We start from the raw sequence: 72,089 nt of genomic DNA, 5'->3' as shown, positions 1-72,089 counted from the left end.
TTTTTCGGGAGTTTAGCGTATAGTTGTTCCTTCTTCAATAATTCCAGAACTAACCTCAAGTGCTCTTCGTGGTCAGCTTCGTTCTTGGAGTAGACGAGAATATCATCGATGAAAACAATCACAACTTGTCGAGATACGCCTTGCATACTCGATTCATAAGATCCATAAATACGGTTGGTGCGTTAGTTAGGCCAAAAGGCATAACCGAAAACTCGTAGTGACCATACCGTGTTCTAAAAGCCGTCTTTGAGATATCTTCCTCGCGCACTCTCAGCTGGTGGTAACCGGATCGCAGATCGATCTTCGAGTAGTAACTCGATCCTTGAAGCTGGTCAAACAAATCGTCAATTCGGGGTAAAGGATAACGGTTCTTGACCGTCACCTTGTTCAATTCCCGGTAGTCGATACACATGCGGAAAGTCCCGTCTTTCTTCCGGACAAACAAGACAGGGGCTCCCCACGGCGATGAGCTAGGTCGGATAAAACCCTTATCCAACAAATCTTGCAACTGAGTGGACAACTCCTGAAGTTCCGCCGGTGCGAGCCGATACGGGGCTCGTGCTATGGGTGCTGCACCGGGTGTCAACTCGATTTGGAATTCGACTTGACGAATAGGCGGGAGTCCGGGCAAATCCTCCGGGAAAACTTCCGGAAAATCTCGCACAACCGGAATATCTTCAATTCGTTTCTCCTCTGCGGGTTTCTCAACAATCTGCGCCAAAATCGCCGGATGACCCTTTCGTAGATACTTCTGCACCTTCATAAGGGTAATGACGCTGGTGGTCATGCCGCTTCTCTCACCTCGGACCGAAATGATCTCGCCGGAAGGGGTAGTAATGTGTACTATCTTGTCGTGACATATAATTTCCGCTCGGTTCTCGGATAACCAGTCCATGCCGACAACGACATCGAAACTACTAAGCGTAAAAGGAATAAGGTCGATATCAAAAATATGACCTGACAGTTTTAACTTACATCCCGCAAGTACATGAGTCGTTACTATAGTCTTACCGTCAGCTAATTCAACAGGAAACTTAGCATCTAACGGAGTTGGAGTTAAGTCTAAGAGTTGGCTAAAGGCTTTCGACACAAAACTCCTATCAGCTCCAGTGTCAAACAATACAGAAGCAAAACAATCGTTCACAGGGAACTTACCAGTCACCACGTGCGGATCATTGCGGGCTTGACCCGACTCAATCAAAAAAGCTCTTCCTTTGTCATTGCTTCCACCACTACTGCCACTTCCATTACCTCCATTATTATCGTTCTGCTTCAGGTTGGGACAATCCTTCCTGAAATGACCTTCCTGCCCACATTCAAAACATCCCTTCGTCGTCATAGGTGGCTTAGGAGCACCCTTTGCCGCAAGGTCTCCTCTACATTCTTTCGCCTGGTGACCCATCTTTCCGCATCTCTGACACTTGACACGGTCACACTGGCCAACATGATGATAGTTGCACCTATTGCACTTCGGATATTTCCCAGCATATCCGCTCGAACCCTGCCCGCTACCGTTGTTATTGTTGTTGTGACTCTGGTTGTTAAAGCTCCGAGTGAATTCGGGCTTACGGTAGTGTTGTTGCGGTGGGAGGTTCGAGGATGAAGATCTGGTGTTGTCAAACTTTCTCTTTCCGCTGCTCGGGTTGCTGTTGCTGTTGTTGTCATTACTCGAGTTGTCACGGGCTTTAGTGGTTGAACCCCTAGGTGGTAACGCACCTTGGGTCACAGCCTGATCCGTCAGTTTGTGAGCTAAACGGATCGCTTGTTGAATCGTGGCTGGTCTGGAAGACGTCACCATGCCCTGAATCTGCGGTGCTAACCCATCAATGTACATTTCAATCCTCTTACTCGGCGGATCCACCATCCGCGGACACATCACAGCCAACTCGTGAGAACGAGTAGTGTAGGCTTCAATTTCCGAGCCACCATCTTCAGTGACCAGAATTCTGACTCTAACTTCGAAATCTCTTCTCTCGGGCAGTACTCCTCTCGCATCATGTTTTTGAACTCCTCCCAGTTCATAGCATTAGCCAGTTCCAATCCAAGGATTTGCACATTTGCACATCGTCTGGGGACACCTCTGAGTGTGCCTCTGGCTCAGCCGGTTCTTCCTCAGGTTCCTCTTCAGGCTCCTCTTCGGGGTCTTCTTCAGGCTCCTCTTCGTGATTTTCTTCAGGTTCGGCCTCAGGCTCCGCCTCAGGCTAGGCCTCAGGCTCGGCTGAGTTCTGAGCAAGTTGCATTTGTAAGACATCGCAACGCTCTAGAGCTATCTCGGTTCGGGTCCTTGCTACCTGGAGTTGCTCTTGCAAGTCTATCATCTCGGCTTGCATCTTCCTCATAATCTTCATCTGTTGATCACTAGCCTCTTGCATTTCCTTCATTGCCGCTGCCATGCGGGCAATCTCCTCCTTAGTCTCGGTTCCGTCTTTTAACAGTCCGAAAACGTTCGCTCTCGTATAGCGCATGTAACCCACGTCACGTTCCAAGCATGAAACAACAGCTGCGAGAACTCGCTCTACAGGTTCGGTTATGGGTGGTAGGGTGTTGGGATAAGCAGGGTGGTTCGGGTGAGGTAACGGGGGAACTTGTTCGCGATATACCACGTCTGATCATGTTAGGGTACCAATCCCAGCTAACGTCGTTTTCGTATATGCCTCCGGATAGGCGGTACATCTTTGGTGCGGGAACTTCGAGTTCCGGGACTACTCGGGGTGGCGATGCAGTAGGCAACTGCGGTTCCTTCCCGTGAGCATGCGTCATCGAATCGGATGATGATGAGGGTGGCGTCGACATTCCTACAGGTAAGCCGTGTATGCGCGGGCGTATGAGTGAAAGAGGTAAGGAGATAAGATTACAAGACTACACAATCTATGCAGTGCGTATCATTATAACTAATGGGTCGTCGCGGTTATAGTCTAGTATGCATGCAGCTTCTAGTTCGCTATAACCAATGGCTCTGATACCAATCTGTCACACCCTCAAAATCCACTAACGGAGTTTTACCGTCAGAGGGTGTGAACTAACAGGATCAGAATCATCAGTTATAATCAAACCATAAACACGTTTAAATGAAAATAAGTGTGGAAGCGTAAAACCATAGAAACAATGTTACGTCACGCAGGACGATTTAAAACCAAGGATAACAGTTAAAAGTAAGTTTGCATAGTTAAAAGTTTATCAAGCAATTCATGTTCCTAAACCGCGCGCCCGCCTCGGCTACCTGAGAATAACATACTAAAAGTGTCAACACAAGGTTGGTGAGTTCACGAGTTATATAAAAATAAATCGTTTAGCGTTTGCGTTCAGCGTTTTGCGTTACAGCGTTACAGCGTTTTGCGTTACAGCGTTACAGATATTGTTATGTCAAATTATATATCGATAGGTAGCTAGTCTATACAACAAGTATTACTAAGTGTTCGACACCGAAGCTGACTCGTTTAATAAGTGCCTTGTCACCAGGTCCTCCAGACCATGGTACGTGTTAGCCAAAATTACACCCGCTCGACCTCCAATCGAGTTTAGCATTGGGTGGGGTTTGTCAAACCCAGTAGTACTACTCAACAGTGACTCGCTATTCTAAATATTAACCGGTTCGATGTGTAGGACTTCAAATATTTCGTTTGCCACTTAGCCTTTACAAGTGATATATAATTTATAACAAAATCTTAAATGCGTTGTGGAGTATGTTATCTCCCCCAAGTGAAAAACGTTTGAAAACAGTTTAAAGAGGGGAAAGTGAAACTCACTGTTTGCGAAGAATTTCCCAAATTAAATCACCAAGATGCGCGTCACAGAAAAACTCTCTCTAGCGTTCTAAAACAACAAAGAGATTTTTCTAAGTGTCGGAATATTATCGAGTCTCTAGACCCGGCACATAATACCTGTGCACATAACATGTTTCGTGTTTCATTTGTGAATCGTGTGTGACTTTAACAAGTGTATTTGTGACACATTACATGTGTAAGCAATCATATACGTGTCATGTATTCATAAAGTACATCACTAGCAATTTTTCCCCGTAAGGGCATTTTGGTCAAATCATGACAATTAACTAGCCATCATTCCCCATAAGGGCATTTTGGTCAAATTATGACAATCAATTAGCAGTTATTCCCCGCAAGGGCATTTTAGTCAAAACACGACAATTATCTTGCAATCATTCCCCTCAAGGGCAATTTGGTCAAAACACGATAATAAATTAGCAAGTATCATATTTCATACATTTTCACAAAACTCAGCAGCTAGTTTCACCGAGACAGAAATTCTACTTAAAAGATTGTACTATTCCACCGATCATAGCATCTCAATTAATTTACCAAAAATCATCACAGAAGCATATATGTCTTAGGTTTCCAGAACATATTTTATTATATTTTTATTCCACATAGTTTTCTCACAATCATCAAATCATTACAGCAAACTCATAACAGTCAAATTCATGCGCAACAGAATTTTATTTGCAATTCCCGTTAAACGAAAAATCCAATAAATGCAAGACCACTTGGGTTAGGTTCCTAACTCAATAAGTCAACTTCCAAAAGTGGAACCAACCCAATTGGTCTCCTAGTTCATGAGATATAACATTTACAGCACAACCTAACAGCAGGTCTAACAGCTCAGCTTTGCACAATGTTTTTGTAAATTCATAAAAGTTAACTTCTACTTGTCCAAAAATTTCAAGTTTATATTCTTTAGAAACTAGACTCAACCTAGTTTACTGTAGTACCAACAATCTCAACAAATTTTCATGTTTACACTTCGTTACAGTCACTTAAACATCATATACACATTCTGTCCAGAAACTGTTTGCATCCAAACTCAACATATTAACAGCCTATGAACTATCATGCATTCATATGATCCTCTAAACTCCATAAACACCATCCATGCACATCAATTACATATTACATACTTGATTAGGGTTTGTGTTTGAACTCAAATCAAAGACACAACAATCAACATGCAACAAGATCAATACTAGTTATCAATCATCATTCATTCAACAACAATCATGTTAACTTCCTACATACACATGAAATCGGCTCACTAGGGTTTGTAATTAACCCAACAAACATCAAAATCAAGTAACAAGGATGTAAAGGATGATCAATTATACCTTCCTAGCACCTAGTTCTTCAATCAAACACTTGATTTGAGGGTTATATGTGTGATTAGAGGTGACGACAGCCTTGTGGGGATAGGGTTTGGGTTCCGATCGGCAGCTAGGGTGTAGGATAATAATAAGTTAGGGTTTAGTTAATGGTGTATTTATAAACATAACAAGTTACACTCAAGTCCCTCCACTTTCAATTGTTGTTTTTCTAACTTAACTAACTAGTTTACATCTTGAGTTAATGTTCATAACCATGTTATCACGTAACACATAAGTCTAACACATAATTATCACATAATTACTGTTTTGACGTTTTTCGTTTATTTCTCAATCGTTTGCGTCAACTCGTTTGCGTTTAGGTGCAAATCCCGAAAGACTACACATGTAGTAAGTGTTAAGCGTCATTTAAACCCTAGTTTAAATGTAATGAAGTGTGCGTTATAGATTCAATGATCTTAAGTTTGAATTGACGGAGTTGAGTTAACGGAGTTAACCTGAAATTGACGATTGTCACACGAAGAGGGACCAGACCCTAATAATATCTGTGATGTTAGGGACCAGACCCTAATAATATCTGTGATGTTAGGGACCAGACCCTTATAATATCTGTGATGTTAGGGACCAGACCCTTATTATATTTGTGAGGCTATGGGGCGAAAGGCTCTTTAAAACGTATGATTATGTATGTAAAGAAAGTATGAAGGTAAGAATGAAAGTATATGCACTTATGTGTGTATGAAAGAAAGTTAAGAGGTTAAGTATGAAATGTAAGAAGGTATTGTATGATTATGTGATTAACTAGAACTCATTCAGTGTAGCTGACTTTTAGTATGCACGCAGGTGAGTAGAATGAGGCAGGTAGCTTGAGGAGGACACATGACAGAGTTGGACGAAGCTGGCATCTGAAGATTTTGCTATGATGTTTTATTTTAAAAGACTATGTTTTGTTTTTAAATGACTATGAATGCTCGATAAGACAAGAATTATGGTTATGGAATGTAATGGTTTGAATGTTTTTAATGTTCCGCGAATGTTTTAATTAACTATGATATTTAGAACTGCGTTTATGAGTAAATCCAACACGAAAGTAGGGCTACCGGTAACGGGGCCTTACACTTGGGTTATGAAAGAAAGAATGAAAGACCATGGGCTTAAGCCCATGATCCATAATTATATAAACCATTAATCACCCATTTAATTCATTTCTACACATATCCCTTACACCACCAAAACACACACTTAAGCTTTCTCTCTAGTTCTCTCCCTATATAAACCGAAACCAAGAAGGAAACCAAGCACCGACCCGAGGTAATGATAGTATGATGTTATTTTAGCTTAAACCCGTTAGATATGGTCACGAAACGACGAGTCGACACCGTTAAACCATTTAAGTCACGAGATCCGGGTGGAATCGTGTATAAACCGAACCTATGATGAGCTTAGGGGTCACCCTAGCTCAGACCTAGATCGAACGGGACGAAAAAACGGTGAAAAACGAGTTAAAGCTCGTTTTTCCGGCGTGTTCGCGGTTTTCCGGCGGCTTTCCGGCGGTGGCGCCGGAAAGACGACGCCGGAAAGGCGGCTGAGTATTTTAAGGATGTCAGAGAATGTTTCTGACATTCTCTGACAAACCCTAACCCTGCTTCGTTAACGAACCAGGGGTGATTCGCCAAGTGATTCGCTAAAGAAAGCATAGCGAACTAGCCTTAGTTCGCGTCCAGATTCGTTAAAGGAAAAGAATAACGAACTAGTCCATTTCGCTAAGGTCTGGTTCGTATAAGGATCAGTTCACTATATGGACCAGTTCGTGAAAGGGTCCAATTCGTCATAAGGACCAGTTCGTTAATGCTTGATTCTTTACAAAGCCAGATTCGTTATAATGGTTAACTCGCTATGAACTCCCATTCGTTAAGGACTGAATAGCGAATTAGAACATTGAAAGAATGACAGAACAGTCCCTTGACTTAGAAAAGAATGAATTAATTGAGTTAGCGAATTAAATAATTTAAAATCCTAATGGAAAATGTGTTAAGACAGTTAATGAAAATAACTGTCGCCCCTTGAATTTTGACCTGACAGCTTAACCCCAGTCAGGGGCTCTGCCCCTTGGACCCCGCTAGGGGCTGCCGCCCCTAGAACCCCGCTGCCAGGGGCGCTGCCCCGGACCCCCGTTCGTTGAGGGTAATAATTAAACTAGAAAGACGATATGTGTAGTGATAGTTTATTGATGTTTATAATTATTATACAGTTAGTCGTGCACAGCTCAAGAAGGGAATAACCGTAAACGGTGAACGCAACCGCATTGAGGTGAGTTTCTAGCCCCACTTCCTTGTTATGTTTTCGGGGCTGTGTGCATACTCGATGTGATAGTTAATACACTTACCTTAAGTGGTAAGTGTATGCCTTATATGAATTATGTATGATGATTGCTTGACGGTGCATGAACGATCTTCGGATATTGCATGGACCGTTAGGTGGTAGTTAAAGATATGATTGATATGTATGATGTAATATATAATGTATGCATGAATATATATGATGTATGTATAATGTATGTATGATATGTCGATGGTACATGAACGCTCTTCAGAGATTGCACGTATTGAAAGAACAGGTATGGTGTAGTTGCATGGAACAAAGGGACCAGACCCTAATAATATCTATGATGGTAGGGACCAGACCCTAATAATATCTGTGATGGTAGGGACCAGACCCTAATAATATCTGTGATGCTGGGGACCAGACCCTTTATAATATCTGTGATGTTAGGGACCAGACCCTTATAATATCTGTGAGGTTATAGGGCGAAAGGCTCTTTAAATAGGTTGGATAGTTATTTATGAAGAGTAGGTATGATCAGTGTACACCCATTCGGGCATGTGTGCAAGTATGAGAACAGATTGTATGTTGTATGATTAACTAGAACTCACTCAGCGTAGCTGACTTTTAGTATACGCGCAGGTAAGTAGACTGAGGCAGCTTGCATAAGAGGGAGCACATGGCATGAACTTGAAGAAGCTGGCATCTCAATATATGTTATGTTATTTTAAAAACAATATTTTATGTTTAAATAATGTGAATGCTTGTTAAGACGAGTAAGGATGGTTATGTAACACAATGGTTTGAATGTTTTAATATTCCGCGAATGTTTTTGGTTAACTCTGATGTTATGAACTGTGTTTATGAGTAAATCCAACGTCCAAAGTAGGGCACCGGTAACGAGGCCTAACAAAACTATCACGTGGAACTTTGAGTTTTAAAAGTCAAATTGTCAAAAAATATGTTTGTTTACCCAAAATCAATTAACCCGTATATATACTTATTCAATCCCCTTTGACTAACTCTAATTTTGTGGCCAACCTTACCAAAAGCTGAAATAGATATTTCATTGATGCACCAAAGCTAAAAGAAAGATATTTAATAAATGGTGAAAAACAACTAAAAAAATAAAGTAATGTATACCTCCATAGGTAACTAAAAACAAATATACTATATCTGTTTGGTTTCGATTTTACCACTTGGGCTTGAAAATTTAGGCCAAAAAGAGAAAAAATGATCCAAATAATGAATTTATTTTAGACACGAAACTTGGAGCGTAAATATTTTTTGTTAATTATATATAAATCAAATTAATTATTAGCATTTGCACCTAAAATTCATAAACTATACCATTAATTGATATCTTATAATTACTTAAATAAGCTTTTTCAACTTTTTTTTAGTTCAGTCCAGTTTTGTTTTCTTGTTGATAGCAAAACCGAAACCATTGTTAATATTCTAACCTGCCAAAATCATAAGAAAAGAAATCAAATGCCCAAACTTTTCCTTGAACACATTTGATCTGGTTGCAAGTTGCAACAAACACATTTAAGGCACAGTTCTCATGCGAGTAAAATTATTGTTACAAAATCTATTACTTTGATAAGCTTTGGTTGACATTTCATAAGTGTTTGTCACTTAAAGTAATCGCCTCATCTTAAGCGGTTACTTTTCATTTGTAATTACAAGTCGGATAATTTGAATAGCTTATTATAGTTGGATTGTGCAGACCTTATCTGAATTCCAATCAAATTCAATGAAATATAATGACCAACTATTTTGTTTTGAATATCATGATAATAATAAATGCTAAATGTGATATTAAATTTCTATTAATCATTACTGTAATATAAAACAACAAATCAATGAATCAAAAAAATTATGAGGTTTAGTAGGATCTCTAACCCGTTACTTTCGCATTGGCATCTGTTTCATCAACTTTCTTAAATTCTCGTTTATCACACACAATATTTGGACTTGAAGAATTAATTATCTAATCAATATAATAACAAAAATTATCAACTTTAGTTGTTAATCGCAACCCTTGATTAACCATTTTAAGATATAAACTATTAAAAAGGTATATTTACTTACAGTGTCATCTAGATAGTCCTGTTGCTCACAACATTGAGGGACAGGTTCTTTAAGAATAGACGTTGGGACTCGGGAGCTTCTCTGAAAATATATCACCTATTACAGGTAGAGCACATAAATGACCAACACATCCCGGCATCTATCAGCGTTCTATGCACCACTGTACAAATCTTTCAAAAAGTAAATAAGCTTCTTATTAAAATCAAATTGTTACCAAGCTGGCAAATATGCAAAACAGGTCCATGGGACAAAGTCATATTGCCAAATCTAACAATTTGGAAAACAATAAACACACAACAAAAATTTAAAAATAAAACCTCTGGTATTAATACTCCAAATAATTTAAAAAAAATACATAAGAACTCGTTCTCAATTCCATTACACCAATGGTTATAGTGCTTGATTGGTTGAAAAAAAAATTCACATCTTACAAAAAATACACCCTTGTGAAAAGTTGTATGAATTGAGAATTTGAGGTTTTGTAAAAAGTAACTTTTTAAAAAAGGAAAGTTTCAACTTTGCTCATAGTTATTATATCCAAACCAAAAATTAGGGGTCTGTAATTATAAATTTTCAAACCGTAAAACAAAATTGTTTCTAATGGTTCGGTTTAATTTGGGTTCAACTTTCAACAATAAAATAGGGCTAAAAAACAGGAGTGTATTATTAACTATTGAACATTAACAAGGAGTTGTTCAGTTCGTTTCGGTTTGTACACAGCCCTTGACGCGAATTGTGATTAAAGTATTGATAAAACTACCTCTAAATCCGCACGGAGTTGGGACTCACAGCTTTCGACGAGTCGTACCCGCGATTCTTCTTCGACTCTTCTTCCGCAACTACTTCTTGGTATTTATTAGATGACCAAGTCGTAATAAAACATCCTGCAACAATATTGTCTATCCAGTTAGAGATTCGATGGGACATGATGAACAAACTATCATCATAGAAGCTTAAAATAATAGACTATAAAAAACAAATAAAATTAATTATTGTACCTGCAGTATAAAGTGGTTTACCCATGTTGAACCTCCATCAGCATATGATATAAACAAAAAATCCATCAAATCAAACCGATAAACATACACTTAGTGCCTACTGGAGTTTAAAAGGCATAAGGAACTTCTAACTCTATATTCATTCTTACAGAACAAAACTATGTAATTTAACTTTCAAAAAAGAAAACTAAAAAACTTACCACTGAAACCCAAATCGGAACCCAGTTCTTGGCTTTCTTTCAACTATGAGAAAACTGAGACCTCTGAGCCTCTTGTTCGTTGAATTATACCTACCACCTAAAACGATTTTAGATCAGAAATCATTCAAGATTGGACTGATTTTCCGATTTAGGATGAAAGACTCGTGAGTGAGATCTGGGAGCAGGGGACGAACACCCAAAGTCTAGTTTTCAGAAGTACATGGAGGAGATCGGAAGGTGTAAAAGCGGTTTCTAGAGGAGATCGTAAGCTATGTAAATGCAATAGACAATATAGCCAACGAAACTGGTTGGATCTACATCATAACCCTAAAAAACATACCTGAGATGGGAAGGGATGTTGAAGACAGTGAATATTCAACTCAGACCTATCACAATCAAAGTCCTACATGAAATTCCAACAACTTAAAACTAAATTTAGCTCTCATTTATGCTCAGAACATCCAAAAAATCATGATATTATTAAAAATCAGAGATTAAAATGACAAATAACGACATACCAACAATGACAGTCTTCGATCCGGCAATAAGCAGCTTCAATCGATTCCTTTAAACATCGATTACTTATTCAAATCCTAGATATAGATCATTTAACATCATTACAGAAGGTAATCAAACCCAAATACATACCTCTAGAAGTCGCAATCAAAACGCTAGGCGGACGGTTCTTCACCCTTTCTTGAATCAAACACAAACTGAGTGCAATACATGTAGCAGATGATCATTTACTACGATTTCAGGTTCTTGGATGTGATTTAGGGGTTTGTCACGTCTCTCTCCTCTCTGCGTGATCTTATCAAGTTTTGATTCAAAATTTGAATCTAGCCGCCAGTTTACTTCTTAAAACTTCAGAAGCTATAAACACTTGTACTCCGTGCTTGAGTTGATTGTACCTCTTAGTTTTAATATCTTGCTCATCCTATATACATTATAATATAGTATAGATATATATATATATATATATATATATAATAAAAAACTTAGAAAACTTGTCATCATTCTCTATTGTATGTTGGCAAAACTAACTGGTAGGTGTAGCTAGAAGCTGCTAGCTGTTAGTTGGAAGCTGGTGGCTAGAAGCTGTAGCTGATAGCTGTTAGTTGTAGCTTTTTAGAATTATTTAGGTGTTTGGTAGAATAGCTGGAACTTTTAATAAAATTAGTTGGGTGCTTGCACGGTGCATCGTTCTAATCCGAAACATATTCTGACTTGACCCCCTTCCACTCAAAACCGTACCAACATGAACCAGGCTAAATTAGCACTTTTTGCATCGACTCGCTCCGACTCTAATTTGGTCTTACACATGACCCGGCTTGTTTGACTCGACTTGTTGCCGATCCTAACCAATAATCACATAATATGTTAATTTTTTAAAGTTAAAGAAATATAACAATATGATACTCAAATTAAAGAGAATAAAATGCTCGTTTTTATGACGCAATTTTTAAAAATAAATATTAACGTATGAAAATGTTATGGTCTTTTAAAAAGTCATGGGAGTGGTTGGTTTTAAATATGGGTTAAATATGTATTATTATATGAATTAACAAAATGTGATGGAAGTTCAAGTATCAAAATTGTAAAATTTAAAATACCAAAAGCTTGTGGTTTTTTCTAAATGCTACTAGTTGGAACTTTTAGCCTCAAGATTTTTCTCTTGACCAAAAAACTTCAAACTACTCTAACTAAATAAGACTTTTAGGAGCTCCTAAAAACTCTTTGCTATACATACCCTTAATGTTTTGTTTTTGTCTCTCTTGTATTAATGATGATAGTAATTATAATAAACTAATACTTAATTAATAATTATGGATAGTTATTATAATAGTATATTTGTCATTCTCATTTTGAGAGAGTAGCAACATTGTTAAAGTGTATAAGGCTATAAGTTCAAACCATATAAAGTGTAAAAAAAATTTAGTTGTTTAAAACATTATTATAACACTATCAAAATAAATTGAATATGAAATTATTTACGAGGTTTTCTAAAAAACTGATTTTCTTTTACTTAAGAGCTTTTATGGAACTCTCTAAAATCATCAAATTCAAAACTATGTACGTTTAAATATTGAAAAAGAATAATAATAGTTTTGTCTTTTTATGATAGATTTAAAAAAAAATTCAAATATTTAATGTGGTTGGATGATTTTAATAGTAAAAATGTAATGTCACTAACAATAAAAATAATAAAAAGACACTACCTAGAAAAATATTTTTTTAGATCTTAATTTTGTATATCAATTTTAGTTCATTAAGGCGTATTGGGTTTTATTAATCCTAAGTATCATCTTCTGGTCATTGTCGGTCCTAACTAACGAAATGGCTGATAACGGTCTCACCTTTTATTAAATTTATTCACAACAGTCCGCGACTAAGAGAATGATAACATCGTTAGTTGTAGGTCGCCGAAAAAACGTTTTTTGGCCGAGAAACTCACATTTTTTCAGGGAAACTCAACATTTTCGTCCCAAACATATTTGTAACCTCGGATAGGACATTTAGAAATATTTTTATAGTAAAAGTCCCAATTATTGAGGTCACTGGAACTCTATAACCATTGTCAGAATCGGTTGGTGGTGCTCAAGTGATGTGGTTGGTTGGTGGTGAGTCACTTGGTGGTGGTGGTGGTGGTGTTCAAGTTGAGTTTTTCGATTAAAAAATATGACTTTTCTGACCAAATTAGTGTTTTCTGCGACCTACAACTAATGGCGTTAGCATTTCTGTTAGTCGCTGACCATTGGTAACAAATATGATAAAATATAAGATCGTTATCAATCAATTCGTTAGTTTGGACCGACGAAGACCTAAAGATAATGGTTAATTAAATTAACATTTATCAATTAAAAATTTAATACCTACTTGAATTTTTCATTTTTTAAATTAGCTAAACATAATTTATAAACTTTTTTATTCTCAAGTATATACTATCGTGTTCACCCGGCCTCAGGAGCCTGTGTATGTGACCGACACCTGGTAACAATATTGTTATCACCATAGGTTTTGTTATTCACCAAAAGTATAATTAAAATATTGCTTTATATTAAAACAAGAATTAAATACCCGATGTTGAATTACAAAACATTGTTTAATTTAAAAAACCTCATTTAAGTATGTTTGGTAGATTTAAAACGTCTGATCCATCAGGTCTACGGCCAATATCTTCCATCGTATACACAAAACCATTCCTCTAATGACGTTCTTTCATGAATCAGGTTATAGCGGTTTCAACGCCTGAGATTTACAACTTGTCAATTTTTTATGACAAAATATATCAAGCCCAAATGTAAAATAAAAAACAGACCCATAACCAAATCAAACCCATATGAAAAATCAAACCAAAGCATTCACATTCACAATAAACATTATTTTTTTAAATGTTTACCTGTTCATGCATATATGGGATTTGGGTTGCTGTGTGGGCCACACGAAAACGAGTTATTTTTAGAAAAGAGACAAGTTTAACCCCTTAGTACACAGTTATTAAGTTTTAGGGCATGTTTGGCAAGCAATGCATTAGTAAATGTTGAGCAAGTAAGATGTCTAAATGGCTAAGAGACTCTAAGTCAGTAAATGTGCCGAGTCATTTGATCTGGTGGTGACTAGTGGTGGAGGTGGTTGTGGTGCGTGAGTGACAAACTAAGGGTATGTTTGGTATGACGTAATGGAATTGATGAGAGAATGGAATGGACATGAGAATGAAATGGACAAAGGAATGAAATAGACCATTACTATTTCATTGTCATGTTTGTTTACCATGTAGGAATATAATGATCATCCCTTTACCACCACCACTAGTAACAATAATAAATAGTATTAATAATATGAACATTCGTATTAACTCTTTTTTTATTTTCCGAATAAAAATACTCGGAAAATGTTGAATCACGTATGCGTGTTATGAAGTGTTGACTTGTCGAATAATATTGATAATAACTCTAATATAAATAAGATAATATAATAAAAATAATCCTACTATACTATTAAAACAAATTAGTTTGGTGCAACCCCTTGCTTATTGGACGATTGTCTTTTCTTTCAAAATTATCTTTCACTTCTCTCTTTTTCTTACCAATTAAATAAATCAAAAATAAATTATATTTCTAATAATTAATATATATATATATATATATTAAAGCAATAGGCTTTATCTCAACTTCTCCTTTTCCTATTGGTTGTTACCTAGACTTTCCATGCATATCTACCATCTCTCTAATTTTCATATTAATAAAATAAATCAAAAATAAACTAAAATACGATGCAATGAATTCTATTTAATGATTCTCTTTAAATCTTTAAATTATTCTCTTTAAATTTAATTATGTTTAATAATCGTTTTTGTTATAATTGTTATTATTTATCACACGATATAATTGTTATTATTTATCAATCAACGAGTTTTATTACTTATGTTATTTTTATTGATTTGTATACTATAATATAACTTAACATAGCACCTCAAATCAATTTTCCTCTTTAACTCATCCATTCTCATTGACGATTCCTTCATGTTCCACATATGACTACCTTCAATTCATTTATCTGTGAAATTTACGTGTCACCATCGATGAAGATGTTCACCATCAACGTTACCTTCGGCCAGTTTAATCATCACGCTTCCTACCAGATATAACTTATTTCAAATATTAATTGATATTTCATCCTTAATCAAAATTCAACCATATGGAGTAAAAATTCAGATCCATAATCAATAATTGTAAATATCTGTAAATTAGGGATAGATGAATAAAATTTATTAACGTAAACTTTAATTACGGAATTTCTATATTTTAATATTTTATTTTATATCATATATCATTTAATTAAGGTTTAGATTAAGCAACCTTAAGGGTTACTATAAATACGGATTTTGACCCATTTACTAATTCATAATTAATCAATCAACGATTTTAATATATGAGGTTCATTCTAATTTTATGTATATGTTAATTTATAATTATAATTTATAATATTACCACTTACCATATGTTATATCAATTAGTGAGTTGTTAAATTGTTGTTTAATGTTGTTTAGTTATATAGATACCAATTTTGAACCCATTGGGTAAATTAAAATTAGTCAATCAAGGATTCAAAATCAGTCAACCGGATTTTGACCGGTTCACTAATTATTTTGGGAAGATTTGATAATCAATTCAAAATATACGGTAATTATTTAAGGGATTAAATTGATGATTAATTAAATTGATGTAAATAAATAAATTAGTAGCTTATTTTCTTAATAAGTTTATTCCTTATGTGTAACATCCCAAAATTTCGAATAATAACATTTAATATGTTATTTATTACGATGTGAAAGTTTACTTAAGTGGATAAGTAAATAATAAAATACTAAAGATGGAAATGTAGTAGGCTAATTAGATGGGATTAATGATGGACTAAAAAGGAAAGATGGGTCTTAGGTCCATGGGCTTAAGGGAGTATAAATACCCCCTTAAACCCTAAATCTTTCCATTTCCATCCATCTTATCCATATTATTCTCTCTATACACCTTAAAACACACATCTAAGCCAAACACACCTCCCATAGCCGTCGGCCTCCATCCGAACCCAAAACCAAGCGTGTAATATTGAATCTTCGACTATACAAGTAGGCTAACAAGTCCAAGATCACGAATCAAGCTAAACACGGTTCGGAGAGAATTCTAAAGGTACGTTTTAAGCTTAAAGTTTATACTTTTATGAACGGTTAGTCTTGAAACTTAAACCTATAGTAGATCGGGGCTAAACGAACCATAAAGTTGCAAGCTTGACGATTAAATGGACTTAATGGGCCTTCGGTTAGATACGGTTCATAAAGGAACCCTAGATTGAGCTTGGAACGTTTTAAATCCGTAAAGGTTTAAACTTTACACCTAAAAGGGGGTAGATCTTGGTGATGTACTATCATGGGGTGCAAAATTTTAACATCCTAAAAATATTCTAATATTAAATAAAGAAAGTTGTGATAAGTTTTCGTGTGTTAATGACTAATTAATATTAAACAAGAAAGGATCATCGACTTGAATTAATTAAGATGGATTAAGGGTAATGGGCCTTAGGTCCATGGGCCTTAAGGAGTATAAATACCTCCTTAAACCACCCTAAAACCGTAAATCCTCATTTCCTTTCATCCAAATCTCTACACACTCCAAACACACACACACACATATATGCGGCCATGAGATTGAGCGAAGTTAAGGATCGATTACACGCTAGTTCAAGAAGATCTTTATTACACAAGATAAGTACAAGATCGATAGCCCAAGCTCGTAGAGGTATGTCGTTTACCTTTAAGGTTTACGTTTTTATAAGCTTTTAACCTCGAAACTTAGAACGAGAATAGATCGGTATGAACGAAACGTAAAGATGTAAACTTGATGATAAAACAAACCTAATGAACCCGTAAACATAAACGGATCGTTTAGGATAAATCGTAGTTATGTTACTAAACGTTTTAAAGCCTAAAGGTCCCAACTTTACATATTTTCGGGCCAAGTTTTTACCCGAAAATGACCATGGGACTGTTCGCGGGGATGGTTAACGCCATATCGGAGGGTTACCGGCTGAAACGGAGGTGGTTATGGAGGTTAAGGTCAATCAGGGGCTTCTACTGGGCAACTTCGCCTGCAGCTAAACCCTGCGTAAGTTCGCCAGATGAGAACTTCGCTAAGCGTAAGTTCGCTAGCTGAGAACTTCGCTAAGTTGTAAGTTCGCCTAGATGAGAACTTCGCTAGTCGTAAGCTCGCCTAGATGAGAACTTCGCTAAGTGGTAAGTTCGCCAAGCTGTGAACTTCGCTTAATGCAAGTTCGCCTACTTAAGTTCGCTGGTGGCCAACTTCGTTATATGCTAAGTTCGCTTATATATAACTTCGCGTGTATATAAGTTCGCTAAATGTTAAATTCGTTTAATATTAAGTTCGCCAAAGTTAAGTTCGTTGAGAAATGAATTAAAATCCTAGTGAAAAATGTGTTAAGACAGTTAATGTAAATAAAATTTTTTCAAGCTGACCTGGTAGCTTAACCCCAGCCAGGGGCTCTGCCCCTTGGACCCCGCTAGGGGCTGCCACCCCTAAAACTTTGCTGCCAGGGGCGCTGCCCCCGGACCCCGTTCGTTGTGGGTCATATAAATATAGAAATACGATACGAGTAGTAATAGTTAATTGATACGTGTAATTTTTATACAGTTAGTCGTACACAACTCAAGAAAGGGATTACCATAAACGGTGAACATAACCGACTTCAGGTGAGTTTCTAGCCCCACTTCCTTGTTATGTTTTCGGGGCTGTGTGCATACTCGATGTGAATGTTAATACACATACCTTAAATGGTAAGTGTATGTCTTAATGACATATGTTATTGCTATGAATGTATGCTTGACAGTACGTGAACGACCTTCGGGTATTGCACGTATCGTTAAGGCAAGTAAAGTGTAGTATGTATGTTATGTGTATGTGAATAAGGAATTATGTACGACTATGATATGTTAAATGTATGGATATGATAATGGTGATGATAATTAAAGGTACGGTTAAAGGGTTGCATACCCTAACAATTTATGCGAAGGTTAAAGGGTTGCATACCCTAATAATTTATGCGAAGGTTAAAGGGTTGCATACCCTAATAATATATGCGAAGGTTAAAGGGTTGCATACTCTAATAATATATGCGAAGGTTATAGGGCGAAATGCTCTTTATAACGTAAGGTATGAATATGAAAGGAAAAGAGTAAGTAAGTAAGTAAGTATGTATACATGAAAGTATAAAAGCATGGGGTACGTATGAAAGCATGGGGTACGTATGAAAGCATGTAATTATGAATATGTTGTATGTTGTATGATTAACTAGAACTCACTCAGCGTAGCTGACTTTTAGTATGCACGCAGACGAGTAGGATGGGACAATTGGCTTGAAGGGAGACACATGGCGGATGAATAAAGAAATTGGCATCTGAAGTTTTACTTGTTAATGTTGAACTAAAAGATATGTTTTAAGTTATGTTATAAAGACAAATTATGAATGTTTGTAACGACGGTTGATGTTTTATGTTATTCCGCGAAAGTTTTAATTAACTCTGATATTTAGAACTACGTTTATGAGTAAATCCAACACCAAAGTAGGGCTACCGGTAACGGGGCCTTACAAAAATGGTTAAGAATGATAGAAAAGGTTGTGAAAGATTAATGAAATGGGTACATGAGGCTGGGTTAAGGGTGTTAAGGTAAGAAATCAAGCTGAAAGCATCAAACCTGGGCGTTCACGGCCAAACCTGGGCGTTCTCGGTCAAACCTGGGCGTTCATGTTCAAACCTGGGTGTTCTCAGTCAAACCTGGGCGTTCTCGGTCAAACCTGGGCGTTCTCGGTCAAACCTGGGAGTTCTCGGTCAATACAAGGGTTCTCTGCCTGGGGTTCTCGGCCATCCCATTTCTGTTGGGTTTGGGCCTGAACCCAGCCAGGTCCAGGTGCTTTATTAGACAGTTGGGCCTGGTCTATATTAAAGTCCACAAGTTGTTAGGCCCTTGTCTAAACTAAACAATGAGCCCAACCTAGATTAATTATATGGTTTATTAACGAGTATATATATATTTAACAGTTAGTCGGGCTTAGTTAAGGAAGGGAATAATGATTAACGGCGAGCGTAACAGGATCCAGGTGAGTTTCTAGCCCCATTCCTTGCTATGTTTTCGGGACTGTGTGCATACTCGATGTGATTAGGTAATACACTTACCTTAAGTGGTAAGTGTATGCCTTATATGATATTTGTGAAAGATATGAATGATTGATTGTCGGTACGCGAACGATCTTCGGATATTGTGCGTACTGTCAGGTTAGAAATAAAGATATGAATGTTATGTGTAACGTATGGATGATGCATGAACATTACAAATGAACACTTGTCGGGGCGTGAACGATCTCCGGATATTGCACGTATCGACAAGGGGTATGATTGTTAAATAAATGATGTAAAGAACGCCTAGAGTGTTCTTATGCTATAATATAATTATTGTATATGTAAAGTATGTGTATACAGGTGCATGAATGGTATGTGAGTTCTACGTCCGACGTAGTAAGTTAGAATGGCGAATCCCTCTAACTTCGGTTGGACATAGACTTGGCAGGTGATGGCGTAGTTAAGGACTGCGGGCCTTATACATGATGTAGATGACAGATGTAAACGTAGATAGGGACGGTGGGCCTTATACGTGTTATAGGAGATAGACGCCAACGTAGATAAAGACTGCGGACCTTATACGTAATGTAGATAGGCGTCAGCACAGGAAAGGACTGTGGACCTTATACGTGCTATATTTGTGTTGTGATAGCATAGGGGAGGACTGCTGTAAGGCCCCGTACCAGGTAGCCCTACTTTGGACTTTGGATTTACTCATAAACATAGTTCTTACAAATCAGAGTTTATTAAAACTTTCGTGGAAACGTTAACTTAAATCATTCATTACAAAACATCAAATCTTTTCTTTTAAAACCATGATAATTAACATCATATTTAAAACACCATTTCTTTCATCTTCAGATGCCAGCCGCTCAATCAGTGCCATGTACCAACTTCATGCTAGATCTTTAATCATACTCACCTGTGTGCATACTAAAAGTCAGCTACGCTGAGTGAGTTCTAGTTAACCAGGCGACATACAATACATACACATATCTTACATACATACATACATACATATCTTAACCTTGGATAAATATCCATAAGAAGAACGTCACATAAAATCTATTAAAAGAACCATGGCTATTGCCCATACTATATATATTCCATAGAAGGACACTCTGTATAAATTCTCCATAGAAGGACGCTCTATATACTTCCATAAAAGGAACATCCTATATATTTCCATAGAAAGAACACTATGCTTTCCATTAAATGAATACTATGCTTTCCATTAAAGGAACACTGTACTTTCCATTAAAGGAACACTATGCTTTCCATTAAAGGAACACTATGCTTTCCATTAAAGGAACACTGTACTTTCCATTAAAGGAACACTATGCTTTCCATTAAAGGAACACTGTACTTTCCATTAAAGGAACACTGTGCTTTCCATAGAAGGAACACTCAATATATATTATCCGTAGAAGGAAGCATGTACATAATTTATTATTTAATATCCATATATGGAGACAATCACTATACTTGGCAATACATGCAATATCCGAAGATCGTTCACGTACCGACAAGCAATCATCTTTACATTACATACAATATTCAAAGCTATATTTATAACATGACAGTACGTGCAATATCCGAAGATCGTTCACGTACCGACAAGCCCTCATCTTTACATTACACACAATATACATGTCTATTTTATTAACCTGACAGTACGTGCAATATCCGAAGATCGTTCACGTACTGACAAGCTTTCATTCTCATTCAAGACATATATAGATAACATATAAATCATACATGGCATACACTTACCAATTTAGGGTAAGTGTATTAACTATCACATCGAGTATGCACACAGCCCCGAAAACATAACAAGGAATAGGGCTAGAAACTCACCTGAACTCGGTTACGTTCACTGTTGATGGTTACTCATTCCGAGAGATGTGTACGGCTAACTATATAACAATTACACGTAACGATTAACTATCACTACCCATATCACGTTTCTAGTATAACAATTGCCCACAACGAACGGGGGTCCGGGGGCAGCGCCCCTGGCAGCGGGGTTCTAGGGGCTACAGCCCCTAGCGGGGTCCAAGGGGCAGAGCCCCTGGCTGGGGTTAAGATGCCAGGTCAGCTTGGAAAATTTTTATTTCCATTAACTGTTTTAACACATTTTCTATTAGAATTTTAGGTCATTTTCTAATTCGCTAACATGATTGCTACAACGAATTAAGCCTAATCCTCCTTCGTTCGCTATCACGAATGGCCTAGTTCGTTGCCTCAATTATAACGAATTGATTCTGACTCACTAACTGATTCGTTACCTTATCTTCATCTGATTCGTCATCTCATGACTTGATTCGTTATCTCAGCATAGCGAATGCGCCTATAACGAATCACCAGATTCGTTATCTTATTTAACGAATGAGTCTATAACGAATCACTAGATTCGTTATCTTATTTAACTAATGGGTGATTAACGAATTAAGGGCTGATTCGTTATCAATTCACACGAATGAGTCCCATTCGTTATGCACGCGTAACGAATTGATCCACCATAACGAACTATCTACAGTTATTATCCAGATCTTTGACTCTAGGGTCAAAGTCAAAATTGATAAGAACAAGAACAGTCAAACTATATCAGATCTGCGATTAAACGTTCATTTCTTAACGAAACATCATAATTTAGGTATCACTGGAATCGTCTATGCAGCGCCTACAAACTCTAACCATTCACTCATTCAAATAGTCGTGTTTATAAGGTGCGATTTAAACATATATATACGGGTTCTATTAGGTTAACAATTAACCCATCAAATGTTAATCGATTTCCATAAGATTTGTTGCTTTGGACTCGTTTATAACATACTAAAACAGATCTATGATTTCCCAAACTAAACCGAACCTATATGAACGATTTCTAAATATAGACGTACCTTAAACGAGTCGGTTTACGAACACGGTTAAGCCTTGATGTTGTTTTGGTTCTTCACGACGATCTAGCACTAACGGGTTCGGGTTTCCACCTTCGAATCTTGGCTCGGGTTATAGGATAATGTTTGTGTGTGTTTACCAAGGTGTAGGCTATGGTGTAGATTTGGATAAAAATGGAAAGGATTAGGGTTTAAGGGGTATTTATACTCCTTTAAGCCCTTGGACCTAAGGCCCATATTTCCTTTTTGGTCCATCTTTAATTCTATTAACCAAGCCCGCTACCCCTTAAGCTTTATTATCATATTATCATATTATCCCACTAACTCAAATAATTCACCCGACGAAGGTATAACATTAAATATTATTCTAGAATTTTCGGGATGTTACAAGTCTTCCCTCCTTAAAGAGGTTTCGTCCCCGAAACCTAACTTATTCCTTGCAGGAAGAACACTTCTTGCATTTCCTTGGATCGTCTTTGCTTTATGGGTTACCCTTCTTACTCCTGATTTGCAGTTACCGAACTGTGTTCATGTGCTTTAGCTATTTAAGGTAGCTTGTCCATGAGACCCTCAATGTTGCAAATCTCGTCTCGCCCTTTCCAGGAACCATGTTTCGTCCTACTTAACACTATTGTCTAAGATAACATTTATCACAACACAACAATCATTCATGACCAAAATCAACTCGTAACAGTTTCTTAGCATAATTAATCCAGACAATTCCAGTCTAACTTTAAAATAATACATAAAACACGCATTAAGTCATTGAAATTTAAAACACATATTAAAACTTATGGCTAGTAACTAGCCTTCTTGAACGGTCCTTCTAAGCTTAATGAGGAGACTATTAAACCTCAAGCATTCTTCTCTACTTCATGTCCTTCCTTCGGCTTCCTGCAATCCCTTGCTAGGTGTCCACGCCCTCCACAGTTGTGACACCTATGATGGTCTTTGCACTCCCAAGAGGAATGTCCTGCTCTTTGATGACCGTCGTTTGAGTCAATCAAAAACCTAATTATTCTAAATAGTTAGAGAAAGTAGGGTATCGTATCACAAGGAGTATGTGGTCAATGAATTCGTGTAACAGATTTACTATTATGAAGTAAATGGTTTTTAGTGCTGATCACAAAAGCAAATTTAGTGAAAGTAGAGAACTAAGCAACGAACAAATAAACGAGTTGTAAACAGTTAACAAAGAAAATCACACCCGGGAATTCAAGTAAGCAACCAACAGTATCTCATGCAACCTAAACGATTAACTATTAACGGTTAACTGAAAACTGGTCAATCAGACAAAACCTTATACATCAACAATTACTTTACACACGACATTGGTTATCAAACAGTCCTTGCCAGTGTGACTCAGTTAAGGGTAATTATATGTTTTATCGTATTCAATCTAACCAAACAGTTATATGACTAATTATCTAGCAACTGGTAACAGATCGTTCAGACCAACGTAAACCTAAACCGACCGAACACTCAGAAATACCAAACATCAATAATCATATATTAATCATCAATAACAAAACATAAGTATTCTTAATCACATGAGAAAAACTGTAAAAGGTTACAAACTATAAATCCCGGGTGCGATTCTAGGATATTAGCCGAGCCGTGACATCATCAAATCTTCGATACGAATGATATGGATCATGCGGAAGGTCTTGGCACAAGCTATAATGGTGGAAATCACCTCTTGGAGCTGCTGGAATCGCCTATGGTTCGTAAAAGCGGAGTTAGGGTTATTGTTTGATGAAGAATGAGATATAACCTATTTTTCCCGTCTGCACACCCGTCGCGGTACGCGATGGCTATATCACCATCTCATCGCGTATCGCGACCTAAAAAACCTCATATTTGGATTCCTCTCGTTGAGAAACCCAAAATTCATATATTATGGCTCCCGTAACTTAATTTCTAGCTCAGGATATGCTCGTTTTACTTCAAGGTCGCATTTTGTCAACCCATCTTGTTCAGTTTTAGCATTGGCTTATGATTTCTCATCCATACTCTTCCCGAATCCTTGTAACACTTCCCAAGACATCAAATCATGCTTCGGTCTTCCCGAGATATCATTCCATGTTCGTACAGGTCTCGCATTTAGCATCTTTAACGATCAATTACCTGAAATACAAAAGCACGTATGAAGTACCAAAGTTCTAACAATATACTCAATAAAACTACATAATTAATACACTAATATATATACAAAATACCCGACCATCACATCCCCACACTTATCTTTTGCTTGCCCTCAAGCAAAACTCTAAAGTAAACATCGACATCCATCATAGGTATGTAGATTATCGCCAATAATACTAGTAAGGTTTAAGGTCATACCCAATTTCCCAGACTGACACTTTCTAGATTGACATCCCACAAATAAGGTTAAATGATATTATAAAAACATAGAGCCGCCCAGGCGAGTGTACTTTGTTTCCAGTTAAGGCATACATGCCATACCCCTCACACTATCAACACTCCTCTCGGTTTAATATTTGGACTAGCAAAAGATGTGCCAGTATATGTCTCTGCCCTCAAATACCAAATATGAGTTACAACTTAATAAGCTTGCAGGTCAGTCTTATCTCCACCCATTACCCACCGGTTGCATAAAGACTTGGACTAGGGTTTTGTTGAGGCTTAGGTTGGGTGCGGAATAGGCATATTTAATGACTAAGGTGAATGAAACCCAGTTTACAAATACACAAACAATTAATCAAAGATAAACAGACTGCTAATTACATAACTGAATAAGAACTGACTTCTTTTTGACTTTTTGTTGATTTTTTTTATATAAACGAACTTCAATGAACTACAGAATACATAACTGAATATAAACATACATCTTTTTTTTCACTTTTTTTTTACCAATAGATAATACACTGAAGCAAATAATTATACAACTATGACAAACACATATTTACAACTAAACCGAGACATACGTACATTGTGTACTATGCTCAACAACTGACTATATACAACTCGATAACGAACTGGATTTCATCACACAGGGTTAAAATATAATGAAGGCCAAGGCTGAAATGGTGTGTAATGTCTGGTTTAGCAAATAAACAGGAATGAGGTCCAAACGGGCTCCTAGGGGGATAATGTCGGGTAAGAAAATTTATTTAGTGGAGGAAAAGTGTATGTAAAGGTTTTCTAAAGTCCTAATCTCCATACAGGTGGTGGTATTAAGATCTCGATAAGCATGTGACAAGCAAGTTCTAACTCTGTAAAACATACCGGTTTCCCTCAATCAATGGTGTAAGACATGTTTTATATCTATTATATATTATGTGTATTAAGTATAGGGGGCCATCTCACAATATGTCTAGAATAATGGGCTGCCGATATGAAACATGTATACCCGTCCCCTTGACTCGTTATCCCCGGCTAAACGACACCATTTTCAACTTCTCTTTTTTGAAAACATTTGTGAGTAAGACTATCGAGAAGCTGAAAAACCAACCATGACTAGAAACCTATAACTTGGCATTAATGACGATAAATAACAGTTAACAACTTTGGTTTCTGAACACTCTTCGAGGTACTATCGTGCTAAAATTTTTCAAATTTCGCCCATCCCCACACTTGAGGTTTACATTGTCCTCAATGTAAGAACACTTAACATTGTCCTCAAAGTTAAAAATGATAAAACAATTAATGAACATTTGAGGGACGGGGTCGAAATTGACTTTTTGACTATTAAGCAATTTTAAAATTTCGGGGCTCATGTGTGGCGGTTCTACTAACAATTATGCAATTACACTTTTAACGTTTAAAATAATAGAAACAAAATTAAATTATGAAACTGAAATCACCTGATATCAACGTGACTGGAGAAGGACCAGTCGGCTCGTGAACTCTCTTAACACTCGTATACTCTCATCTCATCCAATTACCAAACTGACAATCGAACCTGCAAAATCTCGAGATGTGTAGAAGCAAGCTTCTCACAAGTGTAAGACATAGGTCTTTTAAGAGTTTTGAAAATGAATAATTGTTGATTTTATTAAAACAATTACCGAGCCAAATTAATTCGTTTCATAATAAATTCTGTTAAATTAGTTAAAAACGTTAAAAGACCTAACTCACTTTCGTAGGAATCACGATTGCATTTAGCGTATGCAACAAGCCCTGTAAACCCCCCGGTAGCCCGGGAGGACGAGTGGGGTCTCGTGAGGGTTTATAGTGAACAACACCCACAAAGTTCGGTTACAACAAAATATACACGTACCTGGATTAACCAAAGCAAAAAGAACATGAAAGCACTCTGGGTAGCTAAACGGACGCATAAAAATCCCAACTTTTCTCGTGGTTCGGTATCCCCACACTTGGCTTTTGCTATGATGGTACGCTTGAAATACAATTAGTAATATAAAAAAATTCAAAATTTAAACTAAAAATATACAAAATGTACAATTACCACCCTTTTGAAACTTTTATGGCATTCAAGGTGGGCGTTTGGCTCGCTCCCGCGCAACCTTCTCATTATAAGCACGCTTTTCTTCAATCATTTGTTGCCAGTCTTCCGATAGGCCATGATCTGGCCCGAACATCCTCAATCTCCACTCTCGATCATTTTGGTTGGGTGGATGTCTAACCTTCTTCTTCCTTGGTCGGTTACCTTTCTCTTCCACCTTCTCACTCTGTAGTTTCTCAAATCCCTTCTTATCTATCCTGTCAATCACAAAACATTCCTCTTTTCTACGATCCTTGTCCAAGGATACACACTTGTCAACAAGAGGGTTTGTAGAATTTTCAAACAATAATAACCGTTTATCACGGTCTCCACACTTGATTCCCAAAACCCCCTTAGCACAATCAATTACCGCGTGTGCTGTGGCGAGGAATGGCCTACCCAATATGACTTATGGTTGTGTATTATTCCCACGTTTAGCATAGTCAAGTACAAGAAAGTCAACTGGGTAGAAAAATTCCTCCACCTGAACCATTACATTAGTCACCATGCCCGGGGAAGTGTATGAGTTTGGTCCGCCAACACCACGGTGGTGTTTACCATTTCTAATGGGCCAAATTCATACTGATCATATAAACTACCGGGCATGATACTAACACATGCTCCAATATCTAGAAGTGCCCGATCAGTTTTAAATTTCCCGATTTGAATTGATAAAAGCGGCACTCCTGGGTCTTGGAGTTTACTTGAGGTGGTATTATTCTCCACCTCCTCATCTCTCATGTTGGTCAATTTACCATTTAAACATTTTTCACATGTGCAATTTTCACAAAAAGACATTTCATATGTTTTTGGTTCTGATTCATTTTGGAAAATTGATTCATTTTGACCAACATAATCACTCTCACCACTAATATCTTCCACCACCTCCTCAACAAACTGTGGTGGTGAATCCACTTCAACACTAGAAATTTCAAAATAAGGTAAAAGACTTACAACATTGATGTGCACATTGTTTCCCTTCTTGGAGCTTGAGCAGTAATGGTTCGGGTTGACTGTAGTATCACTCGGGAGTTGACCTGCACTCTTTTGCAACTTTGCCATATCTGCTGCGAGCTGACCAATTTGCTTTGACATTGCCCCTGCTGACTTATCATGTAACTCAAACTGTTTCTTCGTTTCAGCCTTATGATCTGTCATAAACTTCATCAATGCATCCAACTTTGAGTGCACCGACTCATCCGCATTTACCGAGGACCCCCTCTGCTGGTCCTGATTACCCGATGAATTTCCACCCCGGTTACCGTCTCTGTTATACCCCCGATTCTGATCAGACGAACCTTGTTGTTGCTGATAACCGCACTGGCAGTAATTACCCTACGACCTGTTCTGGCTCGATCCCTGAAAGTTCGGGTTCAACTGTGTAGACGCGTTCCCGTAACGATAGTTCGGGTGATTCCTCATGCCCGGGTGATAGGTGTTTGAATTCAACCCTTGACCATTAGAATCCCTGTAAGTATAATTAACTTCCTCGGTGTCATCCTCCTCATCATCATAATACTCGGGGCAATGTTCTGCCTTATGCCCGAGTTCACCACAATCTTCACAAACCGGGAATTTAACACCAACTTTCCAGACTTCTTTCTTCTTACCCTTTATATACCCAGCCAGTTCACGTTCTAACTCAGCAATTCTTTCAGATTCACTCGTGACTGACTTAACTGACATGGAGGAATTACCCCGTCTTCGTCTTTCAACTGCTGCTTCTGCCTTTGAATCTTCACACATAAATTCCAAAAAATCCCAATCATCTTCCTCAGGCTGATTCAGCAACAGACCATTACACGAGGCCTTAAGATGCTTTCGGTCCTCGTATGTCAACCCATCAACAAAGCACTTTACCAGTTCCCACAGTTCGATCTGGTGATGTGGGCATTTTCTGATCATATCCTTATACCTGGTAAAAGCTTCATGGAATAACTCACCTGGTAACTGTGAAAAGTGACGAATGTCTGAACGGGCCTCGGTAGTCTTTGACTGTGAATAAAACTCGTTTAGGAAAACTTGTTGCATCTTGTGACACCCGGTAATTTTCCATATTCTTTAATCTTTATAATTGATCAAAATTACGTGTCATTTATATAATTTATATGAGGTATAAACCATAGTATACTTGAAATGTGGACGAGAACAGTCGTTAATGCCTATAGGATTGTATAAAGTGCCGATGAGAACGGCTATATGATGAAGATAGCCCAGTAATAGTTTAGAGGTGACAAATATATCAAGCTAAATATATATCTATGATCCAATATAAGGGGTAATGGTAAGACCATGCCCAGTAATGTCCTAATTCCCTAATTTGGACCAAAACGCCATAAACGTTTAAATAATAGAATATAGTCGCTGAACCGGCCAAATCAATGATACATTATACAGTGAGACGACCAAGATATGAAACTATGAAGGAATTAAAGGTATACTAGTCAAAATAATATGAAGTTAATAATTTAAACAATCCATGAAAGATTACAATATGGGCACTATTTAACCGAATATAACTCCGGGCTAAATTTAAATATACATCATACCGGGAACCGAAATAAATACCGGGTTCCATACCATCTATAATACTTTATAGGTGACCAAATAAATTAAGAGAAGCTCATAATACCCAAGTTCAATATAAATTCCATAACTTGTTTACTCGATGATCAACTCGTCCTAACGACTATCCACTTAAGACCCGAACCAAGATTGAACTTAGCACTACATTTGGACAACCAATATATTTATTAAATGACCATAATACCTTCCCTTTGCAGCCCAAAGCCGAACCCCAACCTCTTCCCATTCAGTTTTAATGTACAAGGAACAAACACCACATTAAATCTTATAAACCATTATCCATGCACCCATATGTATCATGATCATGTATCATCATCATCACCAACATCATCATAATCTTGGTTACTTGCAAGATCCACCAAAGTCCCTAAAAGCCTTCACAAAATCTGCCCACATTATAATATTACAAAGACCATACCTTTGACCATTTCACTTGACAAGATCTTGAGGAGTTAGCAAGATTTCAATCCCTAAACTTAAGGGATGATGTCCCCTACACTATTATTAATATACACCATCAGATCTTCAGCTGAAATTCACCACAAACATTCAAGAACACAATCCAAATCTCCCTTGTTCCTCTCTCGGCCGAAGAACAGCAGCAGGCCACCAAACAGCCGCCTCTTTGCAACCCGTTTTCTCTATAATTCTGCTCTTAACATCTTGAACCCTATATATCGTTGGAAAGCTAGAAGAAATCCTTAAACCGTGGTAGAAAGCCTTGAACGGATCTCTGCCCGGAAGACTCGGTAAGAAGCTTTGAACCTTCAAAGGTCACTACTGGAAACTGCATTTTCCAGCAGTACCCCCCTCTCTTCTTTTGTTCATATCTCACAAACCACTTGGTATTTTTGGGTGATTCTTGTTTAGGAATCCAAGGAAACTCGCAAGGATCACGAACCATCTTTTGAACATCCATTTCCGGCTTCATTTCAGCATTAGGTAAGCCGAAAACTCGAGTTGTAACAGTTTATGGTGGCTGGAAAAACACAGATTCTGTCCAGCCACGGTCTCATCATTTTACTTGACCCTAATCCACCTATTTCATGTTATTTGAACATATTGTAGACTCTTAACATCGTGGTTAACGTCAAGAAACTTGGATCTCGTCTTAAATCGCTCAAAAACCGACATTCCCAAGGTACTAATGCCATATAATGTTTAGTAGAAAAACATGGACTAAGCCTAAGATACATATACATAATGAGGTGATTAGACATAAACATAAACTTGAAGTGTGTTGAAATGACATATAATGAAGGATAAATCATGTTAAGTAAAAGTTATAAAGGATTTATAAAGGTGTTAAAGGTGTTTAGGGAATATGGAAAATTAGTTAAGGGAATGAATAATTTTGATGATGATATAACACATAATTATAAAAGAATGAATAACGGTGATACAAAATGGATTCTTGAATGTGTATAAGTTAATAAGGAAGTTGATAACTTAAGCAAAACCGTGTCGGGTTATCATAAAAGTAAAAATAATAATAGTAATAATAATAGTGATAATAATAATAATAATGATAAAATATGAGTACTAGTAATAAAGATAAAAGTATAAATAAAAGTGCACATTAAACATAAGGTGCAACCCTTGCATCAAGTTTTGGAAATAAAAATAACGATGATTGTACGGGTAAAATACAAGGTACACGTATATTCCTATATACGCAAATGAAAATATAAATACCCATGTATAATGTTATAAAAACAAAGGATGTGATAACTATATGTTACGAAGACGAAAATACTAATAATACTTATCGTATACATGAGGAAATGATATATACAATTAATACACATATATTCCTATATATGTGCCATACGTATAAATATAAAATACGGGTTTTTGTGATGGACATTGCGAGTAACTGGAAGGGTGGAGGTGCCGGTAGTCGGGACGTCCTGTCTAGGCTGGTAACTGAATATATCATAGAGGGGCCCGTTACCTACCTGGGGACTAACGATGAGAGCTCCAAAACCTATTAGGCTAAAGCATGTCACGAACGTCATGATTACCGACGAATAATTTGTATCGAGCATTCCCTAATGCTCGGAGGATATATATATAAAGAGGATATAATGGATATACATAACAAGTATAAGACGTTGTCTAACGTCCGTATCGCTAATGTATAAAAAGTATACATATATACCGTCACCACATAAGTATGTATCGGGCTAAGTATTAATAGTTATATATTATGTACTGAAGTGCATACGTATACGATATAATACAGGAAACTCGCCAAGTATAACGGAACATTATTCCTCATTTAAGGTAAGTCTCACAGCCCCTATTTTCACTATTTTCACTATGTTTTAAACTGTTTTCGGGGCGAGGGACACGTGTTTAAATATGTTTTATCATGGTGTATATCTTGATTTACAATGTGCGTGTACATGAGATATTTGGCGCGCTCATGGTACATAAAGTCCCCGGTATATATTGTAACCATAAACTATAGGCAACTATAGCCGAGGAACTCTACGGGTAGTACTACTGGTCTGACCAACCCACTCGTAAGTGGTCGCGCCACTTTATAAGACGGGTGCTTAGTTTTCCGATTTATTTATTCCCTCGTGGACTCGTGGGATGTTATGTGGGGCCTTATGGTGTATATATATAGTCAAGGAATGGTTACGAACTCATGTATTCACGTTACACTGCAAGTCATGGATACTGCATTCATGACGTTATGAGAATCATATTATAAAGCATTTTATCGAGTCACAAAACTTGTGAACTCACTCAGTTTGTACTGATTAAATTATTTTACGTGTCTTTCAGGTATTTAGCTACGTGGAGAGGTCACGGTGTCTCACTACGGTTTTATGTTTAACTATGGAAATTTCATGAATGAGGATTTTATATTTTGGAGTTTTCACGGCTATTTCTCCCTTCGGCGGGACATAACTGTGAAATCTCAATATGTTATATGTAAATCTTTTTTTATGGATATTTTGTAAAACTTATATTATGAATGAAATCCTCATGTATTTTATCATATAGTTGTTTGCTTAACCGCGCTCTCGAAAAACCTTTCATGAGTCGCACACCGGTTGTTTCCGCCTATGGACCGGGTGTGACAGACTGGTATCAGAGCCAAGGTTATAGCGAACTAGGATTCAACCCTGAGTCTAGGCTATAACCCCTTAGATTCACTCATGAAAACGTTTTTCATGCATGACATGTTTTCAAAACTTGCATTACACGAGAGTGCACGTGTCTTCACGACACCTTTATCGCAACTAATGGTCTAGTATAGGAATGACCAAAATAAGGGATAGGAAAAAAAAAAGCGATATTATCACTAATTAAACCTTAATCCTTTCAGCGATGGCCTTCCCGAACAATGATCCATATCATGGCCTAGCTATCACTGACTCCGACTCCGGCTCTGACTCTAACACTGATAGCAGCAGTGTCCATATGAGTGACGTTGTTCCAATTCCTGATGATCCTATAGAGATCTCCGATGACGAGCCTACCGAGGTAATCAGGCTCGATGAGGACGACAAGGTAACTTATGACGACGACGACCTTGAGGAGATGGAGGAGCTGGCTGCAGTGCCCTCCGAGGAGATACGAACCGCCGGGCTGAAAAGGTATGCCACGGACTCCGACGATGAGGTGCCCCGGACTATACATGAGGTAGGCGAGTCCTCACGCCCCCAAGGGCTCGCTATCTCCGATGATACAGAGGTCCCCGTACCACCGACCACAGCAGCCGCCGAGGCTGAGAGAAAGGCCCTTGAGGAATGGCTCATGGATTGGGAGCAGAGGGTCGAGGTGTTTATGGAGAGCGTGAAAGGCAAGGCCTGTGAGACCAGTCTCCGCCTTGAAAATCACTATGACTTGATCTCGGACGCAAGGATGAGAGTGCTAAAGTTGGAGCATATGGTAAGAGATGCATTGCACTTAACTGATGTGGGAACGAGTCGGGCCGCTGCCGCCGAACGAAGGGTGATGAAATTGGAAAATGAGGTTAAGACAATTCAAGCCTTTTTGGGAGACGTGTTTCCACCACCGCCACCACCGATGCCATGAAGCGACTATAGACTAGTATTAGCGGGTAGTAATCATATGTATGGGAAGTAATATATTACAGACTACGATCCGATCTTTTGGCAAAACGCTTGTATGTTGTAGGAGTTTGTAGTAGACTTAAACATAAACATATGTAATCAAATCTTTTGATGTAATGAAGTTATGATTATGATATATGAGTATGAGTATACGATGTGGTATAATGAGATGTAATAATAAAATCTATGTATGCGAGTATATGATTAATAAGTATGACTATAAGCAAATATATGGGTGTGAATGTAATAAGTATCGAACCCTACAACTACTTACATACGAGCGTGATGCCAATACTAACCGATCCTTCTTAATCTCAACTTGAAGGAAAATGCCAAGGAGAAGGAACGACAGTTTACCTAATACACCTGCGCAATTACAAGAAGTCATAGCGCAAGCGATAGCCGCCTACGAAGCCAGTAGGGGCGACTCAAGTCAAGAACGAAGGAATTCCGCAAACACTGAAAATGTAGCTCCAGAGACTGGCGGTGAGCAACGAGGATGTTCCTACAAAACTTTCATGACATGCAAACCGTGGTCCTTTAAGGGAACGGAAGGAGCCATAGGAGTTATCCGTTGGATCGAGAAGACAGAATCTGTGATAGCGATCAGTGGATGTACAGAAAAACAGAAAGTGTTGTACGTGACATGTATGTTTCAAGATGAAGCCCTATCATGGTGGAATTTACAAGTACAAACCCTAGGCCGAGACGTGGCCTATGGTAAAACCTGGAAAGAGTTAAAGGAGATGATGGAAAAGAAATATTGCCCAAGGACTGAGATGCAGAAGTTGGAAAATGAGTTCTGGACGCTCACCATGAAGGGAGCCGACATCACAGCATATAACACGCGATTTCACGAGCTATGCCGAATAGTTCCTCATATGGCCACCACTGAAGAAAAGAGAGTTGAAAGGTACATCTGGGGATTAGCAACAGTTATCAGGGGACCAATCACGGCCACTAGGCCTGCGACCATGGCCGAGGCTGTTGAACTAGGTCTGAGTCTGACAGAAGATGCAGTACGAGCTGGCACCCTAGGAAAGCCAACTCAGAAGGAAGCAAGCCAACCATTCTCCCAACGCGGCAACAGCCGCCATAACAATCACAAGAGGAGCTGGGCCTCTCGTAACAAGGGTCAAGTTCCAAAGAACCCCATGTCAAGAAACAAGAAACTGTGAAAGTGTATGCCGCCCAGACCACGGATCAACCACGGAAGACGTATAGCGGGTCAAACCCGTGGTGTGACAAATGCAAGTATTATCATGTTGGTGACTGCTCAAGTATTGTGTGTAAGCATTGTCACAAGAGAGGGCATGTGGAAGCTAAGTGTAGAATTAAGAATGGTGCAGTAGTTGTGAAGCAAGAACCGGGGAAAACGACACCACGAGCTTGTTATGGGTGCGGAAATACGGGTCATTTTATCAAGAACTGTCCGCAGATGAAGAATACAGCTCAAGCTAGGGCTTTTGTTATCGGGGCGGGTGAAGCTAAGGAAGACCCAAATGTCGTCACTGGTACGTTCCTACTTAACAACCACTATGCGTCTGTGTTATTTGATACTGGTGCGGATTTAAGTTTTATATCCACTGAATTTAAAGACCTACTTGGTTTAGCACCTAGTAAATTAGCAACGCCCTATACTATAGAATTAGCTAATGGCAAACAGTTACGATCAGACGATATAGTGGGAAGTTGCGTACTAGTGATGGGAGAACATGAATTTAACGTAGATCTGTTGCCGATAGATTTAGGAAGTTTTGATGTCGTTTTAGGCATGGATTGGTTAGCAAAGAACCATGCTGAAGTTAATTGTTATGACAAGCAAATCCGCATACCCTTGGCAAGTGGTGAAACGCTGACTATTCAAGGAGAAAGACCTGGCACTGTGATGAAGTTAATTTCGTGTATGAAAGCACGAAAGTGCTTGCGAAAGAAGTGTCAAGCTTTCTTAGCCCACGTGGTGGAGAAGAAGGATGAAGAAAGGAAGATAGAAAGTATACCTATAGTAAGAGATTTCCCCGATGTCTTTCCAGAAGATCTACCAGGGTTACCACCTCAAAGACAAGTGGAGTTTCGAATCGATCTAGTACCAGGAGCTGCACCAGTAGCGCGAGCACCTTATCGATTAGCTCCCTCGGAAATGCGAGAACTATCGAATCAATTACAGGAGCTACTAGACAAGGGTTTCATACGCCCGAGCTACTCACCTTGGGGAGCCCGGGTACTATTTGTCAAGAAGAAAGACGGTTCGTTCCGTATGTGTATTGATTACAGGGAACTTAATAAACTGACCATCAAAAATCGGTATCCTTTACCGAGGATTGATGATTTGTTTGACCAATTACAGGGATCTAGTTTCTATTCCAAGATAGATCTACGATCCGGGTACCATCAGCTGAAGATACACGAGGACGATGTACCAAAGACTGCATTCCGAACGAGGTATGGTCATTATGAATTTCTAGTCATGCCTTTTGGGCTAACGAACGCACCTGCCGTGTTCATGGACTTAATGAATCGAGTGTGCAAACCTTACCTTGACAAGTTCGTGATAGTGTTTATAAATGACATATTAATTTATTCCCGAACCGAAGAAGAGCACGAGCAACACCTTCGATTGATTTTAGAATTGTTGAGAAAGGAGAAGTTGTATGCAAAGTTTTCAAAGTGTGATTTTTGGCTAAGAGAAGTACACTTTTTAGGCCATGTTGTCAACGAGAAGGGAATTCATGTTGACCCTTCAAAAGTAGAGGCCATTAAAAACTGGGAAGTGCCGAAGACGCCGACGGAAATACGACAATTTTTAGGTCTGGCAGGCTACTATCGACTGTTTATTGAAAATTTCTCGAAGATAGCACAACCCCTTACTGCGCTCACACAGAAAGATAAGTCGTTTAATTGGGGAGATAAACAAGAAAAGGCGTTCCAGTTGCTAAAACAGAAACTTTGCAGTGCACCTATTCTAGCCTTACCAGAAGGGATGGATGACTTCGTAGTTTATTGCGATGCTTCGCATCAAGGACTTGGTTGTGTCCTTATGCAAAGAAATCAAGTCATCGCGTATGCGTCACGACAACTCAAAGTGCACGAGAAAAATTACACCACTCACGATTTGGAATTAGGCGCAGTGGTGTTTGCACTTAAGATATGGCGTCATTACTTATACGGCACCCATTGCACAATCTACACCGATCATAAAAGCCTACAACATATATTTGATCAAAAAGAATTAAACATGAGGCAACGACGGTGGGTTGAATTATTGAATGATTATGATTGTGTAATCAAGTACCACCCTGGAAAGGCGAACGTTGTAGCAGACGCTTTAAGCAGGAAAGAAAGGGTGAAGACATCACGTGTTAAAGTCTTAGGGCTAACTATAAGTACGAACCTCACCACCCTTATCCACGAAGCCCAACGAGAAGCTTTGAAGCCTGATAATATCAAAGACGAGGGTCTCCGTGGTATGGTTGACAACTTAGAATCCAAAGAAGACGGTACCCTGTACTTTGTCAACCGAATATGGGTTCCTCTCAAGGGAGGATTACGTGAAAGAATACTTGATGAAGCCCACAAGACGAAGTATTCCGTGCACCCCGGTGCAGATAAAATGTATAAAGATGTAAAGGGATACTATTGGTGGCCTAATCTTAAGGGTGATATAGCAAATTATGTGGGAAAATGTTTAACTTGCGCAAAAGTCAAGGCGAAATATCAGAAACCATCCGGATTATTACAACAGCCCGAGATTCCCATGTGGAAATGGGAACAAATCTCGATGGATTTCATTACGAAGTTACCTAGGACTCCAGGTGGTTATGACACCATATGGGTGATAGTCGACCGGCTAACCAAATCCGCGCATTTCTTAGCTATCAAAGAAACGGATAAGATGGAGCGGTTAGCTAGACTATATATAAAAGAGATCGTGTCAAGACATGGAGTCCCAGTCTCGATTATTTCCGACCGCGACAGTCGATTTACGTCTCATTTTTGGAAGTCGTTACAAAAAGCTTTGGGCACGCGATTAGATATGAGTACCGCTTACCATCCCTAGACTGACGGCCAAAGCGAGCGAACTATACAAACATTGGAAGATATGCTAAGAGCGTGTGCAATTGATTTTGGTGGTAGCTGGGATGTTCACCTTCCTTTGGTGGAATTTTCATATAATAATAGCTACCACACGAGCATAAAGGCTGCACCGTTCGAAGCTTTGTATGGTTGTAAGTGTAGGTCGCCCTTGTGCTGGGCGGAAATAGGCGATAGACAAATGACGGGTCCCGAACTAATTCAAGAAAAAGATATTTCAAATAAAAGAACGACTGAAAACGGCCCGCGATCAACAGAAAAGTTATGCGGATGTGAGACGCAAGCCTTTGGAATTCCAAGTGGGAGATAAAGTTCTTTTAAAGGTCTCGCCATGGAAAGGAGTTCCGAGGTTTGGAAAGCGGGGCAAGCTCAGCCCAAGATATACCGGACCATTTGAGATCCTGGAAAGGATAGGTCCCGTGGCCTATAAGTTGAAGCTACCTGAAGAACTTAACGGGGTACATGACACATTCCATGTGTCGAACCTTAAAAAGTGTCTATCCGATGAATCTTTAATCGTACCCCTAGACGAAGTACATATTGACGAACAATTACATTTTGTTGAAGAACCGATAGCCGTTACCGACTGGAAAGAACAAAAACTACGAAGAAGTCGGATTAAGTTAGTGAAGGTACAGTGGAAATCTAAAAGAGGACCCGAGTTTACCTGGGAAAAAGAAGATCAAATTCGAAAGAAGTACCCACACCTTTTCCGGACCCAACTATAACGGATAACTAACAACAAATTTCGGGACGAAATTCTTCCAACAGGGGGAGAATGTGACACCCGGTAATTTTCCATATTCTTTAATCTTTATAATTGATCAAAATTACGTGTCATTTATATAATTTATATGAGGTATAAACCATAGTATACTTGAAATGTGGACGAGAACAGTCGTTAATGCCTATAGGATTGTATAAAGTGCCGATGAGAACGGCTATATGATGAAGATAGCCCAGTAATAGTTTAGAGGTGACAAATATATCAAGCTAAATATATATCTATGATCCAATATAAGGGGTAATGGTAAGACCATGCCCAGTAATGTCCTAATTCCCTAATTTGGACCAAAACGCCATAAACGTTTAAATAATAGAATATAGTCGTTGAACCGGCCAAATCAATGATACATTATACAGTGAGACGACCAAGATATGAAACTATGAAGGAATTAAAGGTATACTAGTCAAAATAATATGAAGTTAATAATTTAAACAATCCATGAAAGATTACAATATGGGCACTATTTAACCGAATATAACTCCGGGCTAAATTTAAATATACATCATACCGGGAACCGAAATAAATACCGGGTTCCATACCATCTATAATACTTTATAGGTGACCAAATAAATTAAGAGAAGCTCATAATACCCAAGTTCAATATAAATTCCATAACTTGTTTACTCGATGATCAACTCGTCCTAACGACTATCCACTTAAGACCCGAACCAAGATTGAACTTAGCACTACATTTGGACAACCAATATATTTATTAAATGACCATAATACCTTCCCTTTGCAGCCCAAAGCCGAACCCCAACCTCTTCCCATTCAGTTTTAATGTACAAGGAACAAACACCACATTAAATCTTATAAACCATTATCCATGCACCCATATGTATCATGATCATGTATCATCATCATCACCAACATCATCATAATCTTGGTTACTTGCAAGATCCACCAAAGTCCCTAAAAGCCTTCACAAAATCTGCCCACATTATAATATTACAAAGACCATACCTTTGACCATTTCACTTGACAAGATCTTGAGGAGTTAGCAAGATTTCAATCCCTAAACTTAAGGGATGATGTCCCCTACACTATTATTAATATACACCATCAGATCTTCAGCTGAAATTCACCACAAACATTCAAGAACACAATCCAAATCTCCCTTGTTCCTCTCTCGGCCGAAGAACAGCAGCAGGCCACCAAACAGCCGCCTCTTTGCAACCCGTTTTCTCTATAATTCTGCTCTTAACATCTTGAACCCTATATATCGTTGGAAAGCTAGAAGAAATCCTTAAACCGTGGTAGAAAGCCTTGAACGGATCTCTGCCCGGAAGACTCGGTAAGAAGCTTTGAACCTTCAAAGGTCACTACTGGAAACTGCATTTTCCAGCAGTACCCCCCTCTCTTCTTTTGTTCATATCTCACAAACCACTTGGTATTTTTGGGTGATTCTTGTTTAGGAATCCAAGGAAACTCGCAAGGATCACGAACCATCTTTTGAACATCCATTTCCGGCTTCATTTCAGCATTAGGTAAGCCGAAAACTCGAGTTGTAACAGTTTATGGTGGCTGGAAAAACACAGATTCTGTCCAGCCACGGTCTCATCATTTTACTTGACCCTAATCCACCTATTTCATGTTATTTGAACATATTGTAGACTCTTAACATCGTGGTTAACGTCAAGGAACTTGGATCTCGTCTTAAATCGCTCAAAAACCGACATTCCCAAGGTACTAATGCCATATAATGTTTAGTAGAAAAACATGGACTAAGCCTAAGATACATATACATAATGAGGTGATTAGACATAAACATAAACTTGAAGTGTGTTGAAATGACATATAATGAAGGATAAATCATGTTAAGTAAAAGTTATAAAGGATTTATAAAGGTGTTAAAGGTGTTTAGGGAATATGGAAAATTAGTTAAGGGAATGAATAATTTTGATGATGATATAACACATAATTATAAAAGAATGAATAACGGTGATACAAAATGGATTCTTGAATGTGTATAAGTTAATAAGGAAGTTGATAACTTAAGCAAAACCGTGTCGGGTTATCATAAAAGTAAAAATAATAATAGTAATAATAATAGTGATAATAATAATAATAATGATAAAATATGAGTACTAGTAATAAAGATAAAAGTATAAATAAAAGTGCACATTAAACATAAGGTGCAACCCTTGCATCAAGTTTTGGAAATAAAAATAACGATGATTGTACGGGTAAAATACAAGGTACACGTATATTCCTATATACGCAAATGAAAATATAAATACCCATGTATAATGTTATAAAAACAAAGGATGTGATAACTATATGTTACGAAGACGAAAATACTAATAATACTTATCGTATACATGAGGAAATTATATATACAATTAATACACATATATTCCTATATATGTGCCATACGTATAAATATAAAATACGGGTTTTTGTGATGGACATTGCGAGTAACTGGAAGGGTGGAGGTGCCGGTAGTCGGGACGTCCTGTCTAGGCTGGTAACTGAATATATCATAGATGGGCCCGTTACCTACCTGGGGACTAACGATGAGAGCTCCAAAACCTATTAGGCTAAAGCATGTCACGAACGTCATGATTACCGACGAATAATTTGTATCGAGCATTCCCTAATGCTCGAAGGATATATATATAAAGAGGATATAACGGATATACATAACAAGTATAAGACGTTGTCTAACGTCCGTATCGCTAATGTATAAAAAGTATACATATATACCGTCACCTCATAAGTATGTATCGGGCTAAGTATTAATAGTTATATATTATGTACTGAAGTGCATACGTATACGATATAATACAGGAAACTCGCCAAGTATAACGGAACATTATTCCTCATTTAAGGTAAGTCTCACAGCCCCTATTTTCACTATTTTCACTATGTTTTAAACTGTTTTCGGGGCGAGGGACACGTGTTTAAATATGTTTTATCATGGTGTATATCTTGATTTACAATGTGCGTGTACATGAGATATTTGGCGCGCTCATGGTACATAAAGTCCCCGGTATATATTGTAACCATAAACTATAGGCAACTATAGCCGAGGAACTCTACGGGTAGTACTACTGGTCTGACCAACCCACTCGTAAGTGGTCGCGCCACTTTATAAGACGGGTGCTTAGTTTTCCGATTTATTTATTCCCTCGTGGACTCGTGGGATGTTATGTGGGGCTTTATGGTGTATATATATAGTCAAGGAATGGTTACGAACTCATGTATTCACGTTACACTGCAAGTCATGGATACTGCATTCATGACGTTATGAGAATCATATTATAAAGCATTTTATCGAGTCACAAAACTTGTGAACTCACTCAGTTTGTACTGATTAAATTATTTTACGTGTCTTTCAGGTATTTAGCTACGTGGAGAGGTCACGGTGTCTCACTACGGTTTTATGTTTAACTATGGAAATTTCATGAATGAGGATTTTATATTTTGGAGTTTTCACGGCTATTTCTCCCTTCGGCGGGACATAACTGTGAAATCTCAATATGTTATATGTAAATCTTTTTTTATGGATATTTTGTAAAACTTATATTATGAATGAAATCCTCATGTATTTTATCATATAGTTGTTTGCTTAACCGCGCTCTCGAAAAACCTTTCATGAGTCGCACACCGGTTGTTTCCGCCTATGGACCGGGTGTGACACATCTCGGCCCAGTTTCTGATACTGTGTGTTGGTAACGAGTTAAACCACAGTTTCGCTTTGTCTTTTAACGAGAACTGGAATAACCGCAACTGGACTTCATCTTGATCAAACGTACCATCACCAATAGACTCGCAGATAGCCGAAAAATCAGATAAGTGTGAATACGGGTCTTCCGAAGCCATCCCGTTGAAGTGAGGAACGATGTTGATGTAAGATGGCCGGGACTTGAAAGTTTGCTGTCCCTGCACTCGTTCCTGTGGAACCAACGGGGATGCTCCGTCTGAGATAGCCGGTCTGAACCGACTGTTAACACCATGAGCCGGGGCTATGTAATTTCTCCTCTGCCCCCCGGGGTTTCCCATACCGCCCCGGTTAACCGAAATACCACGAACTCTTTCGGGCCGTTCCGCCCGATTCACCCTTTCTCGATCCCTTCCGTTTCTGTTAACGGGTTCATCCCGTGTCGATTAACCGGCTCCTCCACCTCATCTTCATAACTATTATCACCCTCAATCTCTAGTTCACCAACCTCGTTCTCAGGCTCAACCGCCCGATTCCTTCTAACCCATCGATCCACTTCATCATCAGCTGCCCGAAAACCCTCGTTTCTATTATTATCTTCCCCCTCATCCTCATCTTCAGTCGGAACACTCGGTTGAACATCATCAATATTTATCCGAACTCGGCGGTTGGGGTTATTGTTTAGAGCAGATGGTCCGGCTTGGTCAAAGTTGAGGTTTAAGTTTTGGTTAAGGTTTCGGTTTTGGTTTTGATTTTGGGTTCTGGAGGCACGAGCTGAGTAGTTTTGGTTATTCTGGTTATTGAAGTCTGGTGGGTCAGGTATGTTTTCGGGGTGAAAAGCGTTATTTTGTGGAAGTGGGTCTTGATTTTGGTTGTTGTTCTGGTTTTGTTTCTGGTTTTGGTTCTGGTTCTGGTCTTCCATTTCTGAGTTTCTGTTTTGTACTCGGTTCTGCCAAGCTAACCTCTCAATTTCGGGCTCGTAAATTAACGGAGACTGTCGGCCCGAATGGCGGGTGCGCATAAACCTGTAATCTGCACAACTAACACAACCCGCGTAAAATGAAAAAAATACAAATAAAATAAAGTAAAATAAAATTTAAACTAAAAACTGAAAATTAAATTAAACACAAAAATCAAGTAACACGAAAAACAAAAAGCGCACTAACTCCCAGGCAACGGCGTCATTTTGATTACCGTCGTTTGAGTCAATCAAAAACCTAATTATTCTAAATAGTTAGAGCAAGTAGGGTATCGTATCACAAGGAGTATGTGGTCAATGAATTCGTGTAACAGATTTACTATTATGAAGTAAATGGTTTTTAGTGCTGATCACACAAGCAAATTTAGTGAAAGTAGAGAACTAAGTAACAAACAAATAAACGAGTTGTAAACAGTTAACAAAGAAAATCACACCCGGGAATTCAAGTAAGCAACCAACAGTATCTCATGCAACCTAAACGATTAACTATTAACGATTAATTGAAAACTGATCAATCAGACAAAACCTTATACATCAACAATTACTTTACACACGACATTGGTTATCAAACAGTCCTTGCCAGTGTGACTCAGTTAAGGGTAATTATATGTTTTATCGTATTCAATCTAACCAAACAGTTATATGACTAATTATCTAGCAACTGGTAACAGATCGTTCAGACCAACGTAAACCTAAACCGACCGAACACTCAGAAATACCAAACATCAATAATCATATATTAATCATCAATAACAAAACAAAAGTATTCTTAATCACATGAGAAAAACTGTAAAAGGTTACAAACTATAAATCCCGGGTGCGATTCTAGGAGATTAGCCGAGCCGTGACATCATCAAATCTTCGATACGAATGATATGGATCATGCGGAAGGTCTTGGCACAAGCTATAATGGTGGAAATCGCCTCTTGGAGCTGCTGGAATCGCCTATGGTTCGTAAAAACGGAGTTAGGGTTATTGTTTGATGAAGAATGAGATATAACCTATTTTTCCCGTCTACACACCCGTCGCGGTACGCGATGGCTATATCACCATCTCATCGCGTATCGCGACCTAAAAAACCTCATATTTGGATTCCTCTCGTTGAGAAACCCAGAATTCATATATTATGGCTCCCGTAACTTATTTTCTAGCTCAGGATATGCTCGTTTTACTTCAAGTTCACATTTTGTCAACCCATCTTGTTCAGTTTTAGCATTGGCTTATGATTTCTCATCCATACTCTTCCCGAATCCTTGTAACACTTCCCAAGACATCAAATCATGCTTCGGTCTTCCCGAGATATCATTCCATGCTCGTACAGGTCTCGCATTTAGCATCTTTAACGATCAATTACCTGAAATACAAAAGCACGTATGAAGTACCAAAGTTCTAACAATATACTCAATAAAACTACATAATTAATACACTAATATATATACAAAATACCCGACCATCACATCCCCACATCTGTAGCTAACACCTAATCCCATTCTGCACTCTCCCGGGTGTCTCTTCCCACATTTTTCGCAAGCGGTGAACTCCTCCTGCCTTACCTTCTTCCTACGTGGATCCACCTCATTGGCTTCATTTGGTTATGAGGTTGGGTTCTTTTTCTTCGGTTCCTTCTTCTCCTCTTCACAGATGGCAAGGTCCTCATAAACCATCTCGGCCAATTCCACGGCCGAGTCAAATGATGCGGGTTTACTAGCCTTAACCAAAGTGCGAACATTCCGCGGAAGTCCCATTACGTAACACTTGAACCTCTTAGCTTCGGTGCTCACCATGTCAGGTACCAACCTAGACATGAGGTTGAATTCAGTAGTATACTCCCGGTGTGTCATCTTTCCCGCTTTCAAGTTCAGGAACTTCATCTCCACTCTTTCAACTTCGGTATCAGCGCAAAACCTTTTCATCACCAACTCCTTTAGGTCATTCCATCTCATCGCCTTAACCTCATCTCGGGTCTTCCTTTGTTCCACAGTTTCCCACCAGTACATAGCCTCATCTTCAAATGACTGAGTGGCGTAACCCACTGCTTAGTTGGGATGGCACTCGCTAATTCGGATAATCTTGTCCATAGTGGTTACCCATTGGAGAGTAGCGATTGCGTCTCCTAGACCAGTCAGCTTTGGCGGGTCACACCCTTTGAAGGACTTGTAGTTACACCCATCTCGGCCTCCCTTTCCATCATCAAATTTCACAGATCCAGCTTCACCCGAGTCACCCTTCTCTCTTTCACCATCTTTCTTACCATTTACCCCTGACCCTTCAGCGGTTCTCCCATGGCTTCCAGCAGATCCCTCGGGATTCTGGTTCTTCACAGCAGCAGCTACAGCTTGAACAACAGCTGCTTGAATCGCAAGGTCAAGTTGAACCCCTTCGTTGTTGTTCGGGTTTCCTGCAGCTGCACTTCCTTCGTCTCCGGTGTTGGAAGCTGTTTCTACCGAGGGTAGTCGGACAATACGAGGCCTGCCACGATATCCAGTGCGACCTCCGGTTCCAGCAATCTCCCCAGCTCCAGCCAATCGTATTCTAAAAGGGAAAACACAATCGGTGTCAAGAACGACCCCCTCCTACCATTTAACACCATTTTCTAGCACGACATTTTATCACCACATAAATAATCATCTGAACTCAATATATTACACGTCATAGATAAGCATAAGTTTTAAACCTTAACACAGAACAAGTTCTTAGTTAATCATACTTAAAACGAAATTTAAACTATTGTCTAAACAATTATTCCTTCATCAAGCTCTCCTCTCTGCAGTTTTCCTTTGCCTATGATCCTAGCCCTTTCGCGCACCCCGCCTCCGTTCCCTTGCACTTCCTTTCCTTGTGATCAGTTTTTCCGCATCTATAACACACGGGCCTTGCAGTGCATTCAGGAGCATAATGCCCCGCCTCTCCACACTTGTAACAGGCATTCGATCCAAGCCTGCACTCTCCACCATGAGCTTTACCACACTTATGACAAACGTTGGTACCCCTACCCCATCTGCAGTGACCACCGTGCATCTTTCTGCACACTTTGCATGTTTCCTTGTTTGCTCTCTTCTGTGTCTTCCTCCTGGCATGCTCCCCGACATCTGCGGATCGTTTGGTTCCTTTCGCTCCTCCTTCATTGCCATCACCTTTCTCAACGTCTTCTCCTGTCATCTCAGTGGTCTTTGCATGTCCTTCGGCAGACTTTCCAGGACGTAATTTCTTCATTGTAGCAGCTACTGCTTGAACAATGGCTTCTTGAACAACATGATCCAGTTGATATCCTTGATCGCTGCTTGGTCCTTGCAGAGTTTCACTTTCCTTCTTTCTCGTGGTAGTAACTGGTTCTTCAGAAGGTTCCCGGACAACATGTGGCCTACCAGGACGTCCAGTATGACCTCCTTTACTAACAAACCTTCTTGCTCCCGTCATTCGTATTCTATAAGGAAACACAAACGTTATCACTCTAGGAATTATTTAGCACATGGTTCGTAAAGTAAGTAGTTAATGACGTTGATCAGGTGTAATTAACTATTTGCATTACTCCTCAAGTTCTACATACTTCCCTTTATGATTTCACTTGTGTTAGTTCCTACTTTCAAACAGTTACTCAATCAAACAATCAAGAAATCATATCCCTAACCTGCCTATATCTTTTCGTTAACAATTAAGCGAACATCTTGATACATTACTTAATATACTTTACCGTTAATGGGCTTGCTTGAGTGACACATGGCTATCTTGAACTGGCATCTTCTTTCTTGTCTTACTAAAATCTCATTCTTTGTTCGAATCTAACTGGTGAACATAGGTAAGGACTACAGACCTTTTACGTATTCACAACCTTGAGTATAGGTATAGACGGCGGACTATGAACGTACTCTCGGTAGACTAGGATTAGTGATTGTAGGTATTTATGTATGTATGTATGGTAGTAGGGTGATTGGTTAAGTATGGATATGTATCTTCGGATATGTATGTAAGCATGATATGTGTATGTATTGTATGGCTTCTGATTAACTAGAACTCCCTCAGCGTGGCTGATTTTTAGTATGCACGCAGGTGAGTAGAATGAGACGGCTAGCTTGAGCGGGCACATGGTGGGCGATTAAGAAACTGGCATCTGAAGAATCATGGTGTTTTAATGTTAATCGACGTTTATATTAAAAGACAAGAATGTTTAATTAAGGCAAGTTTTGGATTGATGTAATATTTTGTAAAAGTTTTTATATTCCGCGAATGTTTTTATTAACTCTGATGATTAGAACTATGTTGATGAGTAAATCCAACGCTCAAATGTGAGGCACCGGTACGGGGCCTTACATTATGTTTAAATATAGTCTATATTTAAATTTTTAAAGATTTAAACATATGAATTGAATTATTTTGTATTTATAATATACTTTATAACATTTCATTTTATTAATTCAAATTTTCAAAATCCGTTAATGCTCATCCCATATTTTAGTCCATGATTTGAAAGCTAATTCAAGTTCCCTAAATTTATGTTTTTAATTAATTCCGTATATACATTCTTTTTTTATTCAAATCTTCCAAAATTTAATCCTTTACACTATCACACCCCATGACTTATATAAATACCTCACTTTCATACCCCATGACTTACACTATCACACCAAATATAGCTTAAACGACTTATTTTTTGTCTCTAAGGTTTTATTTTCTGTTGTTTATATCACCCATTTTGTTTTTTAGTTTTTTTGTTAAAAGTATTATTGTTCAGCAACAAATGTTTTATTTATTTTATATTTTCACCACCAGAAAGATGGAGCCAACAAACACCACCATGTTGAACCAATTGGATGTTCTAAACAATGACTGTATTCTCAAGCTTCGTATTCTGAAACTTTGGCGTCTCAAGGATAATTCAAAGCCCGGAGAAGATTGGTCCATTGAAATGATCGTGCAAGATGAAATGGTAGTGTTACACATTCATTAACTTTACTATATTTTTCATACAATTTTCTATTAATGTTAATAATAATGTTTCAGGGTAATAGAATGCAAGCATATGTAAGGAAGCCATGCATCCCGAAGTATGATGCATGGCTTGGTGAGAATTGATCTTTGATTGTGAAGAAGGCTTCTACTGGAGCCAATATGTCGACTTACAAATACATTGATTGTCCACACAAGCTTTGTTTCACAGCTGAAACCCATCTGTCAAATTCCTACGAATTTGAAGGTCACTTGTATGGATTGAAGTTTGTTAGTTTTGATGACATAAAAGCCAAAAACTTTTCCCAGAATGGAACTATTGGTTAGTTGTGGCTTGAGTCAATATGTGGAGTTTGTGACTGAGCTACTATCGCACTACTTTTTATAGTTTTGTTTTTAAGTCTTATGGAATTTTGATTATATTTTAATTTTTTTAATGTCCAACAAGTTATATTGTAGCTTTTAAATTTTCAATCAATTATTCAAAGTATTACCATAATTATATAGTTATTTATCGGTATATAGATGTACTAGCTTTTGAACCCGTGTATTACACGGGATTTGTCAAATAATAAAAATAAATTAGATCCTTTATTTCAATTGTGATTTTTAAAATACTTATAAATTAATTTTAATGTAGATTTAATGGAAAAAAACAAACGGGTGGTTAACAAAAAGTACTAACATAGCGGTTTTAATGGAAACGTCAAGAAAGTTTAAAAAAAGTATTAAAGTTGTGTAATTGGTCAAAACTCAAGTATGAAAATGAAACTTAATTCAATAATGAATAAAATCCATACTATGTTATAACCCACTTTACAAAATGGTTTTGACCCATGACCCATGAATAGCTAGAATGAATGAGATGAGAGATTAGGAATTAGAAGAAATGTAGGCTTGATACCTAAGCTTCAACATTTTCTTTTATTAGTATTGTGAGATAATTAAAATTACTATGACAAACATTTAATAGTTGATTTAACCAACAATAATGATTTCCTTAATTACATATCAATATCAGTATTTGAATAATTGTATTTTAATACGTTTATAAACTTCTTATATAATATTATTGTTACGAGATTTTAATACTTTCAGACAAATTAAACTTATCAAATTACTAACTCATTTTAAGATTTCTCAAATTTTGACAAATATATATTTTTTATTTCTAATTTTATTTTTACTTTGTGATTGATTTTTTTCTTTTTATGGTAATGGTGTCAACAAGTGGATTCATAAACAGTCAATTGAGTATCTTTATTGTCGGACCGGTGCGGGACACGGTTTCCCAACGATTCACGGGGCAACGTGTTAGAGTGCGGAATCCTCTAACACGGCGATTCGGTGGTGATCAACAACGCACGGTTACGATTCCTAAGACGGTTTGACACCTAGGGACGGAGGAAAAGACCGACACGACGAAGATTGGCAGAGAGGTTTTTCGGCAGCAGCTGGTTCGTGACTGTGTGTAATGTATGCTATATCTCGTGAAATTTCCTAAGTTTCGTTTATATATCGAATACTGATTCGATCGAATGAGTATCTCATTCGATCGAATGAGTCCTGGTTCGATCGAATCAGTCACTGATTCGATCGAATCAGTTTCTTTTGACATTTTCAGTCCGTTAACTTGGTTTCACGATCGTTATTTTCATACCGAACCATCCTGATAGAACTGGGGACATATACATGACATTTCATGTCCTAACAAACTCCCCCTTGGAGCCAGTTCTATTTACTTATAATCAATCGAGTTCTCTTGCTCGATCGTAACTCCCCCTTGGAGTTATCTCACTCTCTCTTTTCTCAAAGCTAGTGGTGCGCACGTTGCATCCACGAACTCCTTTCTTCATGAAGTTCTCTCAAGATCAAATGGTTCAGTCAGTCAGACTTACCATAGGTTCCGCATATCCTGAGAAGCTATCAATTGGAATTTTAGATAAACATTTAAGCACAATCTATCCCAATGTTCCAAAACAAATTACATTCAACTCAAGAACAATTACAATCAGAAGATTAAACCTTGAATTACAACAAGAAACAAATAAACATGACAATTAAGCTTCAGTTTCTTGTGCATACTTCTTCTGTTGCTCTTTCCAGTTTGATCCTGCATGTATGTCATAGGCAAAGCAAATCCTAATGACATTTCTATACGTTAATGCTTGCTCTCTGTCTTCGGGGGCATAAAGAATCTCTGTCTTGTATAGCGTATAGACATCCTCCCGTGACAAGTTTGTGAGCCACATAGGATCAAATATGCGAATTGTGCTCCAATTTCCATTGTCGTTGAGCACGATAACTGCTTCATGCAGTCTTCCATCATAGTACCAATGCCTGAATGCTTTGTAGAAGTCCTGCTTCATCTTTCTTAGAGGAATCTTCTTCATCGTGAGTGGTGGCATGTACTTCAAGATAACCTTTGGCCTGTTGGTGATCGGATCGATCTCCTTTTTACTTGTATATCTCTTTGGCCTCTGTGGAGTGATCATCTTCCATTTTGAGTTGTATTCCTTTCGCAATACACTCTGATAGTACGTGGCAAATGGTGATGAACTGGCGTAAAGCATATCAAGATAGTTCAGACGGTTTAGATCATAAGTAGGAAGAGTCTTCAAGTCAGTGATACGTTGAAAGTACTCAACCCCTTTTTCTCTCTTGATAGCAATGCAATTAAGATCCTTCAGACACGCCCAAGCAATAATCTCTCCTGAAGTTCTACGACCCTTCATCTTATAAGACGTTGTGTGAGGAATGGTCGGCTTTGCTTGTCGTCTGGACCTTATCTTCTCAAGAATAGCGTTGAAAGCTTTCTTGCATTCTTCTGTTTTCTCAACGAATTCGGCTTGATCTGCTTCAGAAGGCTGTTTCATTGTGTTTGACCTTTCGTCAGCCTTCTTCTGTATTTCCTCCTCTGTTACATTTTGGAAGAAACTTGCAGAGTTAGGAAGATTGTCAGTTTGAGACGTGTAGTATTCTGGATATTCTTCCTGTGTCAAGTCTTCCACTTCAACTTCATCAAATTGAGAGGGATCAGCGGCCGTAGATGATGTTGAGTCAGGTGTAGCAGCCGAAGAAGATGTTTGTTCTGTTGAAGGCAAAGCCAGATACTTGCCTGTTTCTTCATTGTATAGCTCAAACATTTGTTCCAGTTCTTCTTCTGTGAAATTGTGTGAAATTTCACCTTCTTCCAAGTCTCCACTTGCGAAGTTTTGCTGCTCACCTGGATTGTCCAGTAAAAACGTGAAATATTCCGCTGCTGTTTTTGATTGCAGCGGTTGGACATTAAACGGATCAGCATCACCTGTTTGATTAAAAACCACAATGTAACACAAATTTTAAATAAACATATGTAATATCATAAACATGAAATACAATACCATTACATATGAAACTAAGTTTACATACAAATCATTAATTAAAAAGATTTAACATTTAAGTCCTCACTACATTCACTCAAAATACTCTCAAATACCTTCACCTCCATCATCAGAAGAGTCCAGTTCGTCTGTGTCCACATCGACATTGCTTGGACCTTCCAGACGAAGAACATCTCCTTTCAGCTCGGTGATCTTTGCTTCAAGGCTTAGATTTGACTCTTTCAGCTCGTTGATCGAAGATCCTTGTTCAGCGACAGTAGCATTTAGTTGACTGTTTTCAAGCCTGAGCATTTCGTTCTCAGCTTGAAGTTTAGCAATCTGCTCATCTCTGAGTCGATTCTGTTCTTCTTGCTCTGTCTTGAACAATAACATCTTCATCATAGCCTTGTGAAGATCAGCAATTTCAGATGCAACCTTTTGAGGTATAGACATTTCAGGTTGAGGTTGAGGAGTAGGTTGTGGTGCTGACTGCGGTGTTGGTGGCTGTGCTGGTTGAGCAGGAGGGGCAGCAGAAGTCCCAACTGAAGGACGTGGTTGATCGGAAAATAAACTCCGATACTTTCTTGTAACCTTCTTCTTCTGCCTCTTTGCAGGCCTTTCTTCACTCGCATCTACCTCAGCCGGTTGTTTCTCGGCTCTAACTTCTTCACCTGCCTCCAGATCCTCGACATTTAGATACCAATCTGCCTGTTTTTCAGCTTCTGTCCTTGTGTCTTCCGTGACCGCCACCTCCTCAGTGTCAGAATCGTCGCTGGATTCCTGATATGGTAAATTCTCGACGTCTGAATCACTGGCAGCATTTCTCCACTTCCTCTTCGGAGGGGCCCTGTAGGACGGATTGACAATATGCCCGAAGCATCGTTTGAGTGGTGGCCTGGTGGGACGTTCTTTGTAGGATTTGAGACGGTTGAGAGTCTCATTCTTCATGTGGTCCAGTTTCACCACATCACCTTCATTTTCTTTCAGTAGACCCGGTGCTTGAGTATCAACTATCATCTGAATGAACCTCGGGTACTGAAGAAACTTCTCGCTCTTCCCTTGTTTTAACGTGATGTTTTCCACCATATGACCAAACGTCATTTGAGAGAAGTTGTAGGGGCGGTTCATCACCAGAGCAGCTACGGTGAACTGCATGCTTTCCCTCAGCTTGTCAAAGCTAGTTCGTTGAGGACCCAAGCAATGCATCACCACGTGTGCCAGATACTTGAATTCGGGGCACAGGTTGGCTTTGTGAAGCAGACCGGCATTGAGATCGCCGTCATACTTCATTCTTGCAAAACATCCTCTAGTTGCCGCAGGATGTAAGGATGTAGGATCTGATTCTAAGTCTTCAAAACCGCAGACTTCTCGGATTACCTGGGCAGATACTACGATGGCATGCCCTCTGACCGTGGAGCGAATAACCGACGGCACGACTGTTTTGTCGTGCGTGGCATTCCTCCAGAACTCTTGTTGAATTGACATTATCGGCTCAACTATCCTCGAGATAGGTCCAGAAATCCTCGACCTCTTCAGAAATTTGATAATTGTTGCAAAATCCTTCCCGTGGCTAGACTTTTCGTCCAGGAAAGCCACGATATTGTGCTTGATAGACGTTTTGAATGGAGCAACCACTTCTGCAACTTCAGCCATTGAATCTGTAAACTTAAACGTGTTAGAACGAACAGATATCGAAACGACTGAATGCGTTTAAAATTTTCAAACTTTCTGGACTAGTTCGATCGAACGAGCACCACATTCGATCGGGTGAGCTATTCATTCGATCGAATGAGATCTGGTTCGATAACAGACAATCGAATGAGATAGATCTTATCATTTACTTCTGATTCGATCGAACTACTGATCGAATAAGTCACATTCGATCGAATAAGAAACTCATTCGATCGAATAGACTGATTCGACTCATTCAAGCAGAAACCCGGAATGAAGAACACCCGAACCAAAACGACCAAAAACCCGATCAAAACACGGTTAAAAACAAGTAAAACTTACATTTTTGTAATCTACGTGAAAAACTGAATAATGTGATCGGATTAAAAAGAGGGTTTGAGAAAAAACAAATTTGAGAGAGAAAATCCGTAATATTTTTCGAATAAATCTGTCCGATCGAATAAGTTTGAATATTTATACTGTTTTTGGACTTATTCGATCGAATGGACTTGTTCGTTTGGATCATTCGATCGAATGAGATTCTATTCGATCGAATGAGTCTCTTCACAACTGTTCGCATTCTCTCACACACTGATTCGTTTGGATCATTCGATCGAATGAGATTCTATTCGATCGAATGAGTCTCTTCACAACTGTTCGCATTCTCTCACACACTGAATCGATCGAATCAGTTCATTCGATCGAGTTATTCGTTCGAATAGCAACCTATTCGATCGAATGAGGGAAAACATTTGAAAAATAAATTTTATAAATTTCTCATTTCCCGTCCATCGATCGTGATGCCTATGAACCTGCACGAAAACATAAACTTTTGACACTTGGTTAGTTTTCTTAGACATTTTCCAATCCTGAGAGCTTCGTTCCTACAGAACATATAGATCATAATACATTAGTAACAAATGGAAAAATATCAGGCTCAAACATCTTTGGGTTTTCTTGTCACTTCATTCTTCTTTCATGCACAGCCTGTTGCACAGATGAACATTTAGCAACCTGCATGAAGTTTTCTTTCATTCCTACACACTGGATAAACATTTAGTAGGAACAGACAGGGATCAGACTACCTGTCACGATGATTTCTCATCGATTCTCAAACAAACAGAAATAGATAAAATGAAAAATAAATAGAAATAAAATCTTTTTGGTTTTTATCAAAATATTTACAGGGAGAGACAGGGATCAGACTACCTGTCATGATGATTTCTCATAAAAATCTTTTTGTATGTTTTTTTTTTTTTTTTATAATATTCAACCTGAAATAAACAACTGTACAAAAATTTAAAACACATTATTTTTGGTTGAAAAGGATCTATAATAAGAAATCATACAGACGTATATGACTATCTACTGAGACTTTTCGAGATTTTTCATTTTTTTTTTTTTTTTTTTTTTTTTTTTTTTTTTTTTTTAACAGAATATACGAAGTTAAACAAGACATAATGAATATTCTTTTTGTGAGAAAGATCCGAACAGGAATCATACTAATTACGTGACTGTCACACAGATCCGTGTTTAGCTGTATTATGACATAAAGAAACAGGTTGTGAGCATGTAAATAACTTAAAATGGTTTTCATCGTTTCTGTGATACGAGTTAGGTTCAATTATGTCTCAAAATTTAAGTGGGTATCAACTCAGAGATTATGATGCCTCCTATCTATTCTCAAAGCGTATTTGGCTTTCCCCAAGTCACCCCGAATTGACCTTGACCCATAGTGTCTGATTAAAGTTGTAAGTGTCTTCATCTGCTTCCCGTTTTCTTTCTTACTCCATGATTGAGAAGTCTTGACATTGTTAACTCTAGAATGTTTCAATCACTCATAATGTAATTTTTTTTTTTTTTTTTTTTTTTTTTTTTTTTTTACAAAGACTTCAGAGTAGTAACCAATTGCAAGTCCCGAATCTGGATCACTGCAGTTTCTTCACACACTATCTTTACGGGAATCAGAACACTTATGGGCTCGTGTATGACTGGGTAATCGCTTTTCTGCCTATCATTCGGAAAGATATATATGAAGACATACAAAACTCTTAAGGAGTTTCCACGTAAAATCGAGTAGATTTAGTTTGTATCACATCTACTTTTACGCACCATAAAAAGCTACCATGACACACAATGACCGTTCTAAAGCCTTTTAAGCCTAATAACTTCACTAGTTAAGCACACAGAATCAGTGTATCTATCATTTTCCAAGGTTGGATCAATTTCTCATTTTCTGAATATATATGAATGTCTTTTTAAAAAAATATAACGTTTAAATTATTTCGCCCCGATCAAGTCAAAGTCTTCAGGTAAACGGCTATCCTGAAGATCCAATGGATCAACTGGACCGACCACATACGAGTATGTGTCCTTCTAACTAAGTATAACCGACTATTTTTCAGCGAAAGAATAAAAACCCATCAAAACCCGCCCCGATCACTTTCAGTCATCTGGTTAATGGCTATCCTCATAATCTACTAGTAGAAGTAAGGACCAAAACACATCCGAAAATGTGTCCATCAAACTGAAGTAATCGACATAATTTTAAGCGATAGTGATGTATAAAAATTTAATATAAGAAAAATGAAAATAAGCTGTACAGAAATAGCAAATCTTTTTGATGTCTCAGTATGATAGCGTCTGTGTACTATCACCTTTCTTGTAACAAGATCAACTTCTCAAAATTTTGAAAATTTTTTAATGTTTTTGGGTTTTTGTATTTTATATTGTTTTTGGTTTTTTTTTTTTCTTGAAACCTTTCTCCCCCTAGAATTTATAAAAAACAAAATCTTTTTGGATTTTTCAAATTTTTAAGAAAAGAAAAAATGAAAACAATTTAAATGATATCTTCAGGAACATCATCTGATATACGTTTAACGCCGTTGATCTCTAGTAAATATAAAAACCGTGGTTTATCAAATGCTTTAGTGAATAGATCAGCGCGTTGTTCCTGAGTGGGGATTTTTATCACATCGATTAACTTCTTTTCGTAGCAGTCACGAAGGAAGTGATATCGAATTTCGATGTGCTTCGTTTTGCTAAAATGGACCGGATTTTTGGTAATTGAAATTGCAGCAGAATTATCAATATATATGGGAGTAGTAGAACATTCAATACCGTAGTCACGCATTTGTTGCTGAATCCAAATAACTTGAGAACAGCAACTGGCAGCCGCAATATATTCCGCCTCAGCTGTTGAAGTGGAGACTGACGTCTGCTTTTTGCATTGCCACGTTACTAAACGACTTCCAAAGAACTGACATCCTGCTGTTGTTGATTTGTAATCGAGTTTACAACCACCATAATCCGAATCACTATACGCATGAAGATCGAAGTTGTCATCATAAGGATACCAAAGACCCCAATCTGGAGTACCCTTCAGATAACGCAAAATTCTTTTGACTGCAATCAGATGGGAGACCTTCGGCTTTGACTGGTAACGTGCACAGAGACACGTAGCAAACATTATGTCAGGCCGAGAAGCAGTCAGGTACATTAGAGATCCGATGATCCCTCTATAGTGAGTTGGATTGATCAATTCACCCTTCTCGTCAGGATTAATCCCGTGATTAACCTCTAAAGGAGTTCCCTGTGAAGAAGAACTCAACATCTCAAACCGTTTCAAGATGTCATTGACGTATTTTGTCTGGTGAATGAAGATACCGGAATCTTGTTGATCAACTTGAAGTCCTAAGAAGAACTTCATCTCACCCATGGAGCTCATTTCAAATTTTTCTTTCATCACTTGTTCGAACTCCTTACAAAGTGTTTTATTCGTGGACCCGAAGATGATGTCGTCCACGTACACTTGTACCATAATTAGATCTCCTTCTTTTTCTTTTGAGAATAGCGTGCAGTCAATGGTTCCCCTTCTAAACCCGTTGTTCAGAAGGTGTTTGGATAGTTCCTTATACCAAGCTCTCGGGGCTTGGTGAAGACCGTACAAAGCCTTGTTGAGCAGATAGGCTTTGTCCTTGTGATATGGGTCTTCAAAACCTGGAGGTTGTGCCACATATACGGTCTCTTCGATGTGACCGTACAAAAAGGCACTCTTGACGTCCATCTGATATACTTTGAAATTCTTGAAAGATGCATACGCCAAGAACATCCGGATTGCCTCCAAACGAGCAACCGGAGCATATACCTCATTGTAGTCTAGGCCTTCGATTTGCCTAAACCCTTGGACCACCAGGCGGGCTTTGTTGCGAACAATCACTCCACGATCGTCACGTTTACATTTTAGTACCCACTTAGTGCCAATTTTCTTCTGTCCTTTGGGGAGATCCACCAGCTTCCACACACCAAGTCTTTTAAACTGCAATAATTCCTCTTGCATGGCTGAGACCCAGTTGGAATCTTTCAGCGCATCTGTGGTGCTGTGTGGTTCTTCTTGTGCTAAGAAGCATTCATGGGCATTAAGAGCAACTGATCCTGACTCCATCATTTCTGTGTAGAGACCAAAATTCAGCTGTCGACGAGTTTTGACACCCTGTTGAATGTCCCCTATAATGTTGTCTTGTGGATGATCACGTTCAGTTCTAACAACCGGATTGTCAGGAACGACAACATTTTGTTCCAAGTTAGTTAAGTTCGGCTCAGGAACTGGAGCGGATTGTGGTGCCTCTGAAGTAGACGTTAGAGGCTGATCTGCATTCGGCACTTCTTGATTTGACGATGAAGGTTGTGAAGTAACCTGAGTTGGTGCCGATTGTACATCATCTGCTGGAGATTCATCTTCAGATTCAGATTCGGAAGATTCTTGAACTTGATCGCTAGACTCTGTGGAGGAAGATGATGACGGACCAGGATGAGTTGAAGATTGCAAAGATTCATCAGGAGGTGCATTTTGCGCCTCATACATCATTTGAATAGCAATCTCATACAGATTGAATGACTTGAACAATTTGTCATAATCAAACAACCAGTCTTCTCCTGTCCCCTTGGCTGGTTCTGTGTAGCGTTGAACATCGACATGGTACCATTCTTCAACTAATTTTGTTGATCTGTTGAAGACCCTTTTGAGAGGTATGCTGTAACCCAGAAAATAGCCATTGATGATCTTCTCCTCGAACTTATTATCGACTTGCCTTTTAAGTAACGTGCAAAGAGCTCCAAATGGTTCCAGGTGCTCTAAATTAGGCCTTCGTCGTTGAAGAAGCTCGAAACTTGTCTTGCCGTGGCGCTTGACGATGCCTACCCGATTTAATGTGAAACAGGCGTTGGCAATTGCCTCACTCCAAAACGTAACAGGTAACACTGAGTCGGCTAACATTGTTCTTGCTGTCTCGATTAACGTACGATTTTTCCTTTCAGCAACCCCGTTCATTTGTGGAACATATGGGGCACTGAACTCCTGAACGATCCCTTTTTCTTTGCAGAAATTTTCAACATTCGCATTTTTAAATTCTGTACCGTTATCTGACCGCATTCTTCGAACCTTCAGATTGTATTGAGACTCAATAGTTGTAACCAGCAGTTGTATACACCCAAACGTTTCTGATTTTACTTTCAAGAAAAACACCCAAGAGAATCTAGAATATTCATCAGTAACCACTAGACAGTATGAGTGCCCAGAGATACTTTTGACGCTTATTGGGCCAAAAAGATCCATATGAAGGAGTTCCAACGGAATATCAATTGAGTGGAAACTCTTAGACTTGTGGGACCTTTTTATTTGCTTTCCGGCTTTGCACTGCACACACGAATCAGGGAGACGAAAACTTCTCAGATTAACTCCCTCAACTAGTCTGCGGTGCACAAGCTTGTTCATGTTCCTGACATTTATGTGTCCCATCCATCTATGCCATAAGACAGTATCACGTTCGGATGCCTTGGACACAAAACATGTCGCCGTTGGAGACGATGACCCTGCCTTAGCCATATCCAGAATGTAGAGATCACTCTGGCGAGCAGCTGACATTAAAACCTTGTCTTCAGGAAAGTTGAAATCCTTAGCCAAGATGTGGCAATCTCGGTCGTCAAACATAACTTTGAAACCTTTGTCGCAGATTTGACTTATCGACAACAGGTTGTTCTCCAACTCTTTGATGAAATTAACTTTCTCAAACGAAATTCGCCCATTAGACACAATTCCTTGGGCCGTGATATAACCTCCTTGATTTCCTGCAAAGGAAACTGCACCTCCTTTTATTTGTCTGACACTTGAAAGGAGATTCATGTTTCCAGTCATGTGCCTGGAAGCTCCTGAGTCTATGATCCACATGTTGAATCTTGGATCATATAGAGCAACCTGCACACAAAAACAAAAGGTTTAAATATCATTGGAAACCCAAGCCCTTATGGTCTTGGGTTTTCCATCTTCATCACGAATGAACAATTCAATCCATTTACCCTCATTAACACTGTTTTCTGGTTTGACATTGTTGTCAACAGTGTTAGTTTTCTTTGGTTTCCAAAAGTCAGTCTTCTTCTCAACATGTTTGAGATAGATGGTTGAAGACTGAGTTTCACTTGTCGAAGTGGAAACATTTGGATCTGAGGGGTTTGGGGATTGGTGTGGTGAGGTTGGCTGAGGTTTCCGAGGAGAAACCGACCTCGGTGTGTGAAACCGTTCTTGACCTTGAACGTCAATGGTCGGTCGCCTTCTAGGAGGTGACTTGACATACCTCGGATCCGGAGTCGATATGTACTGCTTAGGATCCGTGTACTTATAGCAAAATCTTGCTATATGCCCTACCTCTCCACACGAAAAACAGTAGTTTCTCCCCCTTTGACTTGGTGGAGAGAAATAACTCTGGTTTTGTCTGTTATCATAGTACCCCCTGGATTTGACATTTTGGGGTGGAGTTTGTCTAGGAGGGTGTTTTGGGAAATTATGTTTTTCATTAACGTTACCCTCCTTTACAAACTGAGTACTATGTTCCACATAGACTTTCTCAGATTTAGGATTAAACTTTTTCTTCTGAGAATTTCTTGTTGTTGTTGCCTTTGACTTAGATGGTGGTGGGCCCGATTTAGTTGTGGAACCTAAGTCTGTGGCATCAACATTTTGTTTGGACTCAGGAGCCGGGTCAATGACTTCTTTACCCTTAGACTTAGAAATTTGGTTTGTGTCCTCGGGTATATAATCATTTGATTCATCATCCGGCACAGCTCCTGGTGTGCTTGAAAATTGATTCAGGATCGGGGGTGGGACATTGTTATATCCCACGCCTCTTTCCTTTTTGCCTCGGAACTCGGGAATGATGTGTTCTAATAAATAAGATGAATTTGAGTAACTTTTTAATTTGAAATTCAATGATTCAAAATCAGCTTTCAAGTTTTCCAATTCTTTTTTTAAAACATTATTTTTATTTATGTGAAAATTGATAGAGTCTTGTTGATTCAGAACACATATTTCAAGTTCCTTGTTCTGACGCTTAAGGCTATCAATCTTTTCTTTAAAAACAGACTCTTTCTGCTTCCAAGCCTTATTCTGTGCAAGCGCGTCAGTCAGTTCCATTAAAGATCTTGAGGCTGCTTGTTTGTAAGCCTCGAGATCTTCAATTCTCTCTTTTAGAGATTGAATTTCTTGTTCATACAATTCACATTTTAAACATTTAACATTTTCTGGTTTGGGAGTTGATGGGTTAGAACTTACCTTGGCATTTGATGTCTCTGCCATGAATGCAAAGCAAAGATTCCCAGCTTTTTCCAGAAACGATGCAGAAGTTGCTTTAGACTCTACTTCGTTGACTTCTTCAACTTTAGCAGCCTCTGCGGGAATTGTCGAACATGGAGATGTTTGAGGAACATTTGACTCTTTTTCGTGATCCTCCTTAAACTCCAAAGATACCACTTCAACCTCAGGTTCTCCTTCATGGACTTCAGCAGCTGGTTCATCGACAATATATTCTTCATTGGTCGAGGAAACAACAGACTCTGTTTCAGAGTTTTCATCTACTACTGTGACATCAGCCATGTTGATGCTCAAGTTCCATGTCTCGCCTTCATCCCCTTGAACTGCAAGAGCAGTTTCGTTGTTGATGTCGACGTTGTTTGCTGCGGTTTGATTTTGAGGGACCAGTTGTCTCTCAAGGTTGACAGTTGCAGCAGCTGCAGCAGGAGTGGATGATGATGAAGTGGTTCGGAAGGGATATTGGTGACCTTCCCTTCTTGGCTTCGAACACTCCTTGGCAAAGTGACCAAGTTCGCCACAGTTGTAGCATTTTACTTTGTTTTTATCAAAGCCGAACTTGGATTTGTTGTTTATAGAGAGGGCCTGACCTGTTTTCTTCGTCCACTTTCTGGCCCTTCGGAACGCACTGCCAAGAGCCCACATAATGTCTATGCGTTCCATATCATCTTCGTCAAGCTGTTCATAGTCATCGCTGTCCAGATGACTATTTCCTAGCTTACCCGCCACCATTAAACTGTAGGACTCAATTATCGTGCCTAGAGTTGCCATGTGTTCTTTGGCAACCTCCACTGTTACTGTTCCCAAGCCTTCAGTATTCAACGTTGCTTTCTCCGTTGACTTGGGTCCGGAGTTAGTACTTGAGTTTCCAGAAGTTAATGGTGGGACGGAAGATCTCGTTTCAGTCCCCTTTGATTGATTTGACGTTGAGGAGACAAAAGCGGTCTTCATCGGAGCATGATCAGTTGAATCTGACATAGGAGGTTTTGACATGTAAAGTGATTTGTCAGAAGTTGATCTCGGTTTTCTGGAGGAGGCTCTTAGTTCAGCCTCTTCGTGTCTGATTTCTTTAATAAAATCAGACAGGAGAATAGTCTCCAGCTGATGACTTCTTCTCATTACTGTCAGGAAGGTGCTCCAGCTAGGTGGAAGTCCTTGTGCAAGACATCTAACTTTCTCAGTCCCTGTAGTTTTGACGTTATAGGACTTGAGTTCTGACATTAGATGGTAAAATCTCGACAGTAACGACTCAATATCTTCTCCCGACTCTGGACTAAACAGATCAAATTCACGCTTGAGCTCCCGTGCGTGAATTTCTCTAAGGGAATCAGATCCTTCACATCGGTCAACCAGTGCGTTCCAAAGAGTTGACGCTGTAGTAAACTGGTTAAACTGATGAAAAAGATCAATGGAGAGTGCTTGTGATAGTAAGGAGAAGGCTTTCTTCTCAGCATCGAAGGCTATCTTTTGTTCTTCAGATAGCCTAAAGTAGCTCAACGACTCACCATCATCATTCGTTGGATGCACCCAACTTGTCTGGACAGCTTCCCAAAGTCCAGGATTTACACCTGTTATATGAATTTGAAATCTTGTCTTCCAGGTTGTAAATTCGTTTAAAGTCATTAGCTTTGGTGGCTTGTTATAGCTTCCCGATTCAGAATCACTTTCGAGAATCGATTGAATCCTCTTGTTGGTACTCGAACTTGTAGCCATCTTTGTTTCTTTGCTTTAACGTTGAACTGTTGATCGAATGAGTTTGATTCGATCGGATGAGTGGCCTATTCGATCGAATGTGTTATGGTTCGATCGAATGTCTCTCTGAACTACAGATCTGATCTTCCGAAAGTTATTCGATCGAATGTGAATCTGGTTCGATCGAATGGGTTGAGAGGTTCGATCGAAAGAATTTTTGGTTCAATCGAACGGGTTCTGACAGTCGAATAAGACAAAGATCGAATCGGCGGATCGAATAAAAGACTTATTCGATCGAATGGTGACTAATTCGATCGAATGAACAAATCCGGTTCGATCGAATGAACTAGGAGTAATTCTCGGCGGGAAAAACTGATTCGGTCAAAGTTCAAACTTGTTCGATCGAATAGGAAGGCTATTCGATCGAATGAGTTCCAAAAATAGACTGGTTCGATCGGAAAATCTGGAAATTCCAAAATTAGAAGATTTTGACGGATTTTCGAATTTTGAATCAAAAACACGAATTTTGAAAGATCAAGAGGCAACTGAAGATCGAAATATGACTTTTAACACAAAAACAACTTAAGACCAACCAAAAAACGGATCAAAACCACCAAAAATACGAAGAACACGAAGAACGCGAAGAACGTTCTTGACGAAACTCGAACTTTTAACACACAATTCTAAGATCAAAACACCAAAATATGACAATTTTAACAGTTTTTGACAAGAACACGACGAACACCAAGATCAAAAACACCAAAAATTCGGAATTTTCCGGCAAAAATTACGATTTTCGCGAGAAAAACACGAATTTCACCACGAATCTAACGTGAATCAAGAACCAAAGGCTCTGATACCACTTTGTCGGACCGGTGCGGGACACGGTTTCCCAACGATTCACGGGGCAACGTGTTAGAGTGCGGAATCCTCTAACACGGCGATTCGGTGGTGATCAACAACGCACGGTTACGATTCCTAAGACGGTTTGACACCTAGGGACGGAGGAAAAGACCGACACGACGAAGATTGGCAGAGAGGTTTTTCGGCAGCAGCTGGTTCGTGACTGTGTGTAATGTATGCTATATCTCGTGAAATTTCCTAAGTTTCGTTTATATATCGAATACTGATTCGATCGAATGAGTATCTCATTCGATCGAATGAGTCCTGGTTCGATCGAATCAGTCACTGATTCGATCGAATCAGTTTCTTTTGACATTTTCAGTCCGTTAACTTGGTTTCACGATCGTTATTTTCATACCGAACCATCCTGATAGAACTGGGGACATATACATGACATTTCATGTCCTAACATTTATATTATTTTCTGCGATTGTATTTAAATGTGATAGGCTAAAACAAGAACAGTATAAGGATCATAACAATACTTGTATTCTTATTTGATCATTCTCAAAGAAAGTTTAGTGAGTAGTTCAGTAAATGAAATAGTTTCATAAGATTATAATTATTAGGTATGGCTTTAACACATTCTATTTTTGGATACATTTCAAAAACATAACATTTATATAAAATTATTCGTTCATATAAATACAAAATTTACAATATATTAACATATATTTATAATTGACGTTTTTTTATATAATTTTCTCATTTTAGTACACGGGTCACTAACCTATAACCTATTAAAGCATATATTTTTGAACGTTTTATTAATTTTACAAGGTTTTTGGGCATGTAACATATGAATTAAATAGATTTTGCATCTTTTTTTCTTAATGTATTATTTTTGTTCATGGTTTAAATTAAAATGATGATTGAACTTGTAATTTTACTCTTATAAATACCTTATAATTCATATAGAATTATATTTTTTCTTAGAAATACAACTTTTTACAATTCACTATAGTGTATAACATATGCATATATATGACATATTACATATTTTCCACCTGTGTGGTAAACGGTTCTTTGATTTACTAACCCATGTTGAACATTTCTATTTTTATTTTAAGATAATTTATTTTTATAACCAAATCTTAGTCTTTGTAAATTTATATTTTAAATGCGTGAAAATGTTTATTTTTCTAAATTTCTTTTTACACACACAAAATGTAATATAATAATATCGGCATGAATGTTTTATTTTTAAAATAAATCACACCAAATTTTGGTTAGCCACTTTGAATTAGTAGTGCATAAATATATAATACCTTATTAAAAAGTCATAAATAAATATTATTATATGAAATAACTGGATTTTCGTATTATATATCATAATTGTCATGACTCAAGGGGGATCATTAAAACATCATTTATTATTTTTAATATTTTTTTATGAACAATCTAAATTATGAGTAATTTAATTAAATTATTTTTAACACATAACCATTTTCTTACGCAACGACACCAAAATAAGTTCGGAAATGTTAGATAAAGAAATAATGAATTACTTGAAGACAATGTTGGATTCTCAAAATCCTTTGGTTCAAGGATACTGGATGGTATGTGCTTTTTTTTAAAACGATCCCGATATGGATTTAAAGTTGTGCATTATTGGAACAAGGCAAAAATATGCAAGGACTTACAACCTGCCAAAAACTTCTAAGTTGCAGCGTTAATCGTTGATGATATTGGTGACACAATAAATAAGTGCGATATAATTGTAACAACTCAAAGCAGATCTCTAGCAAAGTTGGAATATATATGAGAGACCCGTTTTACTTATGGTCAACTATATGTTGCTTTTTCAAGAGTGAAGAGTAGAGATTGTATTAAAATGCATATTTTGGATAAGCAATGTAAAGTTACAAACAAGACAACAAATATGATTTATAAGAAAATATTTAGCAGCTTATGAATTTGTAATTTTTAAAGTTTTAAATTATGTTTCTAAACAATGTACTATAAATCTTTTGTTTTAGTAAGTTTATGTTTTTAAGTACTTTGTTTACATAGGAATATGAATTGCAAATATATCAAATAATTCTCCACATAAACATGTGAAACAAACTTTTATCATCTTAAATATTTCTTTTGTTGACGATTTCTATATTTCCACCCGTGTACGTCCACCTGTGTCGTACACGAGTCAATAACCTAGTACTTAATGTATTCATTTAAGTCAATATACCGGTTTCTAATTTTAGATTTTAACTACTTTTCTATTTTGAGATTTACATATAATTTGTAACTAACAATCACTTAAAATAGGAACAAATTCATCAATAAATGTAGATTGTTATCTTTTTTTTTAATGTTCACATCTAATTAGTTAAAATTGGACCAAATTCATCAATAAATATAATTTCATTTAAGTTTTTCGTTCAAATTATCATCAAAGTTTATGGTAATTATATTTTATTTATTTATTATGAACAATAATTTTGTTTTACATATGTCATTATTAACAAAAATCTCGGTCATTCTTTTTAATTCGTAATAAATATAGTTGAAAATTAATTTTTCAACCTACTCAATATTATATAAAATACACTATATACTGCAATATATTGATTTGGTCAAACAAATTAAACAATCATAATGATTCTTTCATAAGAGGAAACTTAATTTATGCAAAATAAAATCCAAACAAACTTTTCATAACTTATTGAATTATTATTTATATAGAAAGAACATAATTTATGCTAACCATAGAAACTTGGTCTTCCATTAAAATACTTTCACCATAAACTTTCGCACCTAAACTTCAAGCCTATATATTGAATACTTGAGCTTACAAAATATGTCACTCTTAAATTGTCACTCCTAATACTTTGTGGGTTATTAACTCGGAGATTCAATAATTTGGAAGTGTTGATAACATTTTAAGTTGAATGATATTATAAGTTTGAAGGCATGTACGATTTGTTTGTAAAATACGCTACTTTGTATAATCGTTATAATTATACGTCAGTCTATGTAACTTATTGTTCTCTGCATGATATAAGATTTCTAAATTTTTCACATGTTAATCGTATTTTTTTTATTTTATATTTTAGATGTCTTCAAGTTCCAAAAGACTCACTAATTCTCAATCATCATCTTCCAATAAGAGGAATAATATAAATGGTTAGTGATTTTAATAATTTAAGCTTACTCTCTAAATACTATGTTATAATAATAATTTTGTTTGCAAAACGTGCAGTGTTATCGTCTAGACAACCATTGCGTATCATATCCAACAGTAATAATTTTTTTATAAACCATCAATTGATTTAAAATGTTAATATTTTATGACTGTCTTTTTTTATTAGATCTAAAATTTTATGAGATATACGGCAAGTAACATGAAGTTTGAGGACCATTCAGAGTATAGCTCGAGCCACAGTAGGACCTGGTCACCAAATGCGTGTTCTTATTGATGTAAGATTTCTTGAAATTCATATTTACAGTTTTATTTTTATATGTTGAGAGCTCCATCTATTCATATTTACACTTTAAGGAAGATTTGGAGACTAGATCTAGCCATGGTAGGACTGGGTCACCAAAGTTCCACCTACTCCTTCCAAGATTCAATAGTCATGTTGAAGGTTTTGAGATATACGAAAATATTGTTGATTTATTTCCTTATCGAAATTATCATGTTAATTATTCCGATTACATTCATTGATAATTCTTACTAATTTGCTTTTTAATTGTTCAGTATATCTAACATTACTTTATTTGAATAATTTTTTTTTATGACGGCCCAAATTGGTAGATTGGCTAATTGCATGGAAAAAGTATTTGATGTAGAGTAAGTTGGTTGTGTTTGTTTTGGTCATTACTAATGTATTTTAGTTATTAATTTTGTATCATTTTTTATTTTATGTAGCTTAGATAATTCATATAAATTAATTCCTTTTTATATGAATAACAATCTTTATTTTTCTATGTTAAAATTTTTGAATCTTATATTGAAAGTTTTAACAATTATTTATTGAACTTTCAAAAAATGGAATGTTTTTTTATAATAATATTTACAATTATTTATTTCTATTTTAAAATTCAAAATTGGCCATTATTACAACAATCTTTTTTTATATTCAATCTCAGCAAACTTTTCATCTTTTATATTTTACCAAATTTTAATTAGCATAAATGACATATTTAATATATATGGGAAATTTTAAATAATTTACTTTTGAGTATACTTGAAAGTTAATAAGTTTTGTATTAAAAAACGCATTAATTTATTTGACCAAGTTAATATATGGTGTATTAGTTCTTTCAAATTTATATTTAAAAAATCTTAGATATTTACTATAAGTGCTTATTTATTATAACATATTCATCATCTTTAATTTTTATGATACATTCTAATCATTTATATATTTATTTATATTTTTAAGAACCGAATTTGACCGCTCTTTTTTAGTTTTAATATTCTCCAATCTCAATAAACTTTAAATCTTTTATATTTGACCAATTTTTGATTAGGCATAAATGACAAGAATTACCGATTCGTCTAAATTATTTCGTTCAAATTAAAAAATAAACTAATAAACTAAATAGAAAATAAAAACTTTCCATATTTTATATTTGACCAATTTTTCATCAGGCATAAATGTCAATATTAATGTATAAAATTGAAAAAAGAATTATCTAATGAATTTACGGTTAAATAAGTTAATGATGCTAAAGTCTTGACAATAATTTCGTGATAATTAAAAAAAATTATAGTATATTGTTTAGTTAGTAGATTTCTAAAAAAAGGAAAGTTTTTTATAATAATATTTACATTTATTTATTTTTGTTTTTAAAAACCGAAATTGACCACTCTTGCAACAATCTTTTGAAGTTTTTAATAGTTTTCAATGTCAACAAACTTGCCATCTTTTATATTTGACCAAATTTTTTATTAGTATAAATGGCAAATTTAATGTATATTAAAAATTTAAATACTTTACTTTTGAATATAATCGAAAGTTAATAAGTTTTATATTAAATACACATTAATTTATTTGACAAATATAATATGTTGTTTATTACTTATTTCAAATTTATATTTAAAAAGTCTTAGATATTCACTATGATTGCTTATTTATGATAAATATTCATCATCTTTAATTTTAATAATACATTCCGATCATTTATACATTTACTTATTTCTGTTTTTAAGAACCGAATTTGAACACTCTTTTGTAGTTTTTATTAGTCTCCAATCTCAATAAGCTTTCCATATCTTATATTTGAACAATTTTTAATTAGGCATAAATGTCAAAAATTACCAATTTGTTTAATTTATTCAAGCTAAATTAAAAAATAAACTAATAAAGTAAACAGAAAATAAAACTTTTCATCTTTTATAGTTGACCAATTTTTAATTAGGCATAAATGTCAATATTAATGTATAAAATTGAAAAAAAGAATTATCTAATGAAAATAATTGTTCAATAAGGTAATGATGCTAAAGTGTTGACAATAATTTCGTCATAATTAAAAAAATTAACAGTATATTGTTTAGTTACTGAATTTCCAAGAAAAATGGAAATTTTTTATAATAATATTCACATTTATTTATATTTTTACAAAACCGAAATTGACGACTTTTGGAACAACCTTTTGTAGCTTTTAATAGTATTCAATGTCATTAAACTAAAAAAGTTAATATGTTTTGTATTAAATGACAAATTTAATGTATTAAAACTTTCCATATTTTATATTTAACCAAATTTTAATTAGCATAAATGACAAATTTAATGTATACTGGAAATTTAAATAATTACTTTTGATTATACTAAAAAGTTAATATGTTTTGTATTAAATACCCATTAATCTATTTGACCAATTTAATATGTTGTTAAATTTATTTTTAAAAATCTTAGATATTCACTATAATTGCTTATTAATGCTAAATAATCATCATCTTTAATTTTAATTATACATTCCAATCATTTACACATTTATTTATTTCTGTTTTTAATAACCGAATTTAACAACTCTTTTGTACTTTTTAATAGTCTCCAAGCTTAACAAAGTTTCCATCCTTTATATTTGAACTATTTTTAATTACGCATAAATGTTAAGATTAATGTGTACAATTGAAAGAATAGTTATATAATAAAATTGATTTTAAATAATGTAATGATGTTAAAGAGTTTGAAACATAATTTACTTTAGATTGCAGTCAGTTTAATAGAACTTTAATTTGGGAATGACTTCTATGTAATAAAATTAAAATTAACCGGTTTAATTTTAATTATCTCTATATTAGTTTAGTTAGACTTAATTAGTGAAATTAGTATAATAAATCTTTATTACTTCGATTTAACTTAATACATTTAAGTAAAAGGTCTTTGAATCGAAATAAAACAAAAGTTTAATTACAAAATAATTTATAATAAAATATATCTTTATTTATTTATTAATGTTGAAATGATACTCATAATACCTTAAAAACTCTAGTTGTATATTAATCAGGCTGCTATGGTTTATTTTGTTTTTTAGATTGTGAAGCAAAATTACTTTTTTTGTCTGTGAAATGTCGAAGAAGTTAATGGCAGGCTAATATGATTATAACATGTTCATATCTTCATTTGGTTTTTTAGTTTAGGTGTATAGTAAGTTTGTGTAAGTATTACCTTTTTATTTATACAATCTAAATGTTTAATATTTTGGTTACAAATTTATGTTAAATATTTTTGTTGGTTAATATGTTAGTTATGAAATTTTATGGTTGTCTATATATGTATGGTTGTTGATATGCTTTCAACCTATTTGTAACATGGGCTACTATTCTATAAATATATTGGTGGGTTAGATACTTTTACATAAATGAATTTCTGATCATCTATGTGGATTCAAGTTAGCCGATAGTCTTCATATCCAGTAGAGTAGTTGTGTTATTGTTGTTTCCTGTGTAATATTTCTAATTATCATGTCTTTAATATATTTATGAACATCAAATATAAATAACCTAATTGGTTTCCTGGTTTTCTAATTTATCTGTTTTGTGTATTAAAATCATTCATTAAGTCAACAAAATTGAAACATCATGCTCTATAAAATTCTGTTTTTATATTTATGTTTATCTTTGTCATATGCTAACCATATTATATTCTATTACAGATGTATTCAAAATTAAAGAAAACGTAATTTTTGGTCAATCAACGCCTTCCAATAAGAAGATTTCAAACGTTAGTCAGTTTAATATTTTTTAGTTACCCTTTAAATTTTTTTAAGTATGCATTTTTTTTGTAAACGTGCAGCTTCAACGCCAAGAGAACTACTTATTAACATTTTGAACGGTAACATTTTATTTTAAACGCGTTAATACACTAAAGTATAATTTCTTTATTAACTAAAATATAGTAAATAAAAATTAATATGTTATTACCCAAAAATTTGGCACTTGTAACAGAAATTTATAAACGATTTTTGATATTTTTATTATTAACTACATTATACATTTTTAATAAACGAATTTTTAATAACATTTAATGTATGTTTACATATTTCTTTTTTCTATTTTCTGTTTTAGAATTGATAGGAAACATAATTTCCAATTATCCATACTATTTTATTTTCTTAAAACCAATTAAAATATATGTTTTAATTAAGATGTGTATACGAATAAATTTATGTTAATTAGAGGCGCAAAGATATTTCACCATTATTTTTTTACTTATATCTGGTTTACTCAATTTATATTGTTTCCATACTTTGCAACAAAATTAACAAATTTAGTTGTGCTCCATATAAAAAAATCAATTTTTTGGTTTTTAATTAAGATCATAATAATTATATTTTTATATTTTAATTTGAACTAAAATTTTAAAAAACACATTATGCTAAATAAATCAGAAAAACCAAAATTATTTTTGACTCATAGATTGGTTCTAAAAGTCGATGTGCCAATAATGTTACTAAAGAATATGGATTAGAAGAACGGTTTGTGTAATGGAACTAGATTGTGAGTAATTAATTTGGGTATGCGTTTTGTTGAAGTAAAAGTTATTTCAGGTACTAATGTTGGTTATCGCACTTATATAATTCGTTATGGTGTAATACTTTCAGATAAGAAACTTTCGTTTAAATTGAAGAGATTGTAGTTTTTTTCTAGTTGTAGTATGTTTTGCAATGACATTAATAAAAGTCAAGGACAATCTCTAGCAAGAGTTGACATATATCTTAGAGACCCGGTGTTTACACATGGACAACTCTATGTAGCTTTATCAAGAGCGAAGAGTAGAGTCAAAATTCTTATATTAAAAAAGGAAGACAAAGTTACAAATAAAGAATCAATATTGTTTATAAGGAAGTCTTTTTAATAGCTTATGTATTTTACATTTTTAACTTTTGATTATATTTTCACTGTAATTTGAATGTTATTTTGGTTTATCTTTGTATTTCACAATCATTTGTTTTCGTACAAATATTATTTACAACTTAAAGTATGTTGTCGTCCTGAATAACATATAACAACTTATGTTGTCCTTTCAAATGACACGTGTTAGTTTGAAAATTTCAATATTTCTACCCGTGTCGTACACGGGTTAATAACTTAGTAACAATAATATAACAACCTGATAATGATTATAATATAATAATAATTATAGTATGATAATAATCATAATATTCTATTATTATTGTTGTTGTTGCTGTTGTTGTTGTTGATTTCATTTTTTGAAGGAATGAGAAAAAAATAGCTACTCCTTAAAAAATGAAAATCCTATATTTGGACGGGATTTCATTCATTATGGAATGGTTCATTCCAATTCCATTACCACATGACAACCAAACATAGTTTTTTTTTATTCCTTTGAAATGACCAATTTCATTCCACCTCCCATTTATTTATACCAAACACTACCTAAGATTTATAAGCATATGTGAATGGACAAGCCACCAAAGTTTAAC

Source organism: Bidens hawaiensis, unplaced genomic scaffold (genome assembly GCF_021521415.1).
Source record: "Bidens hawaiensis isolate Kalapana, Puna unplaced genomic scaffold, B.hawaiensis_p1.1 tig00010463_1, whole genome shotgun sequence".
NCBI lineage: Eukaryota > Viridiplantae > Streptophyta > Magnoliopsida > Asterales > Asteraceae > Bidens > Bidens hawaiensis.
Note: the sequence above shows the minus strand (reverse complement) of the source record.